This window comes from Onychomys torridus, chromosome 8, assembly GCF_903995425.1.
Source record: "Onychomys torridus chromosome 8, mOncTor1.1, whole genome shotgun sequence".
In the NCBI taxonomy this organism is placed as follows: domain Eukaryota; kingdom Metazoa; phylum Chordata; class Mammalia; order Rodentia; family Cricetidae; genus Onychomys; species Onychomys torridus.
Genome location: NC_050450.1, coordinates 59,036,594 through 59,108,038, shown reverse-complemented (window position 1 = coordinate 59,108,038; position 71,445 = coordinate 59,036,594). Strand labels below are relative to the sequence as shown.

Genomic DNA, 71,445 nt, shown 5'->3' with positions numbered 1-71,445 from the left:
AGTTTGTTGGGAAAGAGAACAGAGTCAGAGGCGGAAGAGGACACAGGCTCAGAGCAGGCTTTTGTTTTGCTTATGGCTTTGTCATGAGGGACGTTAAGAGATATGTTAATGCCAGTAGAATGATCCAGAACAGTATGAAAGGAGAGATTACAGGCACAAGCTGAGTAGGGGAGAGGGGATGAGTTACAGAAAATGAATGGAAGGATTGTACTGGTGGAAAGAGAAAATTTCAACAGACCCCACTGGTTTCCTCTGCTTCCTCTGGGCACTAAAACACCATCTGGATGAGGGAGAGATGTGGGAGCTGTGAAGAAAGAGAAAAATGAAATGCTAGCTCAGGCAATCACAGAGAACTTCCGAGGAAAGTGGATAGACTAGTCTGGCAATGCTGCTCTTTCATTTCAGCCTTGTGTCTGTACACTGAGAGTGAGGCCCGTGAGAATAGTGAGGCCATGCTCTCTTCCAACCTTCACTTTTGGAGGGCAAAGGTACGGACTAAGAAGACAGTTGGAGTTAACAAGGAAGAAGAGACTTTTATGTCTCCACCCCGAATACTGAACTACATTCTGAGACTGACAGCATTTTTATTGGCTACTCTTATATACTGAAACCACTTTTCAGTATTCTCTATATCTGAAACCCCATCCTAACAGTCTTAGTGAATAGTACAATCATTTTCGTAACATGAAAGCTAAAACTGGGTGGGGGTGGAGGGGTGGCTTGGCAGTTAAGGGCACAGCTCTTATAGAGCACCAGAGTTCAGTTTCCAGCATTCCCACTGGGTGACTCACAGCAACTCCAGGAGACTCAATGTCCTCCTCTGACCTCTGCGTGTGTATAAGAGTGTGCATACACACACACACACACACACACACACACACACTCCCCTCTCTCTCAAGATTAAATAAAAAGCTAAAATTGGCAGATACTTACTTCTCCAGACTCCTTTGCAGCTAAGACAAGCTCACCACCCATCTTAGTCACTGTTCTGTTGCTTTGAAGATACACAATGACCAAGGCAACTCTTTTGTTGTTGTTGTTGTTGTTGTTGCTTTTCCGAGACAGGGTTTCTCTGTGTAGCTTTGGTGCCTGTCCTGGATCTCACTCTGTAGACCAGGCTGACCTCAAACTCTCAGAGATCCACCTGACTCTGACTCCTGAGTGCTGGGATTAAAGGCGTGCATCACTGCTGCCCAGCTCCAAGACAACTCTTAAGAAAGAAAGCATTTAAGAGGTTTAGTCCAGTTTCATCATGGTGGGGAGCGTGGTGGCAGGCAGGCAGGTGCTGGAGCAGTAGCTGAGAGCTACATCCTGCTCCATAGGCAAAGAAAGGGAGACTAGGCCTGGCTCGGGCTTTTGAAACCTCAAAGCCCACCCCCAGTGACACACGTCCTCTGACAAGGCCACACCTCCTAATCCTTATAATCCTTTCAAATAGTGCCCCTCCCTGGTGACTGAGTATTCCAATATGTGAGCCTATGCAAGCTGTCCTTACTCAAACCAACACACCATCTATGTACATTCTAGTTAGTGGCGCTGCCCCTAATGTGGGATTAGAGCTAGGAAGTAAGCAGAGGTAGTGAAGCATCAGGTGGTGGAGGCGGTGGCAGACATCTCAGCAGGGCCCATGGAGGCCTCCAGTCTCCAGTTGCAGCCACAGCAGTGGGGGCACTGCGTCAGCTACCCCCACAGTGCAGCAGCTGAGAGGGGATCAGCAGGACAGCCGTAGGCCACAGGGTTAGCTGTGGTTCTTACTTCCAAACCTCAGGACTGGCTCCCCAGGTCTCCCAGCAATTCTTAGTTTGTCTTTGCTTGGGAAATTACTGCATTACACAATGACGTCACAATTATCACCAAACCACTGAGTTCTTTTCAGACCACATGGGGCGAATCCTGCTGCCTCCAACAAGCATATTTTGTAGTCTCACTAGACAAATACAATTTGTCAGAATAAATACGTTTTACAAATTTCCTGGGTATCCCAAACTTGTGGTTAAAGGTTACATTCCTCCGAGGTTACACAACAAGAAGCCTCTTGTGTTCTCATAGATGAGTATCTCAGGGAACCTCTTCGCTTCCTTCTCCCTGGATGGTAAATACAGTGAGAGAAACTATTATTATCAGGAAGACAGAGATGCAAGCAAGTGTGGTTGAATTATAAATTTGATCTTTGGTAACACCTGGCTGTTCTCCCACAGTGTAACCTTTCCTTCCTTCTTGGAACATAGTACTAAACAGAACAATAGCATTTACAAACCATCATTTACAAACCATCGTGACAATAGTTTAATGTTCTTTTAACCAAAGTCTCTCTCTCGGCTGTCGCTCTGTGTAGTGTGTGTGTGTGTGTGTGTGTGTGTGTGTGTGTGTGTATGTGTGTTCATATGTGTGCACTTGCATGTGAAGGTCAGAGATCAACCCTTGGGTGACGTTCATCAGGACCTGTCTACCTTGGCTTTTTTTGTTTTATTTTTAAAATTTTTTTTGTTTGCTTCCTCTTCCATTATCTCTCCTCTCATCTTGTTTTTGTTTGATTTCTTTCTTCCTTTTTTTTTTTTTTTGGAGATAGGGTTTCTCTATGTAGTTCTTGCTGTCCTGGAACTCACTATGTAAACCAAGCTGATCTAAAACTCACAGAGCTCATCTGTCTCCTGAGAGCTGGCATCATAGGCAGCTGCTAATACGCCTGGTTCTCATCCTGATTTGTTTTTTTGTTTGTTTGTTTTGAGACAGGATCTCTCCCTGGGACCTGGGGCTTGCTGGTTGGGCTAAGGGTTTCTCTGTCCTGGCTGTCCTTGAACTTGCTCTGTAGACCAGGCTGGCCTCAAACTCACAGAGATCCACCTGCCTCTACCTCCTGAGTGCTGGGATAAAAACCTGACCCAGACTTTTTTCTTTTCTTTTTTCTTCTTTTGAGCTGAGGATCGAACCCAGGGCCTTGTGCTTGCTAGGCAAGCGCTGTACCACTGAGCTAAATCTCCAACCCCAGACTTTTCTTTTTAAACATAGGATCAAGGAATGGAACATAGGTTCTAGTGCTCACAAGCACGTCACCAGCAGGGCCATCTCCCCAGGCCTGGCCTGGACTTGTAGCAGCCACACCAATACCTCTTCTCCAGTCTCACTGCATTGACTGGGACCTCCTGATCTTGGCCCTGAGATGGATGACTATGGTTATCCTTTTATTACGCAGCTGGGCTGTTCCCTCAGTGACATTGCAAGTCCCTCCTCCACCCCAGCCAATAACACTGGCCAGTTGGAGAGGGTGAGGGTGGAACTTGACATTGCAATCGGACCTCTCAGTATGTCCCACTGTCCCACTGGCTGTCCTACTGTCCCACTGCTCATCCCTTTGCCCACGGTATTCCCACCTTTGCTTCTTAAATCTCCTATATTAGTTTGGTTTTTGGTTTTTTGGTGGTGTTTTCTGTTTTTTGTTTTGTTGTTGTTTGGTTTTGGGTTTGGGTTTTTGGGGTTTTTTGTTTTGTTTTGTTTTTGTTTTTGTTTTTGTTTTCTCTGTGTAACAGCCCTAGCTGTCCTGGAGCTCACAGAGACCCACCTGCCTCTGTCTGCCTAGTGCTTGGGATTAAAGGCATGCGCCACCACGCCTGGACGCCTGGCTCGCATTTTCTTTTTGCTCTGAAAGGCCCCTCGATGTTGCTCACACTGATCTTGAACTCCTGGCCTCAAGCAATCCTCCCTCCCGTCTTAGCCTTCTGAGTAGCTGAAGTTTAGTGTGTGTTAGTTGTTCATCTCTACTTTGCGCATGGGAAATGTAAGTCTCCGAGGTTGGAATCTGAAGGAGTCACACAGCTAATGACTGCCAAGTCTCTCTTCAGACTCTTGTGGTGGCAGATCCAAACCCTCTTCAACCTACTCCACTGCCTTTGGGGGATGAAGTGCAAAACACTTAGCCAAAGAGAATGGACCTTCAGTTAGAGTCAATGTTAAATTAATAGCTTTTTAGTGTTTTTCTTCTTTAATGCTGGAGCTTTAAAAGTAACTTTTGCAAAAATGTTTGTTTTGAGATTTTATTTATTTTTATTTTGTGGGTATAGGTGTTTTACCTGCATGTCTTGTTAACCACCTGCATGTAGTGCCCTCAGAGGCCATAAGAGGGCAACAGATCTGTTTGGGTGGGAGCTCCACCTCAACCCCTGGCACCCTGGCATCCCTATACCCAAAGAGTCTGGAATGTTCTGGGGGAAGATCCACCTCAACTCCCCTCCCCTATCTCTTTTCCTAAACCTGCCCCTTCAAAGCCCGCCAAACACAGCTCCTCCCCCAGAGAGGCTCAAGACCACTCCCACATCGTATACAAGCTGCATCTGGTCTCTCAGCCCCTTCTCCTCTCTGAGGGGCCAGGAATCACCCAGGAACGCTTTACCCATTAAACCTGGGTTTTTCCAATTCGGTCTGATTTGGTTTAACTTGGACTGCTGTGTTGGCGGAGAGGCCTTCAGAGTGTAAAGACTTAGCAAGAACCCCATTAGCTGGAGTTACAGGAGGTTGTGAGCTGCCCAGACATGGATGCTGGGAACTGAACTCAGGTTCCCTAGAAGGGCAGGAGTAGCTCCTGACGGCTAAGCCATTTCTCTAGCCTTTACATACGCTGCTGTAATTGAGAGATATAGTATTTTAAAGTAGTTTTAAAGGTATGCTTTATTTTTACAATAGTTTTAGATTCACAGAAAAAAAGTCAAGGTAGTTCATAGTCTCATACACCTCACGCCCAGTTTTCCTATCAGTAGCATCCATTCTTTATAAGATGCACTTGGGTTTTGTTTTGTTTTGGGTTTTCGAGACAGGGTTTCTCTGTGTAACCCTGGCAGTCCTGGAACTCATCTATAGACCAGGCTAGCCTCAAATTCACAGAGATATACCTGCCTCTGCCTCCTGAGTGCTGGGATTAAAGGTGTATGCCTAGCATAAGATGCATGTTTTACAGCTAATGGACCACTATTAGGGCATTATTTTCTTTTAAAGTTTTATTACATTTATTTACATGTGTGTGCATGGATGTGAGTGTGCATGCCACAACATCGGTCATAGAACAACTTGAATGTGTTGGTTCTCTCCTCCCCGTGGGTCCCAGGGATCAAACTCAGGTTGTCAGCCTTGGTGGCAGACATCTTTACCTGCTGAACCATCTTACTGTTCCCTGGTGCATTCCTATAACTAAGGTCCATTTGTAATCTGTATTTCCTTAGTTTATAACCTGATGTTGATTTTATAGAGTGTGGCTATGCTGCCTAGACTGGCCTTGAACTCCCAGACTCAAGGAGTCTTCCTGCTTCAGCCTCTTAGCTTCACTAGGTCTACAAGGTGTACTGCAGCACACTGCACCCACCCTCCTCCCCCATCAGTGCCTAGATGAATGCTCTACCACTCACCTGTATCCCCATCCCCTAATGATGACTCCTTTTTGTTGTCCCGGGTCTCATTCTAGATGCCACGTTAGCTGTCACGTCTCTTCGGGCTCTTGACTCTAGCAGCTGCTTAGACTCTGGTTACTTCTGGTGATTTTGAGGCGTTCTGGCTAACTGATTGGCAGGATGCTTCATTATTGAAATGTGGTGTTTCTCCAATATTAAGGCTGGGATTCTGGGGCCAGAGATGCTCAATGGCACCACAGAAGAAAAAAGAGGTGAGTCTTTAAATGTTCAATATAGATACAATTTTTGTTGTGTTTGGTTTTATTTTGAATATTTTCTTTTTTAAACTAATGGTTTTTTTTAGATTTTATTTTATTTTTTATGTGTGTTTGCTTGAATGTATATCTGTGCACCACATGCATGCAGGATCTGTTGAGGTCAGAAGGGGGCATCAGACCCCTTGGAACTGGAGTTATAGATGGTTGAGAACAGCATGTCTAGAGCTCTGTGAAAAGAGGGAAGCCATGGCATGTGAGGTGGGGGAGGCTGGGGTCATGTTCTAAAGTAGCTTTCCATCCTGATCTGCCTTGAGTGGTCCTGTTCACATCTATAATCGGACTTCCAGCTGTCCGTTCGTTCTTTCTTTCTTTCTTTCTTTCTTCCTTCCTTCCTTCCTTCCTTCCTTCCTTCCTTCCTTCCTTCCTTTTCTTTTCTTCTTCTTCTTCTTCTTCTTCTTCTTCTTCTTCTTCTTCTTCTTCTTCTTCTTCTTCTTCTTCTTCTTCTTCCAAGGTCTCTATGTAGCTCTGCCTGACCTGGAACTTGATGTTCAAATCAGACTGGCCTTGAATTCACAGAGATCCACTTGCTTCTGCCCCCCAAGTGCTGGAATCGAAGGTGTCTATCTCCCGGCTCCCTTCCTCTTTTAACAGTGTTTGGAGTAGGACAATAAATTACACAGTGGTCCTACTTGTGGGCCACAGTGATGGAATGGGATGTTTCTTGATTCAGTGAGGGGCCACTGGAGGATGTTAGTCAGGGGAAGCAATTCCATATGGATACTTCGTAGAGGCAACAGGAAAGCTTGCTCCATTTCTGAGATAGAGAGAGCAGCTGTCTGCGTGGGCTTGTTTCCAGAGAGCCACAGAATGACCCACTAAGACATGGTTTTATACAAAACTCTAAAGGTTGAAATAAATAAAACTACACAAGCACTTATCATGCAGATTGATACCGGCATCCTGATGTGTGGACCAGATCACTTCAGGAAAGACAGATGCACAAGGTGTCCTGATGGAAGAGGGAGGGGCTCACCTGTAAGTGGTGGACAGAGTGACAACCGTGATTTCTTTTTGAGGTGGAATCTTTATGTTGTCCACCTTCTGGCCTCAAGTGATCTTCCTGCCTCAGCTTCTCAAGTAGCTTAGATTACGGGCATATGCCATCTCACCTGGTTCACCACCATAGTGATTGGCTATCTTGTGACATATTGTAGTTTAAAAGAGTCCAAACAGATTTTCTGATTATGTTATCCAGTACTGCAACCCTCAAAAAATTGGACGCATGGCCCACAACAATGCATGAATGAATAAAACCAGCTTGAGCCGCTAAACAAGGAAATGGCAGACCTAATGCTTTTGTTACTTCCTGGTGGGAGCCATTTGTTAGCCATGTTATGAGGCCAAGATGGATGGAGAGAGACTGTGGAAAGGAAGTTTGAGGTGGGTGTTTACAGGCACTGTCACAGTGGATGTGTCTTAAGGTGTTTACGCCCACTGTCCTGATGCTCTTCACCCTCCATGTACAGTCTGTTTGAGAAAAATTATGATGGTAACATGATCCATACAAGCAGTTATGAACAAACATTGGCCTAAGTGGTAGTGGGTGCACAAGAATGTGTTGCTGGTGCCCAGGGATACAGCTTCTAGCTTGGGCTCAATCCCCAGCACCAAAAAGGGAGGCAGGCTGTTAGTAGAATCACCGAAGTCTAGAAATCATTCTAGCATTCTAGTGAGTGCAAATTTCTTTTCTTTCTTTTTTTTTTTTTTTTTTGGTTTTTCGAGACAGGGTTTCTCTGTGTAGTTTTGGTGCCTGGCCTGGATCTTGCTCTGTAGACCAGGTTGGCCTCGAACTCACAGAGATCCACCTGGCTCTGCCTCCCGAGTACTGGAACTAAAGGCGTGCGCCACCACCCTGCAGAGTGCAAATTTCTTAAGGAATCTACAGCCATTCTTAATTTCCCTAGTACAATGTCTGACCCACAATAGGCGCTCAGTAAATACTCAGCACGTTTGTTGAGAGAATTGATGAATGAAGGTCTTCATGATCAGGAAGTGCCAGTCCCAGGTAGGTCTCATCCTAAGTGACCAATATCCATTCCTTGAGGGTATCTCCAGCCCTCTGCCTACCCTCACACACCCTTCTCTGCTTGTTCCCACTAGCCTTCAGGACCTATGTCCAAGCAGGTTCTCTTCCCAAGAACCTTCCCTCACCCACCCTCTCCCAGATCAGGGGTAAGATCCCCTTATGGCCTTTGTGCTTGTGAGCTTTTTAGTCTCCACAGGCAGGTGTAAAGTCGGCAACCAGGGCTTCCTTGAATATTTGCTTGTGTGAATGAATAAAAGGATGACGAAATAAATCACTGGGTGGCTTCACAGCATATTTGGATGCCAGTTAATTATTGTGATGTCATTCAAAGGCTCATTGCAGGCTCCATATTGAACAGAACATAGGAGGATCCATGGCTTGGGGACTTTTCTGTTTTGTTTTTCAAGACAGGGTTTCTCTGTGTAACCCTGGCTGTCCTAGAACTCACTCTGTAGTCCAGGCTGGCCTCAAACTCAGAGATCCACCTGCCTCTGCCTCCCGGGTGTTGGGATTAAAGGCGTGCGCCACCACTGCCCAGCTGGTTTAGGGGTGTTAGGTCACTCCCCAAGACACTTAATTTTGCTTCTGGTTTTGTTTTCAGCCCCTCAGCGTACCCTTTCTCCTCTCTCCCCTCTCTTTGATCCCCTCCCCGCCTCTCATACACTCTCACTCTGACATTAGATTGTGAACTTGTACGCTAAGGGCCACTCCAGTCAGTGAGGATCAGGATTGGCAAGGCAAGCAAGAGGACAAGCCCTGGTCTCCTGCCCTAACATACAGGAAACCAGCCAGCCAGCCAGAGTTATATTTAGATTTCTGTCATCTGATGGGGTTATAGATTAATCAGGGCATAGTGGCAGCTGAAACCCTTAGGGAGTAAACTGAGGTGGAACAAGATGTAAGGAATCAGGCAAGACATTGATCCCAGGCTCATTAATCAAGTTGTGAGGGAGGGTGACAGTGTGTGGCTTACATTACACCCAGAGTGGAGGGCAGACAAAATCACTCTAGACACTGGACTCTGGCTCCTAGATTGCACAAGGTAATGGAGGCACCGCTGGCATCAGCAGGAAGAGCTCTAATCCCTTGGGGCCCTTGTGTCTTGAAGGCCAGGTAGGGGCAGCCTCCCAGGCCCCTCCTTGCTAGGTGAGCTGGAGCTGAGCAGCCCCTGGTGCAGTCAGCAGAAAGAGCTTCCATCACAGGACACCGCTCACAAAGAGAAACCAGAGAGAAGCAGAAATGCAGAGGGTTTTTTCAAGCCCCAAAGGGCTTTCCGTGGCCCAGATTTATCAAATGGCGAAGCTGAGGACTGGTGGGAGGAGCCTAGATCATTATGGCTCCCACTGCTTCCTTTTAGCTCTAGCATCCATCTTCACTCTCTGGTGGGACCACGGCAAGGATCTCCTGTCACAGTGCTTTGCTCTGGATCCTTCCAATAACCAAATCCTAACTGAAATTCCTGGGCATTTGCCTCTCATCTTGAGGTCATCCATACTGCTCCTTCTGGCCTTGAAGTCTTCTATGATCTCACCATGCACACACACACACAAACCAGCCTCACTATTTTCTCATGATGTGAAACAAACTGCAGATATCTATAATTGGAAAACCACCTATAATATGATAATGTATATGTGTACATTTACGGGGCCATCATAGTGGTCATCATCCTTCATCCCACAGCCTCCTCCTGCCCTTCTTGTAAGCCACAGCCCCACGCAACCTCTAGCCTGTGGTCTGTTGCTACAGATTAATTTACAACTACTGTTGCTTTATTATGGACATTCCCATTGGGCTGGTGTAACAGGCTTTCTCAACCTAAGTATAAGAGTGTTCTGAGAGTCATTCATGCTGCTAAGTGTATCAGTAGCTCCGCTCTCTTTACGGCTGAATAGTATTCCTTTGTAGAATAGTTATAATGTATCTATTTGCACATTGACAAACATTTCAAATGTTTCCAGTTTTCTGCTCTTTAAAATAAAGCTGCTATGAACATTTGTCTTAGTATTTTTTCACTCCTTGGGCAAACACATAGAACAATAGCTAGTATTGTAACAAGTGCATGTTTAATTTTTTTTTTTGACCCTATGAAACTTTTCCCAGTAGTTTCTTTCACTTTCTACCTATTGTGCATGACAGCCCCAGGATCTCCAGATCCTTGCCAATTTTTCCTTTTAGCCATTATAGATGTTGTGATAGCTAATTTGACTGTCAATTCTGATTGGATTAAAAACTCCTGGAGGGCTGGGAAAATGACTCAGCAGTTAAGAGTATTTAATGCTCTTGCAGTGGACCCGAGTTCTGCTCCCAGCAGCCACATGACAGCTTATAACCTTCTATAATTTCAGTTCCAGGGGATCCAACACCTTCTGTTCTCTGTGGGCTCTTGTACACACATGGTTCACTTCCATACACTCAGGCACATACACATACACAGGAAATAAATAAATACCTAGTGGGGAAGGAGAGATGGCTCAGTGGGCTAGAATTCATACTGCTCTTGCAGAGGACCTGAGTTCAGCTCCCAGCACCTGTCTTGGGTGGCTCACAACTGCCTGTAAGTACAGTTCTAGGAGATCTGATGCCCTCTTCAGGCCTCTAAGGGCACTCATATATATATGTTTTTTGAGACAGGGTTTCTCTGTGAAGCATTGACCAACCTGGAACTCACTATGTAGACCGGGCTGGTCTCAAGCTCACAGAGATCCACCTCCCTCTGCTTCCTAAGTGCTGGGATTAAAGGTGTGTGTCAACACTACCCGACTATAATTTTTTAAATTAATAAAAAAGCAGGGGATTTATAAAGTATGTGGTCACCCCCAGCTGTAATCATTTTCCCAGAGATAATTAAGTCATGAAGGTTTTGATCTGATAAGTAGTTTAGCCCACTCTTGATACACTCAAAATCTGAATGGTGTTTGGGAGGTTGTGGAACTCCCTGCCTGGTTGGAGGAGGGAAAATCCTGGGGTGTAAACCTGGGGCTACATTTTGTCCCAACATGTTCCTAGGAGCTGCTCCTTTTCCCACTTCCTGTCTACCATGAGGTGAAGACCTTTGGCCTCACCTCCCACCATTTTGCCTCATAGTGGGCCCTGAAACCCAGAACCAAGTTACCGTGGACCAAACCCTCTGAAACTGTGGACTGAAAGAAATCTTTTTTCCCCTTGAGTTATTTATGTCAAGCATTTTGTTACAGGATCACCAGAGTAAAGCACACAGTAGGATCTTGCTGAAGTTTTAATTCTCATTTCCTTAGTAACTAACAATCTTGAACACTTTTCTCTTAAGTTTGCATGCCATTTGTATGTCTTCTTTGGGGAAGTATATGTTCAAATATCACATATACACCCTTTTGAACTATTGAGACAGGGGCTTGTGTAACCCAAGCTGGACTAGAACTCCTGATCCTCCTGCCTCTGCCCCCCAAAGGTTGGGATCACAGATGTGCAGCCACCATGCCTAGCTAGGAGTTTTATAATTTCAAGTTGTATATTTAGCATTTAATTCTATGATTCATTTTGAATCTGTTTTGTTGTTGTTGTTGTTGTTGTTTTGTATTATATGTATTCCCTGTGGTTTTGGCACTGTTTGCTTTTTTTAAGAAAAAGACATTTTTTCCTACCAAATTCTTTGTATCTTTGTGGAACAAATTGACAGTGTATGTGAAGGTCTAGCTCTGGTATCTCTATTCTGTTCTATTAAGCCCTTTAAGGAAACAGAGAAAGTATTGAACTCCGGTAAATCACCTTTAATCCTTTGTTGGAGGTCAACCAGATGTGTGCGGTATCTGATGGCCTCTTTGCTCTTTCCCACAAATATGTTTGTCTCTATTCACACCAGTCAACACACCATTTTTATGACCGTGACTTTATCGGCGTCCTGAATCAAGGTGTGTTAAGACCTCTGACACTGCTTTCTCCAGTGGTGTATTGGCCATGCTGACTCCTGTGCATTCCGTGTGAGTTTCAGATCCACTGCCACTCTATCATTCTCTCCCTTACGACGTCAGTCGGAACCATGTTGATTTTGTAGATCAGTTTGGGCAGGATTGCCATCTTACTGCTATTGAATTTTTTTTTAAACATGTTAATAAAAACAAAGAGTCTTTCTCCTTCTACTATATTACACCACGAACAACACAGAAGACTTCTAACACCAGGCGTGGATTCTAACCACTGGCAAGCAATGCTTAGCTGTCATCCTAATGAAACCCAATTCAGACACCATGCACCTTAGACAGCGTTGGGTCCCACAGGTTGGGCACTCAGTTCCTGGACTGCCCTCTTTGCCATGTAGATGTCTTTCTAATCAACCAGACACAAACCCCTTCCTCGAGTTCAATCAATTTGCTTGAAGCATTGACAAGTTGAAATGTGATTGGATGAGAGTGATATGATGCAATACTAATAGATTGGTGTGGGGATGCAGTAAGGCTGGTCTGCAGTGTTCTTGACCTCTCTGGGTAATAGTCCTCCTTCCAGGGTATGAGCAAGATTCCTCAGGAACAGGCAGGCTTTAGGACCTATTGTCAAGCAAGGGCAGGTCAGAGAATTTCTTTATGGCCCGCTCTAAGTCAGAAAGGTGAGTGATAATCAGAGTTCTTGTGACCTGCCTGGGGGAAGAAAATTCCAAGATTTTATAGCCAGCCTTGGAGAGGAAGTTACAAAATAGAAACTGTAGATGAAAACCAATATCATGACTCCGTACAACCTGTGAATATACCATAGTGTGCCACTGTGTAAGGTTTTGTTTTTATTTTTTCTTAGCAAGATTTTGTAATTTTCAATGTAAAAGTCTTGCACAATAAAGGCACACACACACACACACACACACACACACACACACACACACATACCACATGTGGGAGATTGCCCACTGGGGCCAAAAGAGGGTGTTAGGTCCCCTACAGCTGCATCTGTGAACCATTTGATGTGGGTTCTGGGAACCAAACTTGGGTCTTCTGGAGAGCATTAATTGATCTTGACCTCTGAGCCCTCTCTCCAGTCACTGTAATAGTATTTTTAAATCTCAGTATCTGATAGATCATGACTTATGTGCATACTGTGGAATAATTCTTTTGTACACTGTAAAGATGTATTGCTCTCATTGTTAATAAAAAGCTGATTGGCTGATGGCTAGGCCAGATTTTCAGGCCAGAGAGAATGCTGGGGAGAAGGGTGGAGTCATGAGATGCAGAGAGCAGGCTGGGAAGTACATACATGAGGCAAATGAGCCTTGGAGCCCCACATGGATTAATAGAAATGGGTTAATTTAAGTTAATTAAGTTGTAAGAGCTGGCTGGAGACAAGCCTAAGCTATTGGCCAAGCATTTATAATTAATGACAAATCTCTGAAAGATTTCTGTACCCCAATAATAGGTTTTTCTGCTGATGCAACAAGCCAGATCAAGCCAAATTGAAAAGTAAAAGACCAGGTATATTTGAGCAAAGCACTCTCAGATGAGTCCTCCAGCCCCCAGAGAGCAAGACAGGGGAAGAAGGTAGTAGAGAAATCACATGGCCACGCTGAAGGAGGGGGATTAAATACCAAGTAGTTGTGGGGTGGGGTGATGACACCTCTTCCACAAGCTGGGTTTGTGCCCCATCATGGTAGGCGGGGTCTTGAGCAACGGGCAGCATCGGGGGAGGAGCTGCACTGGGCTTCTTTGGTGGTTCTCTGAGAGAGTGGAGTTTGAAGAGAGAGAACTGGGGCTGAGCTGGAGATTCCAGCTGACCAGTCTCTGTGTGGTTATTTGGGAACTTGTTGGCAGGACAGAAAAATTCTGCCTACATATGCCAAAAAATAATTTCATTTTATAACCCACAGCATCATTAAACTCACCCATTGGTTCTTACATCTTTTCAATATATTCAGACATTTGCATTTAGCAATTGTATCTGCTGGGAATAATATGGGTTTTTTTGACAGTTTTTTTCAAGTGTAGATTTCCTTTACTCCCTTCTCGTTTATTGTTCTGTTTAGATTTTAAACAGAATGAAAGCCTTGATTTGATCCTGATTCAGAGGGCTGAAACATTCAATACTTCAGCATGAAGTCTGATATTAGCTGTAAACTCTCCCTAGTTCCTCTTGTTCAAGTTGAGAAAGAGATTTCCATCATAATTCTCAAAGTCCTTTATATTTATCTGCATCTTTATCTCTTGGTTAAGATTCGGCTTTCATCTGGTGCAGTCTTAGACTGGCGTACTTCCCCTGGAGTTTACTTTAGTTCAGACCAGCTAATAGTGCAATTTATTTCTTTTGGTTTTCCTTTTTTCTTTCTTTCTTTCTTTCTTTCTTTCTTTCTTTCTTTCTTTCTTTCTTTCTTTCTTCTTCTTCTTCTTCTTCTTCTTCTCCTCCTCCTCCTCCTCCTCCTCCTCCTCCTTCTTCTTCTTCTTCTTTCCAAGTCAGGGTTTCTCTGTGTAGCTTTGCACCTCTCTTGGAACTCGCTTTGGAGACCAGACTGGCCTTGAAATCACAGAGATCCACCTACCTCTGCTTCCCGAGTGCTGGGATTAAAGGCGTGTGCCACCACCGCCTGGCTCTTTGAGTTTTTCATGACAAGCTTTCTCCTGTATAGCCCTGGCTGCCCTGGAACTAGTTCTGTAGGCCAGGCTGGCCTTGAACTCACAGAGATCCACCTGCGTCTGCCTCCTGAATGCTGGGATTAAAGGTGTGCGCCACCACCGCCACCTGGCTTTACTTTTGTTTTTTGAAGCAGTGTCTTGGTATGCAGCTAAGGATGGCCTGAAAATCACCATGTATCCCTGGTGGCTTCAGATCCTCCTGTATTGGCCTCCTAAGTGCTAGGATTACGAGTAGTCACCATCACACACAAACTCTATTAATATACCTTATTACTAAAACCATCTTCATTGTCCTGTTTCATTTGTGAGATAATATCATTTGAGTATAGAATTCTAGACAGGTAGTGTCTCTTTTCCCGTTGTGTTTGTGATTGTAGAATGGCATTCTATTACTTTCTGGCTCACATCTCTTCTAACAAGAAACTACTGTCTTTTCTTTCTCTCTCTCTCTCTCTCTCTCTCTCTCTCTCTCTCTCTCTCTCTTTTATGGCACTCACTCTGCTGTCCAGGCCTGTCTCAAACTCCTGGGCTCAGGTAATCCTTTTGCAGTAGCCTCCTGAGTAGCTGGCACTCCAAGCATGCTCCACTGTAGCTGGCTTACTAATAGATTTTTTTGTGTTTGGAATCTCAAATCGTTATACAAAGTAAAGGGAGACAAATGAATAAGGGCAGTGTGGGTGTGAAAGGATTCTGGTAAGGCTCTCCTGCCCTGTCTGGACTCAGCTCTCCAGGCAGTAGCTGCCTTCCTCTCAACCCACAGGCCAGCTCCTGTGGTCTCTGTGTATGTAGGCTAGGAGAACCGGACGGGATGGGCTCTGACGGGCTCCTCCTTTATAGGTGGAAGGGGTCACAGTATGGTTTCACAGTTAACCACCAAGAGGACAATGGGCATCATTTGGTGGGACTATTTCCAAAATTTTAGCAATTTTTAATTTCCGTGGGAAATCCCAGGAGAGACTGGATAGAGGTAGGGGCAGGGTTTAGTGGTACCAGCCAAACTGTAAGGTCTATTTGGTTGGTTTTGGTTTGGTTTTTCGAGGCAGGGTTTCTTTGTGTAGCCTTGGCTGTTCTAGAACTATCTGTGTAGCCCAGGCTGGCCTCAAACTCACAGAGATCCACATGCCTCTGCCTCTCCAGTGCTGGGATTAAAGGTGTGCGCCGCCACAGCCCGCCTTGTTTGTTTATTTTTTGAGACAGGGTCTCTCTGTGTAGTCCTGGCTGGCCTGGAACTCTCTCTGTAGACCAGGCTAGACTAGAACTCACAGAGAGCCTTCTGCCTCCGCCTGCCAAGCAGACTGTGAGTTTTGAGAATCTTTTCATTTCAGCAGGTACTTCAATGCGCTCTTTCCACTCAGCTTTGGCAGCGCCTGAGCAGTAATGGCGGGCGGTATGCTTCAGGCCAGTGTTCCAAGGGAGTCCAGAGTGGCTCCCCAGCAGGAATTACAGGTGTGGTAGCACACATCTTTAATTGGGAGGCAGAGGCAGGCAGATCTCCTGTGAGTTCCAGGACAGCCAGGATAGTTACACAGAGAAACCCTATCTCAAAATATGCCCCCTCAAAATAAATAAATAAAAATAAATTTCACCCCAATCAACTGGTTGTGTTTCTTTTTTTATTGGTGTCATGTAATCATTTCATATCATTGCCAATAGTTTGTGTTTCTCCTGTGAATTTCCTATTCATAACTTTTACCCAGTTTTCTTGAAAAATGTTTATTACTTTTTGGTTTGTAAAAGGTGTTTTCAAGTTAGGAATTTGAATGCATTAGGAGCTAAATAGCTACTATCCCATTCAGTTATCTAGCCTTTCCACCCATGGAGATGGTTTCTCTTTCTTCAAATACGTTCGAAAATGATGTCCTAGTTGGCTTTCTGCTCCTGTGATAAACACCACTGTGAATGTGGTGCTTTAATGAGAATGCCCTGGACTCATGTGCAAATGCTTGGTTGGTGGAACTTTTGGGACAGATTAGGAAGTATGGCCTTGTTGGAGGAAGTGTGTCACTGAGGGTGGGCTTTGAGGTTTCAAAACCCCATGCCCTTCTCAGTTCTCTCTCTCTCTCTCTCTCTCTCTCTCTCTCTCTCTCTCTCTCCCCCTCCTCCTCCCTCCCCCACCTCTCTCTCTGTCTTCTGGTTCTCAGCATGTTAGCTCTCAATTACTGCTCCATCACCATGTCTGCCTGCCTGCTACCCAGCCCCCCCCCCATGCTAGTCATGGACTAATCCTTCAAAATTGTAAGCCAGCCCCCAGTTCAATGTTTTCTTTTATAATTTGCCTTGGTCATGTTGCTTTGTCACAGCAGTAGAAAATTAACCAGAACAATAATTAAAAGCAACTTTGGGAAGAAGAAGTTCCGTTATCAAGGGAAGCCAGGGCAGGATCTCCAGGCAGAGACTATGGAGGAACAATGTCTGCGGGCTTGCTCCCTCTGGCTTGCTCAGCCAGCTTTCTGATACAGCCCACACCCACTTACCTAGAGAGAGCACTGCCCACAGTGGGCTGGGCCCTCCTGCATCAATTAGCAATTAGGAAACCATGGCCACATACCAATCTCACTTGGGAAATTCTTCAGTTGGGAATCCCTTTTCCCAGGTGACTCTAGGTGTGTGTCAAGGTGATAGCTGAAGCCACCTATTAAAATAGCCTAACATCTATTAATGTTTTCTTTTCTGTTTTTTTTTTATTTTGTAGCAAACTTTGAAGTCTTTCCCTTCTCTTAATTGTTCTTAAAAGAAAATTACACCTATTTTCTTCTATTCCTTTAATTCCATTTGCATCTGTGTTTGTGCATACATGTGGGTGCAAGTGTGCATGCACTTGGGGGAGCATGCACATGGAAGCTCATGGGTGTAGAAGTCAGACTCGAGTGCTGTTCCCCAGTAGCCACCACCTCTTTTGGGAACAGGATCTTTCACTGGCACCTGAGCTTCTCCAATTGGGCTAGGATGGCTGGGCAGCAAGTCCCAGGAATGCTCCTGACTCCACCTTCTCAGTGCTGAGGTTACAATGGGTCACACCCTACTTTTTGCATGGGTTCTAGAGACGGAGTTTGAGTCCCCATGCTTGTACGGCAAGTACTTAGCTCCCCAGTCCCCCATTATTTCTTATTTTAAAGTTTTTGTATGGAATGAGTTTTTCTGTGAGGTTACCCTACTATGTACTACGGTTCAAGGTAGCGAAGTACATTATATGATCCTTCCAGGCCTCCACCCTCCAGTGAGCACTCCCTCCAAGGGTGCCAGCTACCACCAAGAGAACTTCCCTCCATACTGTGCTCCACAAGCAAAGTCTTCAGGACCAGAAATTTCATGGTCAGAAGGCATAAGATCATGAGATGAGGAAAGGACTAGACTCTTTCTGGGTGTCATCTAATCAGACAGACTCCCACTCTGTAATTTCACTCGTTTCAGATACTCCCTTGAGAGATGACAGAGACCTCCCCCCCACCTCCGGCTTCTTAGACTAGAAGTACCACATATTACCACTAGAGGGCGCATGGCACCGCTCCATTCTCAGCTTAATCTAGAGCTCTTTAGCCGCAGAGACCTGCAGGTGGCATTTCAGAAGTGCGAAAAGAAAGCTAAGTATGTCTACTCAAATCTCCTGCCCTCTTTGTGTGGTATGAAGACAAAATGTGAAGTCAGGGGAAGCGGGCAGGAAGCAAGAAAGTGGGGAGGTCCAGAAGCCTGGCTGTGAACTGTAAGCTGCTCATAGATAACCATCTGCCTCGTATACTCCATCCCATACTTTCCACTTCTTGAGTTACTGTGCACGCTTGAGGGCCTAGACCAACCGGTACCGCTTGGATCCGTTCTGCTGGGTCACATGCACTTCCACAGCACAAGCGCTCATCACTTTGGTTAGCCATTGCTTGTGATCCCTAATGAAAGCATGAGCTCCATCCACGGCCTGCTGGGCTCTGAGTCTTCCCTGTAGTGTGGAGTCTGGCACAGAGTGAAGACAGACTTCATCAGTATAATACCATGCCTTCACCTTCCTAAGAACCTTAAAGGGCTTTCTCTTCAGTTGTCCTTGTTTCTTTTTTGCAGAGCTGGGGGTTGAATCCAGCGTCTCAATATGCGACACTATTGCCATACCTCTGGGCTATGTCCCCAGCCTCCAGGGACCCTCGATGGCAGGCACTTCCTCTGATTCTTTCATCCTTGCACTGTGCAGCCCCAGGCCTGGTAAAGTAAACCTTCAGACTTCACATATTAAAATGGTGGCCTTTCTGGTATGCTCCAGGCTGAGGCATATGGGTGGGATCCTCAAAGCCTGCCTGGGTTCACCAGGAGCTCAAAGTTTAGTTACAAGTTTAGGGACACTGTGTCTCAAAACAAAAAGGAAAAAGGAAGCTTGAGAGACAGCTCAGTGGTGGAATATTTGCCTAGCGTGAGCAATGCCCTGGGTTCAAACTCCAGAACTAAAAAATAAAAATAGAAAGTCTTCGTGCAACGTGAAACTCGGCGAGTCTGCCTTAAGTTTCCTCACACAGAAAACAAGGAGGGGCCTGCAGGGCCTGCTAGGCAGTTAGGAGCCCCTGCCGCTCTTGCAAAGGACCCAGATTCTGTTCCCAGCACCCACATCAGGTTGCTCACAACTAATTGTGACTCCTGCTCTGGGGAAGCTGACCCCCTCTTCTGGCCTCCGGGGCACCTGCACACATGGGACATACACGAATAGATATACACACTACAAAATGTTTAAAAATAAATCCTAATTTAATTTTTAAAAACTGTGATAAAGTGATGGATATGTTAACCAGCTTGAGTGTGATCGTCATCATTTCACAAAGTATATGCTTATCAGGCCATACATTCCCTTGCCTATCTTAAATATACGCAATTCTTAGTTATCAAAAAGCCAAGGTAGAGGGTGGGGAGAAATAGCTCATAGCAGACTCTCTACAGCAACCTAATGTTTATCTGTTGAAAACTTTGACTTGACAAACAATGTCACTGAGGTGAAAGGGGAGGGGCTTACATGGAAGCTGCTGGCAAGGTGGGCCCAGAATTTTGATCTTCTGTCTCCTAGAGCTTGAACTTGCTCCAAATTGTTGGACACGGTATGTCTGTAGAGTTTGCAGTGCCACAGCTGGATTGGGGACCTCAAAGGATGCAAAACCACTGGATGAATAGAGCGTAAACCAAGGCCATAGCTCCGCTAGCCTGGGCTCAGCGACACCCACAGGAGTACAGACTCACTTCTCAGAAGGGAATTTTACATCTGCTTTTTAAAAGGTAGGGGTTTTGTTTGTTTGTTTTGAGACAGGGTCCCACTGCAGAGCCCTTGAACTGGCAGCAATCCTCCTGCCTCTGCTCCCCAGTACAAGGATAACCAGCATGCACCACCATGCCTACCTTAGGACAATTTTTGGGCAACTGAATTTCAGCTGAGTGTAAGAGGGAAGAGCACAAGCTTTGCATGTGGACAGTTCTGAGCTGAAGGTCACCTCCCCAACTTGTAAGGCTGAGTCCATGATGTAACCTCCAGGAGAAATGAAGGAAATAATCCAATGAAGTGAAGATCTGTTGAGATAAGGAGTGTGAAACACTGCCTGAAGTCCTAGCCTATGGCTTCTAGCAATGCGGTGATGTTGGCACAGAAGGCTTGGAAGAGCCGCCTATGTGTACTTCCTTCCCAATTCCAAGTCCCTTGATGTCGTGCTGGTATTTGGAAATTGCCCATGATAGGGGTATTTTTTTTAAACCATAAACACTAGCAAATGCTGCACACCAGGACTCTCCTGAGCAGGAGGGGGAACATGTGCCAGTCACTTTGGTGGTCGTCATTGTTTGAGGGTGCCATAGCACCCCCTCCCCTGGAGGGTGACCTCATGCACATCTGTACCATGCTGATGTGACTGGTCATTGTCAGTAGCTACTTTTGCAAAGTCGTTTCTTGGTTTCCCCGGCCCAAGCTTCCATTTTCAGAGACTGTGAGCATCACTGGGAATTCTCTCACAGCATGGATGGGAATGACTCAGTTCAATTCACCCAGTACACTGGCTGGGTGTGGTGGCATGTACCTGTACTCTTAGTACTTGGGAGACGGAGGAAGGAAGATCACAAGTTCAAGGCCAGCCTTGGCTGCACTCTCGGTACCCTATCATGCTCTCTTAGAGACCGGCAAGCTTTACCTGGCCTTCTCTGAGCAGAAGCTGGGCCAGCAATTCCAGGGTTTCAAGAGTCACCCTGGTGGGATGGTGTATCTGTCACCCATCTCCCACCATTCATCTCTGGGTGGACTCAGGGCCCTGTCTCTCTCCTTGAGCCCCACACAACCATGCCTAGAAGAAAGACTGACCCTTTGGGAACACTTCACTCACTCACACTGGAGCCTGATCACTCCCAGAACCCCCATTCCATCCCATGACGAGACTTTATGGGCCTCTGCTGGAACCACGAAAAGCTTCAGGAAGATTCTAGCTCCGAGAAAACCTGGGGTAGGCAGCTTCCCTGGAAAGGGGCTGGCTGCCATAGGCTGACCAGAAAGAGGAAGTGTGGTCAGGCTGGTGCCTGTTGCATTTAAGGGTGAGCGAGGGTACGTGGGCGAGCAAGGCCTCACCCCAGCTGTGCTGGAGTACAGCCTTCAGTCCACTGCTGACGCCCCAGCTGCTTGCAGAAAACACCTCAGCAGTCCAGGTGAGTGCTTCAACTTCCCCAAGGACAACATTGTGTTCTGTCCTCTCTAGTCATCTGTCCCTGTTGGTCTTAGACGTGTGGCCAAATGAGCAACCTCTCAGGCAAGGGCTGAGGGACTGTCGCCTGAGGCTGTGGTACACGGTCAGGTACAATCAGAGGCAGAACGGCCTTGAAGAGTCCACTCTGCCACTGCTGCCCAGGTGCCCTCAGCCATCACTTTACTTCTCCGGCGTGTGTGCCAGGATGACAGTGTTTGCCTCTCAGGCTGATTAGCAGTTGAGAGTGAGATGTGTAAAGTGTGAGGTGTCATCACTGTCTGGGTAACCATGGTGAAAACTGGTATTCAGTTGTTAGAGGACCCTCATGGCATTGTGCCAGGGGCAGCCAAAATGCTGACTTCGCAAACTCAGGCCACATCTTGGTGCTCTTGAATGAAAGGATTCGAACACCATGGCTCCTGGTATGTTTGTCACTCAGTTTCTGGTTTGGGATTTACAAGGCACCTGCCTACCTTCAGAGGCCTCGGGACCCAGGTGTGTGTTAGGCTACTGAGATCTTGATTGAGACATCTGCTTTTGGCCTCTGGAAAATTAATTTTTTTTTTGTTTGTGTTTTTTGGTTTTTCAAGACAGGGTTTCTCTGTGTAGCCTTGGCTGTCCTGGATCTCACTCTGTAGACCAGGCTGGCCTCGAACTCACAGAGATCCTGCTACCTCTGCCTTCCGAGTGCTGGGATTAAAAGCATGCGCCACCACACCTGGTCTGGGAAATTAATTTTGATGGAAACCTAGGGCTCAACTTTCTTTCCCATGTCATATTCCACTGCCTAGGCACGTGTGTTCTCTGTTTCTCTTTAATCTGACTGAGACTTTTAAAAAAGGATTTGTTTGTTTGTTTGTTTAGTTTTTTGAGACAGGGTTTCTCTGGGTAGTATTGGCTGTCCTAGAACTAGCCTCTGTAGCCCTGGCTATCCTGAAACTCACATAGATCTACTTGCCTCTGCCTCCTGAATGCTGGGATTAAAGGTGTGCGCTTTCAACATCCAGCAAAAGGATTTATTTTTAATGATAGGTTCATGTGCATGTGCGTGTGCGTGTGCGTGTGCGTGCGTGCGTGCGTGTGTGTGTGTGTGTGTGTGTGTGTGTGTGTGTGTGTGTGTGTGTGTGTGTGTGTAACAAAGGAATCAGATCCTATGCAGCTAGTGTTCCAGGTGCCTAATGTAGGTACTGGGATCCAAGCTCAGGTCCTCCAGAAGAGTAATACATACAAGAGTGAATGTATTATCACTGAGCCATCTCTGCATCTCCACCCCTATGCACTTGCTCTTAAGCCTCTTCCTTCCTTGACTTATTACTCTGCTAAGTTTGTCCATGATAAACCGGAGACTGTGTACATGTACATGTCTGAAGGAGCATTGAGAGTGGGCCTCGCTGCCAGATGCAGTGGCCACAGCCCTGCACCAGAAGGCTGGGAAGGAAGAACACTGACCCCAGAAACTCCAGAATAGCCTGAGAAGCTAGTGAGTCCCCCGCTTACAAAAAGAAAATGGAGGTTGGAGAGACAGCTCAGATATCAGAGCACCAAAGTCCAATAGTTCCTGATTCTTTTTTTAAAAAAATAGAAACTATTTTATTTTCTGTGTACAGGTGTTTTTCATGCACATCTGTCTGTGTACCACCTACACACCTGGTGCCCTTGGAGGCCAGCTGAGGACATCAGATCCCCGAAACTGGAGTTGCAGATGGTTGTGAGGCACCATGTGGTGCTGGGAATTAAACTCGGGGATCTTCTGAAAGAGCAGTCAGTGCTCTTAACCACTGCACCATCTCTCCAGCCCCTCAAAAATCATTTTGTAATCCATGTATTATGCGGCTGACCATGTGGGATGATCATTTTCCCCAGAAGTTTGTTAGGACCGAGTTCTGGCTCATCCTTCCTCTTTCCCTTTCCCCTCCCCTTCCCTCTCCCCCTCCCCCCTTCTCCCTACATCTCCTCTTTTCCTCCCTCTCTTTCTTCCCCTTCCTTTTTTCCCTAGCAAATAGATATAGTTCCTAAGTGTAGGCAGACAAATTTGCTAGGCAAACAATACGCTATGAGGGCTGAGGATGTATGAACAGTGTTGAGTCCTATGAGAAAATAAGTCAGACTCCAGATTCATGTGAGGCTGTCCTGGTTTGATAAGTTATCACTCTGACAGACATGCTTGCAGAAGCATGACAGTGTGGCCAGCTGCCAGTCCAGTACTGGCCCCAAATACCGTGTTAACACGCACAGGCTTCATAGCTAGCCCACAACAAGTTTAATTAATAAAGAAGATAATCATTCACAATGCATAAGTACCCTCCCTTGTTAGTTCTACGGGACTTGCATCCTGGCCTGACATAATTTTTAATGGACCACTAACCAAGATGTCATCATTATATAGTGGGATAGCATATGCAGGATACAGAATAAGCGTATGATCCTAGTGTGTCCCCCTACTTCAGTGTAGCAGAGTAGAAACTTCTTCACAGGGTTCTCTATTAAAGCATTTTTTGTTGTTGTTTTTGTTTTTTGAGACACGGTTTCCCTGTGTAGCTTTGCACCTCTCCTGGAACTCACTTGGTAGCCCAGGCTGGCCTTGAACTCACAGAGATCCACCTATCTCTGCCTCCCGAGTGCTGGGATTAAAGGCGTGTGCCACCACCGCCTGGCCCTATTAAAGCATTTTATAGCCAGGCTTTTTGTTTGTTTGTTTGTTTTTGTTTTGTTTTTTGTTTGTTTGGTTTTTTGTTTTTTTGAGACAGGGTTTCTCTGTAGCTTTGGAGCCTGTCCTGGACTAGCTCTGTAGACCAGGCTGGCCTCTAACTCACAGAGATCCACCTGTCTCTGCCTTCCGAGTGCTGGGATTACAGGCATGCTCCACCACCACCTGGCTATAGCCAGGCTTTTAATCCCAGTGCTTGAGAGGCAGAGGCAGGTGGACCTCTGTGAGTTCAAGGCCAGCTTCTTCTACATAGTGAGTTCCGGGACATCCACAACTCTGTAGAGAGCCCCTGTCTCAACCCCCCCCCAAAGAGTCATTTTATAATTCTGTATATAAAACAATGTCAGTACATTCATTACAAGGAACTTGATAAACCATTTACTTTAGTAAAATCTGCAGGTTATTTTAAAGAGGCATGGGCTAGGGATGTAGTTCATGCCTCTTTAAGCCTAGGTTTAATTCTCAGCAATAAATCAACAAACAAACAAACAGAAAAGCTCACAGAAATTCACAAAGGAAACATCACCCACCAAGAAGCACAAAACAAATACATTAATATATAAATATGTTTTACATAAGTATATATCTCCTTTCATAACAGGTTTAATGGACATAACGTATATTTAAACAACAATATATAAATATCAACTTACTGTAAAATCATTGGCCCTGCATACAGTGTTGACATGTGTGTGCATCATAGATACACCATAATAAATTTAATTGATGAAGAAGCTAAATCAGTCATGATACATAATTACAAATACTGAAAATCTTTTGCTTGCTGTCCATATACTACCCCTGAGACTCCCTACAGCCTGCACACCCTCCTTTACCTCAGAAAGCCTTTTCTTTATTAGGCTCGATGTTGGGTTCACCTTAACCTTTGCATCTCATACCCTATGCATATTAGACTCAAAATAATTCTTTTTTGCTCTTTAAAAAAATCAAGCTGGGTGGTGGTGGCACACACCTGTAATCCCAGCACTCGGGAGGCAGAGTCAGGTGGATCTCTGTGAGTTTGAGGCCAGCCTGGTCTACAGAGCTAGTACAGGACAGGCTCCAAAGCTACACACAGAAACCCTGTCTCGGAAAAAAAAAAAATCAAGCCAGTTGTGGTGGCACTGGAGAGATGGAGGCAGATGGATCTCTGTAAGTTTGAGGCCAGCCTGATCTATATAGAGACTTCCAGAACAGCCAGGGCTACATAGAGAGACCCTGTCTCAAACAAACAAACAAAACTCAAGTGTCGTAACAGCTAACCAGTCATGACTGCTCTTTCCGGACTTACAGCCTTTCCTCTAGTTGGAAGAAGCCACACTTCTAAGAGCAGGATGTTGGGGACATTTCCAGGAGTTGCAGTGTCTAGACTTTCTAGAGGAATATTATTTGGAGTCCTCAGCAAACTCTAGGATCCTGATATTTTAGTTCAAGAACATCACCTTTTAGTAGCTTTGAATGATGTAAGACGTTATTGGTGAACGAATCTTCAAAAAAAAAGTGGAAGTTATACATTGCATTCCATCTGACAGAACTGGAGATTGACTCCAAAAAATGGTGTGCTCACCGGGCGGTGGTGGCGCACGCCTGTAATCCCAGCACTCGGGAGGCAGAGCCAGACGTATCTCTGTGAGTTCGAGGCCAGCCTGGGCTACCAAGTGAGTTCCAGGAAAGGTGCAAAGCTACACAGGGAAACCCTGTCTCGAACCAAAAAAACAAACAAACAAAAAAAAAAATGGTGTGCTCAAGACCCATCTGTTGTACCCTGAGGCCCTCTCAGAATCAGGCAGTGGGATGGAGGGAAGGATTGAAGGACAAAAGGTATCTGTGCCAGTATCCCCAGCATTCTGTCTCTATGTCCCTCCTTCAAGCCATCAGAATAAAAGGGTTTCCAAGTTTGGGTATGGAGAGTTGACATTTTCTCCATTTTATTTCAGTTTTACTCTAAACTGTAAATTATGCATCTACAGGAAGTGCTTCCGTTTTTATTGATTTTTGCATAATATCTAAATAAAAAACACAATGCTTGGTATGCAAATACAGACTCAAGAGAGCCAACAGGCTCTTGTCCCTAGAGAGTTTCTGTATATGAGCCATGGGGCTGTCACCACCTGGAGGCCCACTGGTCAGTCAGTTCAGGACTCTTGAGCATCATTGCTTTAAGCTGGCAGAGTAAGTCCCAAGCCAGAAGGCCAGGGAGGATGTAAGGACTCTGGAACTGTGGGTCCCTTGCTGAGCAAAGGCTCAATAGAACACCTGAAGTGTGGGGAAATGCCAAGGCTGTCATGGTAGGCAGGGGCCCATTGGGATGGATCTTGGCCATGCTCACTGATCATGTTCATATTTCACTCTGCTTAACTGGGAAGGAACTACAGAAAGACAATAAGGGGTCATATTTATATGTGGCGGCCAACAGCGGCCCACAGAGAGGAGGGGGACAGCAAAACGGCCATTTGCAGAGACGACTGGAACCTGGGCTGATGCACTGGAGTGAAGGGACAAGACGGCAGATGTGGAGCCAGGGAAGGAGACGAGATCTGGATGCTGAGGGGAGAAGAAAGATGGGGGGTCTGTGCTTGCCTTTCTCCCACAGAAAGGGAAGGCTATGGAATGAGTAGAGACACTGGACTCTTTTTGTAGCCCTGCCCTGTCCACACTCAGTTTTAAGTTGCCATTAAGTATCCACACAGCCATTTTCAGAACACATGTCAGCAAGGCGGTCAGGTGGGAATACGGACTCCCTGGCCATCATCAGTGACAGCCTGACAACTAGACAGGAACCAAGCAAGAACTGTTCATGCTGAGAGGCTTTGTTAGTACTTAGCTTCCTGTGCCTTTGAAATCAGCCCCAACTGTCATCCCATGCCCTGCTCCAGAGCCTTCCAAAGCCCTTGCTAGCAAGTCTGGGGAGCCACGTTGGAGGAACCTCTTTCTTGCTAGTTAGCATGGGCTACAACTTCTGTGGGTGACACTGTACTACACAGACCACGCATGTATGAACTGAGGCGCCGTCCTGGTTCCCATACACCAAAACACATCTACTCGGGAAAGCATTGGTAGATGCAGAGACCTTATCAAGGATTGGGTAGGAGACCACCAGAGGGGTGAGCCACCAGAGGGGTACACATGCATCCATGAACAACTACAGACGGAATGCCATGCAGCCCAGTCTTTGCCACTGCCTCTCTGGGCACTTTTTTTTTTTTTTTGAGACAGGGTTTCTCTGTAGCTTTGGAGCCTGTCCTGGACTAGCTCTGTAGACCAGGCTGGCCTCAAAATCACAGAGATCCACCTGCCTCTGCCTCCCGAGTGCTGGGATTACAGGCGTGTACCGCCACCACCACCCAGCTTCTCTGAGCACTTCTATCAGTGGCTTCTCCAGACTCTGTACCAGCAGCTGGCTTGTGCTTGGTTTCCTCCTATCCTATTTCTCATTTTTGTCCTTCTAGGCCCCAGCTCTTCATTCTCCCTCTTTAGCCCAGAGGAACCCAACACTCCCCAGTTCCTACCGGCAGCCCAGCTAATGCCAGTGAGGATTCTGTAGCCTCCCAGGGAACATGGTTGCCCTTCCCTGAAGGTAATTGCAATTATAAGTAGAACTTTTTTGGTTTGCTCTTGATAACGCCTGGGTCTGGTGATCCCCAGAGCTCTTTCCGCATGCATCATCTCTTGGCAAAGTTTCAGAATCTGTATGGACACATTAAGGGTCTGGTTCCTGATACAGATGTGGGTGCCCAGCAAGCCGGTGCTCGGCAAGTTGGGAGAAAAAAGCCTGGGTGTCCAACACAAGACCTTTGGGGCTTTACATTTCTGTGAATGTGGGCAGCTTTTTACATTGCAAACTGTCTGCCTTCCTCTCTTCTTTCCTTCCTTCCTGCCTCTCCTTCTTTCTTCCTGTCAGTCTTTCTTCCTTTTTTCCTGTCTTTTTCCTTCCTTCCCTCCATCCCCGCCTCTGCCTCTCTGCCTTCCTCTGTCCTGCCTCCTTCCTTCCTTCCCTTTTCCTTTCTTTCCTTCCCCTTCCTTCCTTTCTTTCCTTTCCCTTCCTTCCTTTCTTTCCTTTCCTTTCCCTCCCTCCCTCCCTCCCTCCCTCTCTCTCTCTCTCTCTCTCTCTCTCTCTCTCTCTCTCTCTTTCTTTCTTTCTTTCTTTCTTTCTTTCTTTCTTTCTTTCTTTCTTTCTTTCTTTCTTTCACAGAGGGTCTCACTATGCAGTGCTGGCTGGCCCAGAACTTGCTGTGTTGACTAAGCTGGCCTGTCACTCACAGAGATTCACATGCCTCTGCCTCCCAAGTACTGAGACTAAAGTCGTGAGTCACTAGTCTCAGGAATTCCTGATAACGGATGACGTATTGTCGCTGGCTCCCCAGAAATGCTTTCTGGAGATGAGCAAGCAATTGCCCTTCCTTGCTTTCCTGCCTTGCTCATCCAACATGACCCTGTGGAAAGTCTTGCTCAATCCTTTCCCCTAAAACCACACAGAATTGCATCAGGCTCCTTGGGGTTCCTTAAAAATGTCTTAGGCAACTTGAGGAATGCAGAGCATCCAGGGTGCAGCTAGAATGCCCCTTCCTCGATGCTCACAATGACCGATTCTTCCCAACCTACCTCCTACCCCAGTGGTGTGTAGCAGATGGAAGACAGGGGGGCTCACCTAAGGTCATGTGTCCTAAAGAGGTGGCTCGGGAATAATACTACACAGGACAGGAACTTGAGACCCTCAATCAAAATTTTATAGTATTCCCAAGCATGGATCTGACAGTTCACTGACAAAGGCCAACCCTCGGCACGGGACTGCTGGTGGGAAAGAGATCAGTTTCATTCAAGGAGTGGTGTCCTTAGTAAGTGAATACTGTGGTCCTCAAATGCTTCATCCCTGGGAAGTTGGATACATGAGAAGAATTTCACATAGAGAGGAGAGGAAGTATAGAGGGCAGTGGGCAGGGAGGTGACTTCATCGTTCAGGGCATGTGGTTCCTTTTGTATTTTTCCCTGGTTATAACATTGCAACCTTTTATGGCTGGTTCCTAGCATTCTCTAGACAACTCCGTTTTCTACAGGTTAAACCTTGGAGTTGACTCACTTTGTGTTAGCTAATGGAGAGAAGGGGAAAAAATGAGAAGGATTACTCATTCTGGTATGACCCAAGGTCACCATACATTCTGGTTCTGTAGATCTAAATAAAGATTATTCATGAGCATCATCTTTCTTATTTATGGTGCTGAGAATCGATCTCTGAGCTTTTGCGTACGAGGCAGGCAATCTAGCGTGGAGCCACATCCTCAGCCCCAGCGGTTGTTGTCTGAATCATTTAGGTGTAGTTTATGTTTAGAATTTAGAGTGTCGGGCTAAGGGAAGAGAACCAATCTTGCAAAGGAAGAGAGGGGCAGTAACTGCACAGGACATCTCACGGCGGCATGGCCACTCTTTCACTCCCAGGCTGCATGGCCCCCAGGGACGTCCACCCACAGAGGAGACAAAGGCTGTCATATCTTTTAGTCACTCATGCATCCACAGACGGGCATGAGGCATCTGCTGTGCCCTGGTGATCTAGACACCAGGAACTCACTGGTAAAGAGAGGAGCAAGGGCCCCACCGGCCTGGTGCTTACACACCAGCCTGGGAGATAATGGCCAAACAGACACACAGTAGACAGGGGAAAGGTGCCATCACCGTGTGGCGGGGGAAAGTGTGTTTCATCCATCCGTCACAGAATAGTGCAGGTCAGGGGTGTCTCTTCCTGCAGCTGAGGAGCATTCAGGGGGTTCAGGGAGGAGGGAAGGAAGGCCGCAGAAGCAGAAGGGAGATGTAGGGTGGGAAAGCTGGCCTGGGAAGTGGTGAAGGACTTTGCTGCTCAGTTGGGAGCACTGTCCTCAAAGCCTTGGTCTGCCCCAGTACCCAGGTTATTGGAAGTTTTTGGTGTGAGCTCCCAACGTCCTGTCCACATGCCCCATCTTTCCTCTGGTTCTGTTCAGCATCCCCTCCTCCCCAACCCTTGTTCCAGTTTGAAAGCTCAACCTACTACTGACTGGTGACGGCTCTTCCCGCCTCCATTCCGAATCCTCTCCTCTCTCTTCCATCCCTGCATTTCATTTTTCTCCCCACTTCTGGAACCTTCACAGTCAGTAGCAGGCTGAATTCATGTTATAAACAAGCAGTACTCCCTGGGCCTCAGACGCTTCCCTTCTTGAAATTCAGGGTTTCCTATTCTGTGAGGACACCTTCCCGCCTCCTTGTTCCTGTAGCAACCCCTCCTCCTAAGTTCTTCCTCTTTCTTTCTGTCTTGATGTGTGGATTCCATCCCCCACCCCCAGGTCCCCAGAGCTACAGATATACAGAGTCTGCAGATCTCTGGGACTTTCTAGGGCTGCATGACTGGGGAGGTTGGGAAGAGTGTGCATGAGTTCTGAACAATGCTGCAGCAGGATGTGTTTATGCATTAGGGAGGGGACACAAAGCAAGGAGAACACAGAGGGCTTCCTGGGTCCGCTTTATCCCCTGGGATCCATATTTCCACATCCTCATCACATCAGCTATAACTATCCTCCAAGGACCTTGGAGAGCCACGTCCTGGAAAGGAAAACGGAGGCACCAGGGAGTTAGTTTTTCTTCCTTGATGTGGAGGCCAGTGAGTTTAAGTGAAGAGGAAGTAGAGAAAAAGTCAGCACGGAGCCTTGCTGGTGAGAGGAAACTTGTTCATTGGCAGTCACCTTCCAGGGACCATGACAAGGACACGGCGGTATCCAGGTTCGAGTCTTTCCAGTGCCTTTCATCGCATCCAGCTCCTGCTGCCATCACCTATGGCAGCTCCAGGGAGGAGTAGGCAGCTGGTTCCTCCCTCACACTAACTAGGAACGCTACAGAACAGCTCAGTGTGGGGCTCCTCACTGAGGTCAAAGAACCTTCTAGTCGCTTGTTGAATATGCTGATCCAGATTCTCATACCAGATCCACAAGTCAGAATTGGAGGTGGAGAAGGAGGTGCACAAGACCTTGTAGTTAAATGCATCTTGTCCCAGGCAATCCAAAGTTTCTGAGATGCCTAGACTTAGTGGTCAAAAATTAAGATGACAGCTGGGTGGTGGTAGCGCACGCCTTTAATCCCAGCACCGGAAGGCAGAGCCAGGCGGGTCTTTGTGAATTTGAGGCCAGCCTGGTCTACAGAGCGAGATCCAGGAAAGGTGCAAAGCTACACAGAGAAACCCTGTCTCGAAAAAACAAAATAAAACAAATTAAGATGACAAACTTGGATTTGGTTTCTTTTTTTCCCCCACTCATTTGCTCTTCAATCTTGTTAAGCTCTCCTAGACCTTTATTTTCTAACCTGTAGAATGGGATAATAATGACGACTACTTAATGTATGGAGCTATTATGAGGATTAAATGAGTTGGGGCATGTGGAGTAATTAAACTCATGGAAAGTTAGTACTCAGTACATATGGCTGTTTTATTGTTCTCACTGTTTGTTTGTTTTTTTTGTTTGTTTGTTTTTAAGACAGAGTCTCACTATGTCCTGGAACTTGCTATGTAGCCCAGGCTGGTCTTGAACTCACAGAGCCCCGCCGGCCTCTGCCTCCCGAGTGTAAGGATCAAAGTCATGGGCCACCACACCTGGCTCCAGATGGGTGTTCTCAGTGTCTTCATACTGAGGTTCCCTCTGTGAGTGAGAAGTGCAGTGAGACCCGAAGTCTTGCGAATATTGGAAAATTTTAGCGATGGTTCTGCTTTCGGTTCTGCTATGAAGAGAAGGAGTTTGTGGGTTTCATGTCAAGGTGGCAGAGGAAACAGAGTGGCAAGTCTGGTGTCTGAGCTGGAATCTCAGGTTGCCAATTAGCAAGTGTCTGAACCTGAGTTCTGCTTTCTCATCTGTGAAACGGAAATGTGGTCATCCCTCCAGTCATGGGTTCTACACCTATGGATTCAACCAACAGAGGACTGAAATTTTTCCAAAACACCAGGTGCCTCTGTGTTGAACATGTATGCTCTTTTTTCTTTGCCACTGTTCCCTCAACAACAGTCCTTTCTACCCGCTTGGCCCCAGGCTGTGGTCAGAGTAAGGTCCAGTTTCTCTACCTTTCCAGGGCCTGCACCCCACCCCCTGCATCTACTCCCCACATATTTCCACAGAATACTCCTGTCTGGAAGCACCTTAACCATTGAGCTAGCCTGGTGGCCTCAGGTGACATCAGACTGGAAATGGAACGTGATTCTCTTGGGCTCCCTCTCTCAGCTCGACTCTCTCAGCAAGACAAATTACACTGTTCCTTGGGAAAGTGTCTCTCCACAGTTCATAGAGAAGGGGGTGAGTGCAGAGCACTCTCCACGGTGGGCACCGAACATTCGCTCTGGGGATTGCCACACCACCATGTCACAGCCACAATGATTCTCCTAAATCAGGATGTGTGGACTCCAACTGGCCTTTCTATGGTGACGTGAGACATTATTATCACTAGATAAAGGCGGTGTGACACAGAGAGAAAGCATTCTGACCTCTCTGGTTGACCTTGGGAAGGTCACTTCACCTTGGTCTCTGCTCCCCATCTAGGGAACAGGGTGAAGGTTGAGGATGAAGTGGGAGATGTGAATCTATTTCACAGACTCTCAGGGCCCTGGGCACACTAGAAACATGGATGGCAAATCTGATCGGCTTTATTTCTAAGAAAGACTGGGAAGAAGGCTAAAGCCTTAACCCTCTGAGCAGCTCTGAAATGGTCCACGGTTTCACTTCATGGTGACATCATTCTTCCTCTGTCTTTCCCAAGCGTCTAGTGGAAATGCAATTCATTGAATTTTGAAACTGAAACAATGGCTTTTCATGGAAGCATCCTCCATGGTCGCCTCCCTCTATCTCCACACCCCCCCACACACACCACACACCCCCCGTGCCCCGATTTTATCAGAGTGGATGCGAATAGTTCAAAAGTCAGGTAGCTCAGAGGGTTGACAGGGACAGTGATGACCCCTGACCTCCTTTTCTCCTTTCACCCAGTCTTCCAGCACAACAGTTTGTTTGTCTGTTTGTTTGTTTGTCTGTCTGTCTGTCTGTCTGTTTGTTTCAAGACAGGGTTTCTCTGTGTAGCTTTGCGCCTTTCCTGGATCTCACTCTGTAGACCAGGCTGGCCTTGAACTCACAAAGATCCGCCTGCCTCTGCCTCCCCGAGTGCTGGGATTACAGGCATGCGCCACCACCGCCCAGCCAACAGTTTTTAACCCTTGTCTCTCCATATCATTCTCTGTCGCTTTAAAGTGCAGGTGTGTGTGGCTTTTTGGAGAAACTTAATGAGAGAAAGAAACAAAGAGAAAGAAAAATGTAGTGTACAGACGTGGAGGGCCAGTGTTCCTCTTGGTTGTTGTTTCTAACCTCCGTGGGCCCTCTAAACACGAACTTCACAGGCGTGTGCCGAGATGCACTTCCAGTTTTCCTTTAGTTCTTCCTTCTCTGCTGTCCTCTCGTGTACACCATGGAAAAGTGATCTGCAGTAAAACTCCCACACTGCGAGCCTGGGCGTGAATCAGGAAGTAGACACTCCGAGGCTTAGAAGTAAATCCTCAGTGCCTCGATGTGGACAAATCACAAAAGCCACATGGAATAAAAAAGTACAGGATAAATTGTCCCAAAGAGTGCTATAGCTGTCCACAGTTGATTTCCCCGCCACACACAATGTTTTTCGGTGGAGGGAGACAGGCAAGCTTGCTTTCCAGCAGCCTAATTCTGCCTTGTTTCTCTGTGACTTGCCTCAACACCTTTAAACTAACTACTATTGCTCAAAAGCATCGATCTGAAATGGTGCCATGTGAATATACATGAGTGAGTCTCCACTGCCTGCACAATGACACAGGAAGTTGACTGTCGTGTAACCAAGATGCCAGGACATGTCCAAGGACCCCTACCTTAGTCTCCAACTTTCAAAGTGCCCAGTCCATGGATGAAGACCCTGATCTCTCTCCAAAAGCTCCCTGAATTATTCAAGGCTAATTCCTTCCACAGCTCCTTCCCTACTCTCGCCTGAAGTCTGGCACCTGCTGTTTACCTGCCTGCTCACATGCCCTGCCTGCTCACATGCCCTGCCTGGCTTGGGAAGCCACTGTGCATACATCATCCTCAGGCTCTGCTCATGCAAAGTTGTTTTGTTTTATTGGTTTTTCAAGACAGGGTTTCTCTGTGTAGCTTTGCACCTTTCCTGGAACTCGCTCTGTAGACCAGGCTGGCCTCGAACTCACAGAGATCCACCTGCCTCTGCCTCCCGAGTGCTGGGGTTAAAGGCATGCACCACCACCGCCCGGCTTCTCATGCAAGGTTTTGGGGGTCGTGCATTTTACTGAAGGTTAGATGACAATAGAAAGTTACAATACAAAAACAGCTCTCACCTCAGGAGAGTTGAGAGAGTTTGTTTATTCTAGAGCCAAATATGAATGACCATGGTCTGAGAAGAATGATTAAGGATACCTCCAATTCCATGTTCCAATGTGCACAGTCTTATGAAACTTTCACAGTAACAGGACAAAGAAAGTCACAAATCAAGACTTGCTAAAATATTTATTTTTATCCTTTTTAAAAGATTTACTTTATTTTTACATATATGTGTGTCTGTGTACTAAGCATGTGCAGTATTCTCAGAGGCCAGAAGAGGGTGTCAGGTGCTCTGGAACTGAAGTCACACATCTACAAGGTTTCTGGGAATGAACTCAGGACCTCTGGAAGAGCAGCCGGTGTTCTTAACCACTGAGCCATCTCTCCAGCCTCTTTTTTGTTTGTTTGTTTGTTTGTTTTCAAGACAGGGTTTCTCTGTGTGGCCCTGGCTGTCCTGGAACTTGCTCTGTAGACCAGGCTGGCCTCGAACTCTGAGATCCACCTGCCTCTGCCTCCTGAGTGCTGGGATTAAAGTTGTGTGCCACCAACGCCTGGCTTCCAACACCTATTTTTATCATTTTAAGTTGTGTGTGTGTGTGTGTGTGTGTGTGTGTGTGTGTGTGTGTGTGTGTGTCTGTGTGTGTAAGACACCCCTGAAGATGATTGTGGGCTACTTGATGGGGGTGCTGGGAATTAAACTCAGGTCCTCTGGAAGAGCAGCAAATGCTCTTAACCCTAGGATCATCTCTCTAGTCTCAAATCAAGTCATTTAAAAAACACACTGGTGAATTAAAAACCTCGTATAGATGGCCAGGCATTGTGGCATATGCCTTTAATGCCAGAACACAGGAGGCAAAGGCAGGTAGATCTCTGTGAGTTTGAGGCCAGTCTGGTCTACAGAGCGAGATCCAGGACAGCCAGGGCTACACAGAGAAGCCCTGTCTCAAAAAACAAACAAACAAACAAAAAAATCAGAGAGATGGGTTGCAACACCAGAAAAATCTCAGGTACAGGCCTCAGATACTAGCTGATAGCATTCTTAGCCTTTTGATTGGTGGAAAACAGGGTTTTTTTTTTGTTGTTAAGTTAATACAGTCTATTGGTCAGAATGTTAGTTCAACGTTATCTTTAGTCATGGGATGTTAGATGTTAGTTCCCATGGGGAGGTGGGCAAGGAATGGCTCTTTAGGGGATAGCCATAGGCAAGATAAACTGTCACTAGGCTCTGGAACTACACGCAAACTTCCAAGCTCTCCCTCTACACCACTGATGTTTTAACCAGCCCATCAGCCTGTGCAAACACTGCTTCTTTCCAGGACTTCTTACTCACAGCAGCTCCAGGGTGGCTTTTAGAACTAACACATAACTCCTGTATAAATGTATGGTCTTTTCTACTGTGGGACTTTCTGACTAGGGTGTGACTGGCTTTATTCTTGGCCTCGCCTCTGCAGCTAACCTGTTCTAAGGCTCTTCCCTAGTGAGTCTTTTTGGTTGTTGTCATATTTTTTTAATTGAAAATAGATTCTTTTCTCATACCACATATCTTGATTATAGTTACCCCTCCCTCCCTCTGTTTCTCCAGGTTCCTCCTATCTCCACTCCGGATCCACTCCCTTCCTCCCATACAAACACTAAGATAGTAGATAATATGCTGTAATATATGCATAGAGGACCTGGTGAAGACCCATGTCGGCCCTGTGATTGCTGCTGCTGTGTCTGTGAGCTCCTATGTGCCTTACTTAGTTGATCCAGAGGGCTGTGTTACGCTGGTGCCCTCCATCCCCTCTGATTCTTACACACTTTCCTCCTCCTCCTCCTCCACAGGATTCCCTGAGCTCTGAGGGGAGGGGTTTGATGGAGACCTCCCATCTAGACTCTCTTTCTCATAATGTCTGGCTGGGGGTCTCTGCACCCACTCCCATCTGCTGCCAGAGGAAGCCTCTCTGACGATGACTGCATAAGGCACTGACTGATCTCTGAGTATAGCAGAACATCATTAGGAGTTATTTTATTTTTTGTTTGTTTGTTTGACCAGTCGGGTTTGGTTTTACCCTAGGTCTTTGGACTCTTCTCTAGCCAGTCTTCGGACCCCCAAATTCCTGATATTTTTCCATGTGCATTAACTCAACTGACTGTGTCTACAGCTTGCACCATGCCATGCTCAAAGAGACTCGGGGTCTTGGTTTGTTTTGTGACACTACAACAGACTGGATAATTGAGACAGAGAGAGGGGGCGGGGTTTATTTTGGCTCACGGTTAGTTGGAAGATTAGAGGTAAACTGGGAATTCCAAGATTACATGGAAAGGGTCTCTCACCATTTCAACTCTTGACTAGAAGAGAACAGGTCTACAGAGTCCTGCAAGCTTCCTCACATAAAATAATGTTAATCCTCTCATGAGAATGGACCTTTCATGATCCAAATGTCTTTTATTAGGAGAGAGCTATTTGTTTGTAGCCAAGGCTGGCCCTCCATTTGAGGCCACAGGCTCTGGAGCTCTGGGATTACAGATGTGAACCACCACACCCAGCTCCAAATGCCAGGTCTAGTCTACAAAGAGAGTTCCAGGACAACCAGGACTGTTACATAGAGAAACCCCATCTCCTAGAACAAAACAAAAATCCCACCATCCTTGGGGCTGGAGAAATGGTTTAGCCACCCTTCCAGAGGTTCAGGGTTAGATTCCCAGCACTCACATGACAGCTCACGACTGTCCAAAACTCCAATTCCAAGGTATCCAACACTCTCTTCTGGTTCCGTGGATACCCGGAACACATGTGGTGCATAGAGACACATGAGCCAAAGCACTCATACATATCAAATAATTTTTTTATATATAAAAAAAACTCGCCTGGCGGTGGTGGCACACGCCTGTAATCCCAGCACTCGGGAGGCAGAGGCAGGCGGATCTCTGTGAGTTCGAGGTCAGCCTGGTCTCCAAAGCGAGTTCCAGGAAAGGCGCAGAGCTACACAGAGAAACCCTGTCTCGAAAAACAAAACAAAACAAATCTCACCACTTCTCAGCACTGTGTCCTGGTGACCAAGCCTCAGCATGGGACCCAGTGGAGCAAACCATATTCAAATCATAGCACCTATCAAGTTATTTTCCCCAAGCCCATCCTCAAAACAAACAACAGTGATAAAAGTGTCTCTTGTCTTTGCGATATGAAGAACTGCAGCTGGGGATTGCTCTCAGTGGTACAGTCTCCCCTCTGCTGCGTCTTCTGTCCTCTATTTCTGGGGTGCCTAGTAGGTACGTGACCTATAGCCAAACCTCACAAACCCCCATGAAGTAATTGGCAGCATCCATCCCGTGTCATGGCAGGGGCACAGTCTCAGAAGCTGTTAAGTGACTTGCCTGTGGCCTCCTAAGGCATTGTCTAAAAGGTTTAACTGCCTGGTTCCTCAGCACATGTGTCAGGAAGCATGGTAGATGACAGACCCACTCTGTAGGCTATAGGCAGACTTTTCTTTCCCGACCGCCAGTTTCCAAATAACATGGAGACTTAATATTAATTATAAATGCTCAGACAATGGCTCAGGCTTATTACTAACTAGCTCTTACAACTTAAATTAACCCTTGCTGGGTGGTGGTAGCACACACCTTTAATCCCAGCACTCAGGAGGCAGAGCCAGGCAGATCTCTGTGAGTTCGAGGCCAGCCTGGTCTACAGAGTGAGTTCCAGAAGAGGCATCAAAACAACACAGAGAAACCCCATCTCGAAACCAGCCCCCCTCCAAAAAAAAATTTAAACTGTTTATATTAATTTACATTCTGCCACATGGCAGTTACCTCTCTTTCATCTTGTACCTCCTGTTTCCTCTCCATGTCTCGCTGGCGGCTCCTCTGACTCCACTCTTCTTTCCAGCATGCTCTCTGCCCCCCAAAATCCTGCCTAACTATCAGCCAATCAGCTGTTTATTAGCAATGAGACCACAGGGTGGTGGTAGCACATGCCTATAATCCCAGTTTTGGGGAGGCAGAGGCGGGGGAAACGTGTGAATTTGAAACCACCCTGGTCTACAGAGCTAGTTCCAGGACAGCCAGGGCTACATAGAGAAACCCTGTCTCTGAGAGAGGAGAGAGAGGGAGAGAGAGAGAGAGAGAGAGAGAGAGAGAGACAGACAGACAGACAGACAGACAGATTTGCCCAGTTACAGGATTATTCCACAGCAGCAGGCTTTCGGCTCCTGCCTCATGCCTCGGTCTCTATTCTTTTTAGGCTTCCACAGCAATGAGTTGGTGGAGGGACCATTTCTGGATCATCTTAGCTGTGGCCATCATCGTTGTCTCCTTGGTCCTGGGTCTCATCCTGTACTGTGTCTGCAGGAGGCAGTGTAGACAAGGTAATGATTGCCACCTTACCAGGGCAGGTGGAGGTGGGGCAGGTGACATCACTGCAGTGGAGCTCCGGATCTGCTGGGGTGGGGGTGGGGAGGTGAGAGAAGGGAGGAGGGGAGGGGGGAGAAGAGGGAGTGGGCTGAGTTTAGATGGAGCATCATGCACTTTAGATGTGGTTTCTAGCGATGCCACTAACTCTGTCCCTGGGCCTCAGTTTCTCATATGTGTGGTGAAGGGGAGGAGATTTATCTCCAAAAACCTTATCAGGGGATTTGGATAATAGCAGAGGCAGAGTCTGTTTCCAGGTACTGGGGCTGGGGCCCTGTTTCTGCCTGGCACTGATGTCATCTTTTCTGTGTGGCTCGGAAGGGAACAAACAGAAGTCTGTAGAAAGTCAACTCTCTTGAGCATTAAAACACAGATTCAGTCTGTGATGAATGTGTTTTAAATGTGTTTTACCACCAAGGCTGCCTTCTTTCTCTAAGACCTATTTTCTGCTATTATCTCCATCTTGACCAGAGGTTTTTGTTTTTTAAAAAAGATTTATTTATTTATTATGTACACAGAAGAGGGCACCAGATCTCATTACAGATGGTTGTGAGCCACCATGTGGGTGCTGGGAATTGAACTCAGGGCCTCTGGAAGAGCAGTCGGTGCTCTTAACCTCTGAGCCATCTCTCCAGCCCTTGACCAGAAGTTTTTGGCCTCCTCAGACAAAGTGAATACTTGGAGACTAACACCAACTTTAGATTATCTATAAGTGGGTTTTCCAGTTTGCTGTTTATCTCCAGAAACATGAACCCCCAATCAGTGGTATGGTCCCTTGAGATCCTAGCCCTTTAAAAGAAAAATAAAATGTGGCCTGAGCCAGGAGCGTTCCGGGAATGGTGTACAGTGTCCAGGGCGCCCCGCGCCTCCCTAAGTGATCAGGGTGCTGTCCTTCAGGGTGCTGCCCTTCAGGGTGCTGTCCTTCAGGGTGCTGTCCTTCAGGGCACTGCTTAACTGAGTGCTGAAAACACAAGGCTGCACCAGAAGGGAAATCTTCCTGCCTTGGTTCCCACCCTCCTTTTTAGAGCAGAGAAAAAGCCCAGGGGGAGGCAGAGCCTTCACGGAAGTGTTCCAGGTGTTGGTGGCAGAAATGGGACCAGATCTTCTGTGTCCTGGGTTCCCAGTTTGACCTTCTTTCCCTACTACCCCTTAAGTAATTAATTTTTAATAAAAGGGGGTACGTTTATTCTGAACTCTATTACTTTATACCATTAATAGAATTTTAAAGAGTGTGTTTGGAGCTCTTACACACCTCCATCCATTGGCTGTCTTTTATTTATTTATTTATTTTTTGCTTCATTGTTTTTTGAGACAGGGTCTCATATGGTTCAAATTGTGCTTGAACCCTGACCCCCGTGCCTCTGCCTCCCAAGTGCTGAGATCATAGGTGTGCTGTGATGCCCAGTGTATCTATTTTATTCTTGCAGGTCAGGGAGATGGTTCAGCAGGTAAAGGCACTTGCCACTAACCCTAAAATCTGAGTTTGAGCCCCAGGATTCATGGCAAAAGGAAAGGAGGCCCTCTGACCCCCACACACATGTGCATGAACATGTGTGTGTACATACATAAATAATGAGCTAAAAAAATTTAAACTTTTCATTCTCAGGAATGAACAAAAACATGACCCCTTGACAAAAACTTTATTTTCTCACTTTTATCTGGACTGACCTCTCTTTTAAAAAAAAATTTTAATTTAATTGTTTTTGTTTTTGTTTTGTTTTTTGAGACAGGGTTTCTCTGTGTAGCTTTGCGCCTTTCCTGGATCTCACTCTGTAGACCAGGCTGTCCTTGAACTTACAAAGATCTGCCTGCCTCCCGAGTGCTGGGATTAAAGTCTTGGGCCACCACCGCCTGGCTTAATTTAATTTTTTTATTAAGAAAATTTTTTCATTTATTTTACACACCGAAGATCCCCCTCTTCTCTCCTCCCGCCCTCCAGCCTCCCTCTCCCAAACCACCTCACACACACACACTTTTCCCCACGAGAAGGCAAGGTCTCCCACGGGGACGCACATCCAGTAGAGGCAAGTCCAAGCCCTTCCCCCTGCCTCAAGGCTGCAGGAGGTGTCCCAGTTTAGGTAGTGGATTCCAAAAAGCCCACTCATGCACCAGGGATGGATTCTGATCCTACCGCCAGGGGGCTCCCCAAGCAGATCAAGCTACACAACTGTCTCACCATGCAGAGGGCCTAGTCCTGGACTGACCCTTCTTAACAGTAGGTTATGGCAAAATATAATATACACACTGCATTAGCCAGGGTTCTCTAGAGGAACAGAATTTAGAAAATGGATCTCTCTATGTATATAGAGAAAGGGAATTTATTAAATGACTCACAGGCTGTGGTTCAGCCAGTACAGCAATGGCTGACTATGAACAGAAAGTCCAAGAATCCAGTAGTTGTTCAGGCCACAAAGCTGGGTGTCTCCGCTGGCCTTGCCAGTGAGGGCAAGAGCAAGCAGGAAAGAGAAAGAGGCTTCCTTCTTCCGGGTCCTTTGAAGAGGCTGCCAGCAGACGGTGCAGCCCAGATTAGAGGTGGGTCTTCCCACCTCAAAGATCTAAATTAGAAGTGGATCTTCATACTTCAAATGATTTAATTAAGCAAAATACCTCACAGGTGTGCCCAGTCATTCGGGTGTTTTAGTTAATTCCAGCTGTAATCAAGTTGGCTACCAAGAATAGCATCACACACACCCAACATATCACAGCACAAACTGTTCTCTTCTTGTTTCATTTCATCCCAGCCATGCCTGTGTATTCACACAACCTACCAAGTGCCAATCATGGCATGAAGCAATGCAGAAACAGCCCACATGGCCGTTGCCACCCCTGGGTTGCTACTCAGGCTCTGTGGCTTCATGGCCGGGGTCCAAAGGCCACCTCTGCCACTTGCAAGCTGGGTGTTTCTAAGTCTGTTACCTCTTGACACTTCCCCTCCAAATGTCCTCGATCTGCTTGTTTTCCAAGAGCTTCTAAATTCTGAAGTCACAACTTTCACTAATGTGCCCTAAATGAATATGGTTTTCCCCCCTTAGGCAAGAAATGGGCAATTGCCGAGTCCTGGAAACAGAATGGAAGAGATGAAGAAAAGATGTATGAGTAAGTGGGGCAGACTCCTGCCCTTCCGCTTTGAGGACCATCTGTTCACTGCCGCCAGGGCCCCTCCACTCTTGTGTGTCTGCAATGCCTCTTTCCTGTGGAGCTGGTGAGATGGACTCTCCATCTATGGGAGGAGGGAGGTCTGTGGCTTTGTGGGTGCGGTGCACCTCTGGCATTCTGTTATCAGAGGCTTCCTGAACATATATATTCTGACTGAGGTGAGGCTGCTGCCTAGGCTTTGTGTTCCAGACTTGGCAATGCTGCTTTTCTTTAAACAGATTACAAGTGTGATCCTCTGAAAAAGTTGTATAAAGGCATAGCATTTACTCCCCCCTTTGAGGATTTATTTTTATTTTATGTGTATGAGTGTTTTGCCTACATGTATGTCTATGCATTATGTGTATGCCTGATGCCTAAGAAGTCTGGCATCTGGATCCCTAGAAATTGGAGTTATGGACAGCTGTAAGCCACCATGTGGGTGCTGGGAACAGAACCTGGATCCTCCAGCCTTGAGCATCAGCTTGAATTCTGCTTTTTTTTTTTTTTTAATGTGGAGCTGAGGATCAAACCCAGGGCTTTGCGCTTGCTAGGCAAGCACTCTACCACTGAGCTAAATCCCCAAGCCCGAATTCTGCTTTTTTGTGATGTGTTTGGGATTCTTTTACTGTTGTTTGTGTTGAGGTATCCCCAAGGCTACTCTTAGGAGCAAGGATTCACAAGAGGGACTCATGGGACCTAGAAGTTATCTCACTCACACAGTCTTTTGTTTGTTTGAGACAGGATTCTACTATCTATCTCTGGCTAGCTTGGAACTCCCTCTGTAGACCAGGCTGGCCTCAAACTCACAGAGACCCATCTTCCTCAGTCTCCTGAGTGCTGGGATCAAAGGTGTGTGTCACCATGCCCAGCACAGCTACAGTTTAATATAGCCAAAAATAGATAAAAATCAGCAGAAGAAAAAAAAGCACACAGGAAGGAATCCAGGAGGGACCAAACACAAGCCTCCAGCTGTCCTTCTCTACTAGTTCTGAAGACAGATCCCAGAGACCGTGAGTGTAAATATGTGTGTCAATACATGCGAAACATCACAGAGCCGGGCAGCTCATCACAGAGCCGAGCAGCTCAGCTGAACCTTGGTACATAGGTAGCATGATAGACAGCCCATGACTGACTTAAGCTGTACAGTCTCCAGCCCCTCCAGGAGTCAGGGGCCCAGATGAACAGAAGCAGGCATCCTCCATAAATGATATCACCAGCACAACTATCAGAAGTGACCAAAGTCCCAAGTGTATAAACACAGTGAATATCAACGTGATATTCTCAAAGCTGAGAGATGGTCACCCAGGATCCAGTCAAGGGCCAGTCTTTGCCTATGCAAAAAGGAAAAAGAAGAAAATCTACACTTTTTGAAATAGATTTTATTGGGGTTCAAAGAGACCTACAAATACCACCTCTCCTTGCCCAGTCTGATTCCGTTGATGAGTAGGTCTATCATGTATCACACAGCCAGATGGCCAATACTTTGCTGGTACTACAGTGAAAATTTCCCACAGAAGTGTGGTATTACTACAGAAAAATGTTTCCAGGAAGTGCACAGCTCAACTTCCCATGAACTGAGCAGACACAGGCAACAGTGTCCAGCTCAAGTGTGGATCACACCAACACCGTAGACACTTACTTTCTAAGGCCTTCAGCTATGGTACCCCCAAATTCCTCCTAGCTAGAAAGAATCAGCAAGGTGTTGTTGTTTGTTTGTTTTGTACTTTACATGAACTGGATAGCATATAATATTCTGCATCTTTTGCTCAGTTTTTTTTTTCCCAGTACAAAGGGGTCAATTCAATCCCAGGGTCTCGCATATAACATGCCAGGCTCCACGATTGGGCTACAACCCCCGATCAATACTATTTTTGTGAGATTCATTGAGTGTGGTTATAGATTGCTCATTCTGCTTGCTGTGGAACATTCCACTGTAGGAGTAGGCTATGGTCAATCTGTCCCATCTACTGTGAGTGGGCATTCGGGTAGTGTGGTGGTGAATTGTATGTAAGCTTCTGTTACTGTAATGAATGCCTGAGATGTTCAACTTATAGCTTATAAAGAGATGAGGTTTCTTTAGGCTCACAGCTCTCCAGTTTCTGGTCCATGATTGGTTGGCCCTGTTGCTTTGGGCCTGTGGTGAGACAGTACATCATGGTGAGGATGCACCAAAGAATAAACCTACTCATCTCATAGCCAGGGACAAGAGGAGAGGTGGAGAGAGGTGGAAGGGATGTGGGGCTCACAGTCACCTTTGAACACAAGCTTCCAGTCACTTGAAAACATCCCACTAAGCCCCAACCCTTAAATTTTTCACCACTTTCCAACAGTGCCAAGCTGGGCCTTTGGAGGCCATTTAGCATCTGTAACAGCAGGGCTGTTGTGTAACAGCCCCACTTCAAACATTCCAGACACTGGACACATCTGCTCACAGTGTTGACACTTACCATCGGGAGGAAGTACATCTCTCTGCCTTGCAAACTGAAATATACCTGATGTGCCTCGTTTACACCGGAGAGTGTGCCGGGGCCCTAAGGACAATCCCTGCCCATTCCCTGGGCTACAGCAAATTATTTCTTTGGGGTAACAGAAATGGAATGCAGAATCTAGAAAGGGAAGGGAATGCTCCCAATTTGTAGGAATCTAGATTTGAATCTTCAACCCGTTCACTCCCTTGATTTGATATCTTACAAAGCAGCTAACAATAGGCTTGATTCAGACTAACTACTGACTCTCTCTCTCTCTCTCTCTTTCTCTGTGTGTGTGTGTGTCTGTCTGTCTGTCTCTCTCTCTCTCTCTCACATACACACTGTGTGTCTGTCTGTTTGTCTGTCTCTGTGTCTGTCTGTCTCTCTCTCTCTCTCTCTCTTTCTCTAGGAATGTTGTTGATCCATCACCAGGGCAGTTACCTGCTCTGCCGCCCAGGAATTTGTCTTTTCCAGGAGACCCTGGTAAGTATGTTTTACTAATAACAGTTTCTTCATTCTGGGTTGGATAATGAGTGTATGGAGGTATCTTGTTTAGCTGACAACAAAATACTACAGGCTGGGTGGCTTCCACAGTGGGAAAAGTATTTCTCACAGTTGTAGAGACTGATAGTCTGAGATAAAGGTGTTAGCTACTTTGGTATCTGGGGAGGATTCTTCCTGGCTTGCAGAGTGTAGCTTTTTCTTTAATTTTAGTGTGTGTGTTCATGTGTGTGCAAGTGCTCAGAAGGAATGTCATATATGCACGTGAAAGCCAGAGGGCACCCTCCACCTTTTTAGAAAACAGTTTTTATTTGGGGGTGGGGGTGGGGGGTTTCCGAGACAGGGTTTCTCTGTGTAGCTTTGTGCCTTTCCTGAAACAAGTAAGCAATGGAAAATGGTCCTGGGATTAAAGGCGTGGCCACCACTGCCCAGTTAGAAAACAGTCTTTCAGCTGAGCAGTAGAAATCCTTTAATCCCAGCACTCCGGAGGCAGAGGCAGGGGGATTTCTGAGTTCAAGGCCAGCCTGCTCTACAGAGAGAGTTCTGGGCCAGCCAGAGCTACGCAAAGAAACCCTGTCTCAAAAAAACAAACCAAAACAAAACAAAAACAAACCAAAACAAAAAACAAAAAAAAACAAAACAAAAACAAAACAAAAAAACAATCTTTCATTGGCTGGAACTCACTGAATAGGACCAGTGAGACCTAGGGATCTGCCCTGTGCTGGAATTACAGATGTGCACCACCATGACAACCACACATGAAATAGATAGATGGATGAATAGATAGATAGATAGATAGATAGATAGATAGATAGATAGATAGATAGATGATAGATAGATAGATAGATAGATAGATAGGTGATAGATGATAGATGGATGGAAAGATGATAGGTGGATAGGTAGATGATAGATAAATAGAGATAAATGGATGATGGATAGGCGATAGATGATAGAGAGAGATAGACAGATATGGGTTCTGAGGATCAAACTTGGGTCCTCAAGCTTATAAGGCAAGTGCTTTGCAGACTGAACTGTCTCCCCAGCCCTTTTGTATGTGTGTGTGTATGTTGGGGGGGGGTTATGCAGGATCTCATATGTAGCCCAGGTTGGCCTTAAACTCCCTTAGCAGCCAAGGATTAACTTGAACTCCTTAAACCTTCATTTCCCAAGTGCTATGGTTACAGGTGAGACCCCTCCATTCCTGAATGTCCCCTGGTTCCCTTGGCTGGCTCCCTGTTAGACATAATCTCATTTAAACCCTCATAGCTCTGTGAAGCTGATAGCTGTCATTACCCCTTGAGCAGTTGACAATGCCCAGGGAAGTTAAATGTTTTACCCATGGTCACTAAACTGACTACTGGAGTCTAAACGTGAACTCGTCTTACAGGAAATGGAATGGCAATGGCTTTTCAATTTCCTTGGAGAATGATAAAATTATTTGGGGTTTTCATTATAGGTGTAGCTAATCTGTTCATCAGTGTATTCGTCTATTTTCTGTTACTACGACAAAATACTTGAGGCTGGGTAGCTTTTTTTAAAAGAGGCTTACTTAGTTTGCAGTTTTGGTGGCTGGGTGTTCAAACAGCATGGCACTGGAAAGCTATATCACATGACAAACGTGGCATCATGGCAGGAGCCCATGTGACAGCAGGAAATCTGTCACAAGGGTAGGACAGGGCAGAGAGCAAAGGGAGGGACCCATACCGCTCCTAACTAGGCTCCATCTCTTGAAGGTCCTACCACCTTTTTCTGTTTTTTAGTTTTGTGTTCATATGTGTTTGAGTATCTACCCACATGTGTACCATGCATACACATGTGTCCAGAGTCCAGAAGAGGGCACTGGATCCCCTGGGGATAGAGTTAGAGGTGGATATGAGCCACCCGATATGGTTGCTGGGAACTGAACTCAGGCCCTCTGCAAAACAATAGGAGCTATTAACTGCTGAGCTCCTCCACTCACACACACACACACACACACACACACACCTTTTAATGTCACCACATTGGTGACCAAGTCTCCAACACAGGAACCTCAGGAGAATCATTCTCAAGTCACAGATGAGCAGCAGCAACCACTCTTGTTCCTGCTCTAGACCCATTCTGCAGTGATTCTATCTTTGAAAACAACTCCACCCCCCCACACACATACACACCCCATTTCCTTCCTTCTTAGCAGGCAGATTTGCATGTAAGCAATGGCAAACGGTCCTGGGGAGCAGCCTAGGGTACGGGAAGGGATGCACCAACAATTCCATCAGATCCTTGTGGTCTGGCATCTGTGGACACAACTGTGGTCACCTAGTAACTGGCTGTGGCCTGCTTCCTATGTGTTTGCATCCTAGTTCCTTTGAAGTGAGGCTCTTAAAGCAGGGATGTAGGAGTCAAGAGATCTGCCCAGCATTTGTCATCCATGCACTTGGGCGATTCTGAGATGTGAGTCATGTCTGTGACTGGTTTTTGTCTGTGAAATGGGGAACCGGCCTCCCAGGAAGTGGGAAGATCTGTAACAGGCTCAAAGCTTGTGTTGAGCCAGTCAGTCAAGACTCCCTTAGCACAGAGTAGCCTTGCACGTAATGACCTTTTTCTGTGCTTTAGCCCCACAGGAAGCGCCAAGCCAACCACTGGCTTGGTACTCATCAGTGAGGAAAGTTAGAAACAAGAAGGTCTTTTCCATCTCGGGCTCCGAAAACGACTACGACGATGTTGAGATCCCATCAAGCGCTGAAGACCACTGCTCTAAAACAACCACGCCTTCCTGGCAAGCTGAAAGGGGCTTACACAGCTCATTCTAAAGTGATCTAATGGTTGGACTGTATCACAGGCACTTCTCAAACCCTAGAGGGAGCCACATACGTGAGCGCTTACAAGAAAGGACAGGACAGCTTGACATTCCCAGTGCTCCAGGTGTTCCTGCTGCTCCAGATGTTCCTGGTGTTTCTGACACACTAGAAGCTCTGGCCCAAGACTCAGAGGGTCAAGCCCTTGCACTTCTGTGGAGGAAGGTTCCTTAGTGTGAACTACTGGGCCTGTGAGAATTGACTCATCCCTCCACATTCTCCTTTTGTTCCCCTGGTGAATGTGATTCTGAGGAATCTTAAGTCTTGGTATTTGTGTGGAGCCTCCCAGCTACCATCTATCTAGGCCATGGCTTAAGGATGCCTGTCTCCCTCCTTGCAGGCCCCACCCACTCCTGCACCTCTTAGAGGCTGTGGCTTGTCATTACAGCGGAGGGTTCTTGAGTTGCACAGGTCACCACACTCTGAGAGTCTAGAAGGAAAGGAAGTGCTTTCTGTTTTGTGAAGCCACCCCGCCCACTCACACTTCAACCCCCAGCACCTGCACAGAATGTGGACCAAACCCGTCACAGAGAATCGGGTTCTTACACAAGCTCATTTCCTGTGCTTTTAGACAGTACGTTTTAACAATCAACAAAGGACACAGGTGGCCTTCTGACTTGCGCCTCCAGCTGTCTTTGGCAGGGGGGTGTGCTAGCGGTGCCAGGAAAAGAAGGTTTCCCCAGGAAGAACCTCAGACAGCACCATCCAGCGGCAGCTTATTCAAGATGAGAGAGAGTTCAGGGCTTAGTATCCCTTTTGAACTTTCATTATTACATCTCCTAATCCATTTTGCTTTCTCTCCCATCCCTACCTTTCATGGGGTGCTGCTATATTATCTCTTATCTTCCTCTAAGCATTCCCCAGCGATGTCACCAGTATCTCCAGGGCTCAGAGCCTCCTCTGCCCTAACTCTTCCCAACTGCAGGCTCCTGTTGAGCACTCTCTTTACAGTTCCAGGCTGCAGAGCCTGCAGGACACATCTGATTATCTCACAGGACCCTCAGGTTCAGCACATTCCATCGAGACCAGCTCCCAGCCCCAAGCTTCTTGTGCCAGATTACTTTCTCCGTTGCTGGGAGCAGAAATGAGCCTCCTTTCCTCGCCCTTCATTGCCAACGTTCCCACCTCCTGTTGACTGTGCCTCAAGCTGCTCAGTCTCCATCACCACTCTGAGGTCAGCCATGGCCAGCACTTCCCAAAGAGAACTTTAAGAGCCTCTGATCGGTGTCCTGCCTCTGGCATCTCACGCTCCAAAACACTGATTGGCGGCTGGTGATCTTCTAAAGTGAGCAAGCGAACATTTCCTCCCATTGCTTAAACTTTACCCATAAGCCTCAGAAAGAGGCCACAAACTCTTAAACAGCTTAATGAGACTTGTCAGGATTTTCTTAATGGCCTACTGTTCACTCACCACCTCCTGGCAACCTCCACCCTGCCCGGTGTTTTTCCTCTACTTGAAAATACCTTGGCTATGGTCTCTCTTGCCCCGGCTATGTGCAACGTTCCTCCCCACCTTGGCATTGTAGGCACCATTCCATCCTCACCACACAACACGTGGGCACAGTGCCATCCTCACTGTCCCAGATGGAGTGGCTGCCTTCGCAGGGGTCATCTGTAACCACCTGCTCACAGGTCTTTCGGTTCCATCTGACCAAAGGTGACGTCAGAGAAGGGGTGGGCTTTCCTGTTTCCCTGTTCCTAGCACGCGGTGGATGGTCAATGAGTATGTTGATCACCTGAATGAAGGAATGTACTCCAGGCGCTCATGGTTTTCCTTAGCCCTGTGGAAAGGTTCCTCTCTTTTACATAATTGGCCAGTTACTTTCTCTTCTCCCTATTCTGGGGGCTTGTCGAGGTTTAAACATAAAGTGCCCCCCCTACCAGCTCATGGGTTGAATATATGTTTCCCAGATGGGGGTGCTATTTTAGGAGGGTCTGGAAACATTAGGAGGTGAGATGTAGCTGAAGGAAGTGGATTGCCGGGGTGTGTTGTTAAGGGCTGCCCTTGGGCCCCTCTCTCGAGTGTCTCTCTCGCTCCTTCTACTTCCCAGCTACTCTGTAGTGAAGAAGCCTCTCTCATGTCATGATGTTCTGCCTCACAACAGGCCCAGAAACACAAGCCAGGTGACTCTGGGCTCAACTCTCTAAAATCATGAGCTGAAACTTTCACCTTTAAGTTGGCCTCTCAAGCATCGGAGTCACAGCAATGTGAAAGTAACCAACCCAAGGCTCCGTAGGGTAGAACTCGCTAGGCTAATTTCTGTTTTCTCGGTGTCTAGAACAAATCCTGACACACAGAAGGCACTTAATAAATATATTTTTTGAATGTTGAACACACAGGGGAATGTAACAAACAGCTTAATTGCCAATAAAATAAAATAAAAATTTTGGACATTTATAAATTATAAATTTATAAAGCTGGGTACATGTCATAAGACTGTGTTTTCTACCTCCAATCTGGATGTCAGAATTAAATACATCAAGCCCTCAGAGGACTTAGTGTATATTCCAGCCCCACATGACAGCCCAAGCCAAGTGGCCAGCTACATACTCACTGATTTAGAAGAGTCTAGAAGTAAGAAGACTGAGTTCACAACCCAAGGGTAACTATGATGCTGCTGACGGATCATTTAGAAGCAACTCCTCATCGGCCACCTTAGCAGTTTTAAAAACTTACGCTATAAATCACAGCACCAAAGTTCTCTCCTTTTCGTAAATTATAATTACTTTATGTGTATAGGTATTTTGCCTGCACCATGTGTGTGCAGTGCCCTCAGAAGACAGCATTGGATTCCCTGGGACTGGAGTTACAGACGGTTGTGAGCCTCCATGTCGTTGTTGGGAATTGAACTCGGGTCCTCTGGAAGAGCAGCCAGTGCTCTTAACCGCTGAGCCATCTCTCCAGCACACCCATAGTTCTCTTGATAATAGATACAGTCTTATCTTCTTTAAGAAATGAAAAAACAAAACTGAGCAATAGTAGCTCAGGCTTTTAATCCCAGCACTGAGGAGGCAGAGGCAGGCGGATTTCTGTGAGTTCGAGGCCAGCCTGGTCTACAAGGTGAGTTCCAGGGCAGCCTTGTCTTGAAAAACTAAAAAAAAAAAGAAAGAAAGAAAGAAAGAAAGAAAGAAAAAAGAAAAAGAAAAAGAAAAAGAAAAAGAAAAGCAAACAAAACTATGGGGCTGGAATGGCTCAGTGGTTAGGGCACTTCCTGTTCTAGAGACCCGCCTTCCCACCCCTCTGGCTTTGTAGGGTACATTCACAAGTTGGAGTCTGCAGGTGCTCACCAGTGTCTCTACAATCCTGGAGTCTTGGGAAGGCCCTTCTCCCCAGGGCTCACTGGCTGTGCCTTAGCAAGGACTCTGTTGTCCTTTACCCTGATGTGGCTCTCTGCCTGGCTATCTGCGGCATCTTTTGAAACTGAGGTGGAAGTATACACACACACAGAGAATATTCATGGGGATAGCACTTTGCAGGCATCCATGCTGTACCATTGGTGGCCTGAGCTGTGCCTGGTTCTGCTTGAACCACAGCCGGGTGGCCAAAAAGTGCTGGATCACAATGCAAGGAACAGAACCCAGAAACCAACCCACCCTTGGGGGCCCTGGCATCCAGGCCAGGGAGGGCCCCTGAGATCTGAGATGCTGTCTTTGCTGCTTGCCATCTTCCTGAGGTGTGCCATCTAGCAAAGCTAATTTCCATCAACAGCCCCTGGCTGTCTCTTTGGTGTTTTCATTCTTTACAATATGGCCAGGCTGAGAATGTTCCAGGTCTTCTTTTCACATTTCACTGCAAACAGTCAGGATAGAATGATGAGCTCTATTCCCAGCACACACATGGCTGCTCACAACTGTCTGTAACTCCAGTCCCAGAGAATCCACAGGACTTTCCTCGCCTCCTGACAAGTGGCCTCACCATTGTCCAGAACCTTGGAAAACGCCAAGACACAGACGGGCTAAGTCTCTTGCTGCTGTACAACGGCCCCCTCTCCTCCAGTTCCCCATCCCCTTATCCCCGTTTCCACTGATAACCCACTGGAGCAGCCTTTGATGTCCCTGTCTCCACTGGTGTTCACGGCCTCTCATTCGATCTCTGAGAAGACTGGAGGCTTCCCTGAAACTCTCTTGGCTTCTGAGCCCTTCGTGGGTTTCAACATATGTTTCTAAACACTTCCAGCCTCGTCCTAGTACCCCGCTCCTAAACCACTTCCACCTTCTTTGGTATTTCTTAACAGCAGAGCACGCCATTCCTCAGTTCCACTTTCTAAGTCGATGGGCAGCCATGAGAGGGTAACTTAGGTGGAGTGTGTTGCTCAGGTTTCCATCCTGTAACAAATACCTGAGCTAATCACTCATCAAGATGAAAAGTTGATTTTGGTTCTTGGACATTGGAGCATTGGAGGAGCCAGTTCATGACTGGTTTAACCCTGTTGCTTTAGACCTGTGGGAAGGTAGGCTTACCTCATAGCAGGAAGGGTGGTGAAGCAGAATCATGCACTTCATGGCCAAGAGGCAAAGAAAGAACCAAGGACCAGGGTCCTGCTAACCCATTTGAGGACACCCTCCCCCAAATAACCAAAGGACTTCTTACTTGGTCCCACCACTTAAAGGCTACATCCCCTCCCCAAAACACCAGTCTGGGGACCAAGTCTTTAATATACAGGCTTTGGGGGGGGGTCATTCAAGATCCAAAATAAAGCCCCAGTTAATTTAGAAGCAGAAATCTATTGCTCAACATTGTGGGAGGTGAGGATTCCCAGAACAACAGTTAGACCCAGTGTCCAGCAAGGGCACTCACTCTGCTTCAGAGATGGTGCCTGCCTTGCCCTCACATGCTGGGCGTGGAAGGCAGATTCCAGGGGTTGCTATTATAAGGGCATTAATCCCATTTGTGAGAGCATAGGCCCTATGCCTTAACACTACCATGGGAGTGGGGTGGGGGAGGCAGGGTATTCCATATATGAGATCTGGGGGATACAAGCTGTACACAAGGGTGCAGAGAAACCACTGAACTAGACCACTCCATGAGTTGAAAGAAAAGCTCACTTTGGGAATCAAACTGCTGGGGTCAGAGAATAGCCGGCAGTCGGGAAAGCCTTGTCAGTTTCAAGGGGACAGGTAGTTTGGGAGGGGAGGCGGCAGAACAGCCTGGGATTTCACAGGAGGCTTTGATCTGTAGCAGGCTGTCCCAGAACTAGATGGCCTCGCCCAAGGCAGTTGACCTTGAGCTGGATAAGGGAAGCAGTGGCTTCCCTATTAAGTTTAGGTTATTAAGTTTTTGTTTTTCCAGTAACAACCCTTGTGTTTACTCATTCAGAGTCCTTCTGTTAAGGACCTTGTCACCATTAGTGGCATTTGGGGGCCCTTCTTTGGAACTAACACAAACACTCAGACACTGTCACACACTATAGGAAAAATGGAGTAAAAATGGCATGTCCTGCCTTTCTGGCTGGAGGTGGGCTTTGCCATCAATGAAACCAGACATTGGGGCTGCAGATAAGCCAGCTGCCATCTCACTGGGGCATCACACCCCCAAACATACTATCATTATTTGCTCCACCACAGCTACAGCTTTGGAGGTACCGACACTTCCTGCACGCTGCCGCTCACCCTTCTCTGACAGGGTTCCCACCAACAATGAAGGACTGCCAGTCGGATGAGGGACATACTGATGGCACCAGTGACAGAGCCAACCCTGACTGAGCCTTCCGTGGTCACCGTGCCGTGTAACCATGGCATCGAACTGGCCGTGCCAATGGGCTATGAACAAAGAAGAACTTTGTCTTCTTCCCCTCCACCCGCTCTCCCTGATGTTCCTTGAAACACACTCTGAGCGACTAGATCTGTCCTGCTTTCCTGGATAAGGACAGATGTCATTGGCATCAAGGTTATTCTTAGATAATAAGAAGTCTCCCAAGTGTGGGATCTAGAAGTGCCTGCATTTGTCAAAACTCAGATTTCTGCATTTCAACCTATGTAAATTTTAACTGAAAGGAAAAAAAAATGTGTACAAAATATTGAGCTTTGCTTAGTGATAAAAAACAAAGTATTTGATGTTGACATATTTAGAGGGAAGCACTGACATCTGTAGTTTTCCTGAGATACTGTTGGGAGAACTCCCACAGAGCTATACCTGGTAACCACATAGTCTAATAACCTAACAACCTAACAGTTTTATAGAATTTAACCAGTAATTTCTATAAAGCAACTTAAAGAGTAGAGCCAAATTCTCAGTAATAATAAACAGACAAGAGCATACCCAATATATAGTTTAAAATCATGAATTTTGTCCTTTTAGTTCATTTACTATGAAAATTAAGCATTCATTTAAACATTAACTAGACAATCAAGAGAAGGGAACATCCTGCATACAGTGAATGACTAATATCTCTGGAAATTTAAACAGACTGACTCTGACCACAATTGTTTTTTACTAGAAGAAACCTTGCGATGTGCCCTAAGATAAGAAAGAGATGGTTCTAGCACCTTCATTTTTAGGTCTGAGATTTTTTTTTAAGGAGCCTTCCTGTTATCAAACTGCTTACCCACTTCCTGGGTGGAAAAACTGTAGTTTCAGCTGCACACGAGCCAATGGGAAAGCTTGGCGCCCACTCTCCCTGTCAAAGCAAAATGACCCTGTCCATTTTCTCAGTGATTTGCAACAACTCAGGTCAACAAAGTCACTCTCCTCTCCTCCTATGAGGATGGAAAGGGACTCCTCCTCCTCTTCCTCTTCCTCTTCCTCCCCCCCTCCTCCTCTTCCTCCCCCCTCCTCCTCCTCCTCTTCCTCCCCCCTCCTCCTCCTCTTCCTCCCCGTCCTCCTCCTCTTCCTCTTCTTCCTCCTCCTCTGGAAATGAAGGGGGAAAAATGAGACTCCCTCCTGCCCATGGGTAGCCTTTCTTTTTTTTTTTTGTTTTTGTTTTTGTTTTTCGAGACAGGGTTTTTTTGTAGCTTTGGAGCCTGTCCTGGACTAGCTCTATAGACCAGGTTGGCCTCGAACTCACAGAGATCCATCCACCTGCCTCTGCCTCCCGAGTGCTGGGATTACAGGCGTGGGCCACCACCGCCCGGCCAGTAATTCTTTTAGAGTGTAATGGAGGCACTGGACAGATGGCTTAGTGGTTAGGTGTGGTGATATTTTGTGTATGCTCTAACAAATAAAGCTTGCCTGAAGATCAAAGGGCAAAGCCAGCCACAAGTTAGCCATAGAAGCAGATGGATCTCTGTGAGTTCAAGGCCATCCTGGGCTACACAAGATTGATCCAATTTAAAAGAGAAACAGAGCCAGGCAGTGGTGGCATACACCTTTAATCCCAGCACTTGGAATCTCATACCTTTGCTCCCAGTACTTGGGAGGCACATATACCTTTAATCCCAGCACTAGGGAGGTTGAGACAGGAAGTGATATGGCTGGGCACAGAAAGGAATATAAGGCAGGTGGAGAAAGGAGCTCAGTCCTTTTGGCTGAGGAGTTGGTGAGCTGAGGTGTAGCTGTGGCTTGTTCCTTTATCTTTCTGATCTTTCAGCATCTACCCTGATATCTGACTCCAGATTTGTATTAAGACCAATTAGGATTCATGATACAGTTAGGGGCAATGGTTGCTCTTCCAGAGGACCTGGGTTTGGTAGCCAGTACCCACATGGTGGATCACAACCATCCATAGCTCCTGTCTCAGAGGATCTGATGTCCTTTTCTGGCCTCTATGGGTACTGCAAGCATGTGGTACACACACCCACACACATAAAAGAAAACTGAAGGTTAAAAAGAAGATCTAAAGTGCAGATGATCTAAACCTTTAATGGCATTTAATTTTATCAATGAGATAAGTGGATAAATCTATACAAATGACTGAGTTTTACAGTAGATTGGCCAAGGGGCAGCAATATTAATTTGTTTGTTTGTTTGTTTGTGGGTTTTTTGGTTTTTTTTTTTTTTTTACAATGGTTTTGCACATAGGGACTTTCTCCATTCTGCTTTAGTACAATGACATGTGGCCGTAGTCAACAGTCACCTGCCTGGCTATTTCTAGTGAAAAACCTTAAGCAAACAAATGTGAATTAAGTGAAATTTCACTCGGCCACTTAACCAAGGCAGAGCACACACACACACGTGTATTAAGGGAGAGCAGACAGAACAAGTTATGATTAGAAGCACACCCCAATGCCTGAAGCAGCAGGAATATTATTAAAGTAGCATGTACCACAGGAACAAGTGAAGTTGCTTTTCATCTGCCCTTCGCAGATTATCCACACTATCAGTGGAACTGCCTGAAGGAATGGGATTCTCAAGTAGAAGAGGTGATCTTCTGTATTTATGTCTGTTTGTACATGTGTATGTACATATGCATGTGTGTATCTGTGTGGATTTGTTGTTTTAAGACAGGGTCTTAAAGGGTTTTAAGATGGCCTTGAACCTGCTGTGTAACTAAGGATGACCTTGAGCCCTTGATCCTCTTCCCTCTACCTTCCAAGCGCAGGTGCCAGTGTGTACCAGCCCTATTTATCCTGATAGCTGGGCTCCTGGTGTTGGGTTCTACAGCTGTTGATCCAGATGTGAACAAGTTGTTTCTGTCTCAGACTTGTGGATTACTGACATTTTTTAATTGTGTTAAGGATACCTTAATCTGAAAATTGTCTAATCAATTACATGTTGAGTATCTTTTATCTGGATTGTTTAGCATTAAAAGTAATTCAAATATCAGGCTTTCCCCCACCCTCACCCCCGATTTTGAAATATTTTTGTATACTTAATGTCTAACACAGGATTGCTATTGCTATAGCAATATGTTTTATTATATAAATGTTTTATTATATAAATGTTTTATTATATAAAACACCATGACCAAAATCAAGTTGGGGGAAAAAGGCTTATTTGGCTTACTCTTCTACATTGTAGTTTATCACTGAAGGAAGTTAGGAAAGGAACTCAAACAGGGCAGGAACCTGGAAGCAAGAAGCTGATGCAGAGGCTATGAAGGAGTGCTGCTTACTGACTTGCTCCTCATGGCTTGTTCATCCTGCTTTCTTACAGAACCCAGGACTACCAGCCCAGAGATAGCACCCCCCCACAATGGGCTGGACCCTCCCCCATCAATTTCTAATTAAGAAAATACTCTACAGGCTTGCCTACAGCCACATCTTATGGAGGCATTTTCTCAACTGAGGGTTCCTCCTCTCTGATGACTCTAGCTTATTTCTGCTTGCTGGCTGTAAGAAGGTCTCTTTTGAAAGGATTCTGCCCCAGCCAGCTATTGTGACAGCTAACAGCTCTAGCTCTAGAGAAAAATTGCCTGAGGGGAGTATACGGACTGCAAAGCACAGCTGAGAGCTGAGAAAGAAAGTTTCAGAGACTGTTTGAATTGAATTGTTTCATTCAGGGGAACTGCAAAAACATTTTGGTAATGGGGCTTCTCATATTTGGAGCTGTTTGCTTCAGTCATTATGACTTGGACTGCTATATAGGGACTTCAGGGCAGCTGAGAAGCCAGGCCCTGATTTTGAGCACTCAGAGGAACTTTAAGACTGATTTCAGAACTGTCTTTTTGAACTTTTCAGATTTAAGAACTGGAATAGACAAGAGTGGTTCAATTGTAATGGAATTGTTTTGTGTATGCATAGTATGCATAGATGCTTTATTAACTGTAGTGACTCACAAACTGTTTTGTGTGAAAAAAAAAAATGGAACTGCTTTGGGTAAGAATGGAGAAATTTGTTTTTTTCTACCCAGGCTCAAGATGAAGCTTAAAAAATTATAAAGAAAAGGGGAAATTAATATTCTTCAGTCTCTTTAATTTTTTAAAAAATATTTTCTTGTCCTTTGAATGGATTAATGTTAACTTGTGTTAATGTACCTTATGTTTTGTTAGCAAGAAATGCAAAATGTTCTATTAGAGATTGCCTTTGGCTGGGCGGTGGTGGTGCACACCTTTAATCCCAGCACTCAGGAGCAGAGACAGGCGGAGCTCCATGAGTTCGAGGCCAGCCTGGGCCATAGAGCGAGTTCCAGGAAAAGCAACAAAACTGCACAGAGAAACCCTGTCTCAAAAAAAAAGAAAAAAGAAAAAGAAAAAAAAGAGAGAGAGAGAGAGATTGCCTTTGGATGTTTGCTAAAGTTTGTAAAGTGTAAATAGTTCCATTGAGAGTTTGCTTTCAGATGTAAGTTTGTAAGAACTGTAATTGTGTATGTTAGAATTATGTTAATCTGTTAATCAGTGAACCACAGTATGGTGATGCTAAGGAGTATTTAGGCTGATGCAGTTGCATCAGGATTCTACTGATTTATTTGATGTGGGTGCATCAGGAGTTTATTGATTTAAAAAGGGCTTGGTGCAGCTAAGACTGCTGTGGTCATCTTCTACCCATTCAAAAAGGTCATTCTATCTTTATCGTCCTCTACCCCTTTACTGGGAGGTGTGGCAGCCATAGGGAGCAGGAGTATTGCTGTGGTTGTTCCAGCTACTTGCAAGGTCTTAGTGGAAAGCTGATTCAGAGCTGAATAGAGTTAAGCTCTATGTACCCCCACTTGAGATTTATATTATTAAGAAGGGGAATTTGTGGGGGCCCAAATCACTCAGGGCCAGAGAATCCGAGCTTGTTTTATCCAGCAGGGCTGTATAAGGAGATGGCAGGCGTGGTTACCAGGTGTTTGGAAGGGTGTACACTTGATCTTGCAAGCGGGAGGTCTTTTGCCCTGCCCCTTGGCATGTTATAAAAAGCCCTTTTCAATAAACAATGAGGTTGTTGGGGATTGATCCAGGCCCTCCCGAAGCTATCCTGCATTTCTGTCTTTCTTCTCATTAACTAGGTCTCTTTTTTTATCTAATATTTTCTTATCCCTCTCTCATAAGAACTCTTCAAAAGGTGGGAGCTGGCCTCCCACACCAGCAGAAGGAAGAGAGAGCAAGAACCCTAGAATTGATTTGACATGTTGGGGAAGTGCAGGTAGTTTCCAGTGATCAGGCTGTGGTGGGAGGCCAGAGGTGTTAAAAGGAGGCCTGTGGGAACCAGTTCAGCCAGATTTGCATGGTGTACTACTGAGTCTAGATTTTGTCTTTGTCATTTTCATGAGCCACTGTAGGATTTAAGGAGGGCTGAGACCCAGTCATGTGTGTTTGAGAAAGTTCCCTCTAACGGCAAGTGGGAGAAAAGTTGGAGAGGAGGTCAATAGGGAGGCTTTCACATTAGGTCACATGAAAGAGGACAAGTCCAGTGCTTAGGGGCTGGGTCAGTGGGTAGAGTGTTTGCCATGCCAGTATGAGGGCCAGGGTTTGAATCCCCACACCCATGTAGCTTCCGGGCAGCCTGCCTATAATCTCAGCACAGGATTGGTAAACTCTGGCTTTGGGTGAGAGACCCTGCTTCAATGTATAAGGTGGAGAGTGATCAAGAAAGACTTTTCCTGATGCCATTCTTGGGCCTTCACACATATGCATATACACATGTGCCACATACATGTAAACACACAGAGAGCTGAGAAGACTGAGACTGGGCAGTGGTGGAGGGAAGGACTTAGGGGAACACTGAAAGCTGTGAAGAATACTGGCTCATGTGAGAAGAGCCCAGACGTCATGTCCACATCAAGCATGGCTACATACAGGAGCCCGACCGCTGCCTTTAAGGCTGTGGAGTCTCTACTTAGCTTGGTATCTCCTTGATAACTTATATACTTTCAGCTTCCAATCCTGTGGGAAAGCCTCAACCAACCCATCATCAAAGGGAAGGAGACTCTTCAAATGGCTAATCTGAGTCATATGTCCTACACATGACTGAAAGTAGAATCAAAAGAGAAACCTGGAAGCATTTTTCTAAAAAGTGGAATCAACACAACAGGGAAGTGGAGGAAAAGCACCCCATGTGGAGGCAGCGCTGAGCTGACCCCAGGACATAGCTCAGACCGCTATGCTTTGGAAGTTCTGGAGGTCCACACAGCCAGATCAAGAAAGGCCACCCGCCGGGCATTGGTGGCGCAAGCCTTTAATCCCAGCACTCAAGAGGCAGAGCCAAGCGGATCTCTGTGAGTTTGAGGCCAGCCTGGGCTACAGAGATAGTCCAGGACAGACTCCAAAGCTACAAAGAAACCCTGTCTCGAAAAACAAAACAAAACAAAACAAAACAAAACAAAAAAATAATTACTGTTTCTTTTGCTAGAGAACATGACGGCTGGATTTCCACATCATGCTCTGAGATGTGGTTTCCTCAGACTTTGTTGCCAGCTCATTACCAGTCTGACACGAAGGGAAAAATTCTACTGGTATTTCTCTCATTAGAAATGAAAACAGAGCTGGGTAGTGGTGGTGCACACCTTTAATCCCAGCACTCAGGAAGCAGAGGTAGAGGGAATCTCTGCAAATTCAAGGCCAGCCTGGTCTACACAGGGAGTTCCAGGACGGCCAGCACTACACAGAGAAACTATCTCAGAAAAAAAAGAAAAAAGAAAGAAAGAAAAAAGAAAAAAGAAAGAAAAAATAAAATTGAGAAAGTTTTAAAATATTTACTTTGTTTATATAACAATAAACTTATAGATGTTAATATATTTATTTTAAAAAATAGATAATCTAGTCTGGCAAGATGGTTCAGCCAGGAAAGGGCATTTACTGCCAAGCCTGACAACCTGAGTTTGATATCTAGAAACCACATGGTGGAAGGAGAGAACCATCTCCCTGAAAACTGTCCTCTATCATCTATACACACATGTGCACACATGCATGCACACACAGAAATAAAATGTAATAAAAATAAATAAATCTATTTCCTAAAATGAAAAAAAAAAAAAAAAGAAGAGTGTCACTGTATCTGTTGTATCTTTTTCAAATCTCTCTCATTAGAGCTAAACAGCCCATCCAGACTGCTGTCTGTTTCTATAGCCAACCTGCTCGGTCCCTGCCACAGGCTCTCTGGAAGTTCCTCTGAGCATTCGTTCAAGACCATGTAAACAGTGGAAATAACCCATTACCGTTATGAAAATGGTTTCTGTCTTGTGACCCAGACCACACTTTGAGAACCAGTGTCCTCAAGAAGCCCAACTGCCTGTATGAGATGTCCCTTGTAGTGTCATTTGCCATAATGAGAAAGTGGAACCAACGCATCTGTCCATCTACAGGGGACTTTCAGCCCCGTGGGAGCCACACAGATGTTGCGTTTCTTGTCACTTAGCACAGGTTAGCACACGATGCTCAGTAAGTTTTTGTGAGAGGGAGGAAGAAAGGGAGAACTTGAAACTTGCCATTTTGATTGAACTCTTCTATGGGCGCCTTTCCACAAACAGAGGTCTTTAGTTCACAAGGAAGAGAATAAAAAAGGCCTGAGAGCTGTGTGAGCCTGTGTGGTCCCCTGTGCATGTGCATGTGGCTGTTGGAGGGCGATGTCAGCTATCTTCCTCTGTAGTGTTCTACCTTAATTTTTGAGACAGTCTTTCGCTGGCCTGGGGCTTGCTGACTTGGCCGGCCAGCAAGCTCTGAGCATCACCTGTGTCTGTCCTCCAGGGCTAAGGTTACAGAGGAGCACCACTGTACCCAGATTTTTGCATGGGTTCCGAGGTTACAAACTCAATTCCTCATGCTTACGCTTCATCTACTGAACCCTTCTTTGACTCAGAACCTTGCTAGAGTAACCTCAAATTCACTCAGTAGCCCTAGGCTGCTCTCAAACTTTCAACTTTCCTGCCTTGGTCTCCCAAGTGCTGGGATTACAAGTGTAAACCACCACAACTGGCTGGGGAATTATTTTTTATTTTCTAAAATAAAGGTGTATGTATTTAAGATGTCTTGGCCTGACAGTTTAAAACCACAGGTTGCAAACACTGCCATCTAGAGGTGAATCACAATTTCAACACACTGTGGACAAAGGGACCTTTACCATTTAAAAAAATTATATGGTAAGACCTTCTCTCAAAACAAAACCAAAAACAAACCTTTTGTAAATGAAACATAAATTAATTTCATGTTTATACTTTGTTCCCATCATAAGATATCTCATTAAGTGTGCTGTCTAGTTTTATATCAACTTGATACAAGCTAGAGTCATCAGAGAGGAGGAGGGGGCCCCAGTTGAGACCCACACGGTAGAACCGATTCCCACCATTGTTCTCTGGCTCCCACAGCACATGTTCCATGTTTCAAGAATCCCTTCCCTGGGGAGATGTAAACATTTTCCCTTTCCTCATAAAATCCCAACGACAAACTAAAGTGCAGGTCCACCAAAGTTCACCTTGGGGAACCGATGAGATATGGGATTTCTTTGTTTGTTTGTTTGGTCTTTTGTTTTTTAGATTTATTTGTTTTGTTTTGACAGCATGCATTTACGTACACCACATTAATGTCTGATGCCCAAGGAAGCCAGAAAGGTTATTGCATCCCCTGGAACTGTAGTTATGGATGGTTGTGAGCTACCATGTGGGTGCTGGGAATCGAACCCAGTCCTCTGCAAGGGCAGCCAGTGCTTTAGTAACCCCTGGAACCAACAAGTTTGTTGAACTTGCTTACAGAGCGTGAGTAGGGGCTACTGGCGGCAGCAGTGGAAAGTGTTCACCCAGCATGGGTGACGGCGTCTCCATAGCTGACACACGTGCAGGTCCTCTTCCTGTGACCTCCCTCCACTGCAGCCTCCATGCTCCACCCAAGGTGCCAAGGCCGTGTGAAATCGGAGCAGAACTGCATTAGGAGCAGCTGAGCTCTCAGGTGGGGCTACAGTGGCATTCTCCAGCCCCTCCTACAAGGGATGTCAACAACCAACAAGTTAAAGTAAGATGGAAAGGGATTGGGGAAGACACCTAATGTCAAGTTCTAGCCTTCACATGCACACACATACATGAACACATACACACACACACACACACACACACACACACACACACGATGTCACAGAAGGAAAACTATCTCAAATCTGTGTGAACTAAAAGACAAATAGTTGTCAGTAGATACATCTGCTAACTTGAAACAAAACTTCATAATTCGTGCCGTAGAAACTTCGGGAAAGAGAGACCAATGCCATGCTGGTGTTTGTCGAGGGAAAGACTTAGAGCTGGGCACCTTACATTTGACACATATCATATGGAACTCCCACAATGATCCTGTGAAATATGTGCCAACACCATTGCTGTCTTTGTTAGGGTTCTGATTGCTGTGAAGAGACACCATGACCACGGCAACTCTTACAAAGGCAAGACACTTAATTGAAGTGGCTTCCATTTTCCAAGGTTTAGTCCATTATCATCAGGTGAGATACGGTGGCGTGCAGGCAGACATGGTGCTGGAGAAGCAGCTCAGAGTCCTTCATCTTGACTTGCAGGCAACAGGAAGTGGTCTGAGACACTGAGTGTGGCATGAGCATGTATGAGACCTCAAAGCCCGCCTCCACAGTGACACACTTCCTCCAACAAGGCCACACCCACTCCAACAAAGCCACGCCTCCCATTAGTGCCACTCCTTTGGAGGGCCATTTTCTTTCAAACCACTACAATCGACTTAATAATACAAGCACCAGATTTCTCCACATATGGATTTCATACCCTGTGTCCCTGAGGAAAGGAACTATCACTACCCTCATTTTATAGAGGGCACAATCAGGCTTGAAGAGATAAAGTTATTTTTCCAAGGATACATACATAGCCCATAGATGGGAGGGGCAAGGACATTGACTTTCTGAGTGCATGATTTTTGCACTTCTACTTTTTTTACATTTATTTATTTATTTGGTGTAGGAGGTAGGCACATGTGCTGAAGTCAGAGGACAGCTTGAGGGAGTTGGTTCTCTCCACCATGTGGATTCTGGGAATCGACTCAGGTCATTAGCCTTGGCAACAAGCAGCTTTACCTACTGAGCTGTGCTCTACACACACACACACACACACACACACACACACACACACACTGACCTTGCACTTTCTAAACATCATGTTCTCCTTGTTTACCTCTATATCATAAGCCTTTGACAGGGCATGACAAACAGAAGGTAATCAATTGATAAGGAAAGAAAAACACTTAAAAAGAGAGAAGAAAAATACATGAAATTACTTACGGGGTGGATTGCCTACTGTGGACCCTCCAGGGCCCTGGGTCAGGCTAGACCTCCTGGAGCACCCACACTCTGACAACATGCAGGCCTCAGCTTTGAAGCCAGTGCCTATGGCAAGTTTCTCTCCTAGGAAACTCCTGCTACCTACACATCTGACAGAAGATTAGTACCTAGAGTGTACCAAAAAAAAGTCAGAAAACTAAATAGTAATGACCAAAATCCTCAATCAGTAAATGAACTAATGAAATGAACAGCCAGTTCTCAAAAGATGACGTACAAATGACCAACAAACATGGAAAAAGTTCAGCCTTATCAGCCATCAGAAACAGGCAAGTTCAAACTATGCTGAGATTCCATCCAACCCCAGCTGAAATGACAGTCGTTGAGAAAACCACACGGGGGTGGGGGTGGGGGGTGGGATGGCTCTGTGGTTAAGAGCACCTGCTCTTCCAGAGGTTCCAAGTCCTGCTCCCACTGCCCAAGTCAGGAATGCCTGTGGTCTAAGGGCACCTGCACTCCAGCTCACACATCCACATGCACACACATACATATGTTGAGAAGAAAATAGGAGCAGATGCAGACAAGGTGCTGAGGTAAAAGAACCCCATACACTACTGGTCCAACCCCTGAGGTCAGTGTGGACAATCTGCAGAACGCCGTAAACAGAGGTACCACGGGCTTAGCCACAGGGCCCCTGGCTACTTTCCCAAAGCACACTTAAGCCAACATATTACAGAGACAATTCCTCCGTGTCTTTTGCAACACAATTAACAATAGCCTAGTTATGGAATCAATTTAGGGGACGGGATAGAAAAGAAGCGGGATATACATGCAGTGTGTGTGTGTGTGTGTGTGTGTGTGTGTGTGTGTGTGTGTGTGTGTGTGTGTGCTCAGCCATAAAAAAATAACACAATTATATTTTTGCAGGAGAATGGGTTCAGCTAGAGAATATCATCTTAAACAAATTTAATCAGTCTCAGAAAGGCAAATATCGCATATTTTTATGAACCCTAGATTTCATAAAGATATTATATGACATGATGTAGAAAAAAAAGCTGTATAAAGACAGGTCTAATGGGAAGCGGGAAAGGGGAAGAAGTGTGGAAAGAATACACTATATGAATATGCTATATACTTGTATGATGTCCTGACACTGATTTTTTAAAGGGGATATCCCGCTGCGTTGACTGGTGTCCCCATGGACGCTAGAGGGCAGCCGCCACCCACCCAGCAGCCGAGCCCATGGGACCCAGCGGGCACAGCGCAGGGGAGGGGCACACTCCAGCTTGCGGGAGGCGGCTGAGGATACGAGCACCATTGGTGGGAGACAACCACCACCCTGGACTTGGGGAGCGCCGGGAAAGTGGAGGTCGATGGGGTATTTGAGTCTGAGGTTGTGACATTTCAAATGATGTGCAGTGTTAGTCCCAAGTGGAGCTGGTAGTTGGGGTGGCCTGAAAGTTGCTGCGTTTGCAGACTTGGGGACCCTAGGCCTGACCCCCTCTGAACGCAAGGAGGGGCCCCGACTTGGTATTCTATTAGGAGAGGCCAGAGGCCACGGGGATGGAGGACAGAGGTTCAAGGTGCGCAGGGCTGGGCTCTCGGTGCCCTACCCAGGACCTTCCTCCTGCCACTCGCCTTTCCAGTTCTGTTCCAGTTTCTCCGTGGGTGTTGTACACCGTATCTCATGGGGCCCAAGGTCAACCTACAGGTTAACTCGACTCTGTGCCGGGTACCTATGAACCAAGATCTGCTCCCTTCGGTCCGTGAACGGCTGAGGCCTGCTGAGACTAGGTTAAATCACAGAGATGAGCTACACGGGATTCAGACAAACTACATTACACACCGGACCCAAAGGCAAGAGGAATTTAGGCAGGGCAGTCTTCTTCCGTGTTCTGATCATACTTCCAGGAGACAGTGTGTCTCTTTCAGAGGGAAACCAGAGCCATGCACAGCCTTGCCGGAGCCGGTTTTGCACGCTGCTTCCGACCTGCACTGAAATTAGTTGTAGCGAGGCTATTCGCCGTGCAGAAATGCAACAAGTAGGAGGCATTTGGTGGGGTTGTTATCACTGCTGCTGTCTGAGTTTGCTTTGATTGGTTGACTCTTTTGGTTTTGTTTTTTTGTTGTTGTTTTTGTTTTTTGTTTGTTTTGTTTTTTTGTTTGTTTGGGTTTTTTGTTTTGTTTTTTTGGTTTTTGGAGACAGGGTTTCTCTGTAGCTTTGGAGCCTGTCGTGGACTAGCTCTGTAGACCAGGCTGGCCTCAAACTCACAGAGATCCACCTGCCTCTGCCTCCCGAGTGCTGGGATTACAGGCGTGCGCCACCCCCACCTGGCTCGACTCTTTTGGTTTTGAGCTAAATATTTACCAATACAGCAGTATGTCCATTCTGGTGCAGATTGGTGATGTTCACTGAGAAGCTGCAGGCCAGAGAGACTGACAAGCAGAAAGCCACTAGTTGATTGCTGTCCAAATGCATTAAGAGGTGGGAGTATTGGGTCTACTGCTCAGCAGAGCCTGCACACACACACACACACACACACACACACACACACACCACAACTAGAAGCAGCCCCTACCTCTTTACCTTGTCCCTCCATTACTGACTGGCAAGACCTGACAGTACATCACTCAGAAAGAGGCATATTTATAAGCCCAGCTCTGGTATCATAAAGCACCACAAAGGATGGGTTTGGAGCAAGGAGGCAATAAATTGATCACTGGCCCACTTTCCAAGATCATCTGTACCTTAAACATCCCTCCTTGTTCCCCACTGCCTTCATGCTTTCTACAGGTTACTAAACCGCCTCCTTTCCTGTTTAAATGTTGCTTCCTTGGAAACACCTTTCCTGGCTCTAATGGACAAGTTTCTTTGTCACATAAAAGCCCAGAGATAAGCATGTGGCCTAAGGATCAGATCCTAAAGCAGCTCACACCATTTCTATATAAGCCCTGAGCTAAAGATACTTTTTATTGTGAGGGTTTTGGTTAATTTTTTTATTATTTTACTTTATGAGTATGGGTGTTTTGCAGGCATGTATATGTACCATGTGCATGACTGGTGTCCCCAGAGGCCAGAAGAGAGTGTTAGTTCCCCTGGAGCCATTGTTATAGATGGTTGTGAGTCACACTGTGGGTGCTGAGAATCGAACCCGGTCCTCTGGAAGAGCAGTCACTGCTCTTAACTGCTGAGCATCTCTTCAGGCCCTTGGTCCTGGGTTTTGACCGCTTGTTTGTAATTATCATCTCTGGCTGAGATTTTAGGGCTGTTAATGGCAACTGTCTACAACTCAGGTTTTGTAAGTGTTTTAGTGACCCCAGGTCTCAGGCATGTCTCTAACACTCTAAATCAAGAACCGTTTGGGAACTGGAGAGATGGCTCAACAGTTAAGAGAATTAGCTGCTCTTCCAGAGGACTGGGGTTCAGTTCCAGCACCTACATGGTGACTGACAACCTTATATAACTCCAGTTCCAAGAGATCAGACTCCTTCTTCTGGCCTCTGTGGGCACTGCATGTATCTACACACACACAGAGCAGATAAAGGACAGAGTGAACAGCATAGTCAGCCATGTGCTAACAGCAAGGCACAATGGCGTACTTGAGAAAGCCAAAACAAGGTGGGAATGAAACTGGTACAGAGTCATATTGAGACCATGACAAAATCCAATGAAGTTTAGAATAATACACAAAGGAAAGGCATGTCAAGAAAATTGCAAAGACATACTTTATTTGCTTAAAATGTTAGGAAAGGGAAAAAACAGACATTGACATACCTTCAAAAGTTCTGCAGGGTTTCTCTGGGTACTCAAGTGGGGCTTTCAGACTGTGGTCTGAAGTTAATTTATGACTTGTCTTTGGCAGGGTTCTCCTTGCATAGATTTATGATTGCTAGCCAGTTAGGGTGGGGTGTTGACACCAAGGTAGGTTGAAGAGGAAGGAAAGCGAACAGGAAAGTGAGACATCTTCCTGAGACAACCAAGGGATAGGTAGAGAATCAACGAGTGAGGTCAGAGGGTGCACTATGATATACCTAAGATGACTCTTTCATCTGCCAGAATTCCTCTCTTTTGAGACCGAGTCCTTCCTCCTCTTCTGAGCATGCTCAGGCACAACAAGACTTGCCACTAATGTTCAAGTGAACGTATTAAGTAAAGGGCCTTTTCTTTTGCTAAGCAGTGATGGGGTTGAGGCAACTGAGGAGTTGAGAATGGAGCCCAAGTGGTGCTTGTCTATCATGCACAAAGCCCTGAGTTCAAGCTCCAGCACCGAGTAAACTGGGTGTGGCGGTGCACCACAGTTGTGGAGGAAAGCAGGAGGCTCAGATGTTCAAGGTTATCCTCAGCTACAAAAGGAGTTCATGGTCAGTCTGGGCTATTTGAGACATAGAAAGAACAAAAGAAAGGTGGGGCGGAGGGAAAAGAAAGTATGTGTTGAAGTTGGGTGGAAGGACTGGTTATCTGGGAAAACCAAAACCCAAAACAAGAGTAAAGAAAACCCAAACTAAGCCCTGGTGATGATCAGGCATGGTGGTGCACACCTTTAATGCCAGCACTTGGGAGGCAAAGGCCAGTAGATCTGAGTTTGAGATCAGCCAGGTCTAACAGCAAATTCCAGGACAGCCACGGCAACATAGAGAGACTCCGTCTCAAACAGAAGAAAACAAAAACCCCACACTGTTGGTCTCACCAAGAAGGGTCTTCTGAGAATAAAGTCTAAAAGGAGGTACAGTGTGAGCCTTCACCTTTCCATGGCATGTTCATCTTCAGGGAAGTCCGTATTACTCATGAATGTTTTGTGGAAGATTCCTTTGAGGAGTTTGAAGAGTGCTGATGTCTTTTTTAGACAAGGTTTTCACTTGGGTTTTTAATTTTTATTGTAATATTCAATCATATTATAAATGAGTTTTATTAGGTGCCGGCTCTATATGAGGACTGGCAAGGGATGAATTTGGAAGTAAAATAAGGGAACACAAAATCCTAAGTTACAGAGGAGGGTAATGTCCTGATGATGGTGTGGGCACAGCTCACTCTGAGCCTGAGCAAACCAACCAAAAGAATGAGACCGTACTGGGCTGGTCACCACCATAGAAAAGTACCCAGAGCGCTTCTGCCAGAGTCCGACATCAGAGGATCTACCTGCAAAGCTCTTTATTTAACTGCTTTTTTCTCAAGCCAAGTGTATAAACCTGAGAACTGCTCTCAGGGTACAGAGCAAGCCTGTTCTACAGAGCTGGGCTATGATGAGTTAGACTTGCAAAGATATGGCTTAAAATCTTTATATTCAAATCCATGTAGTGATTGGTAATTTTAAAAAAGTGTGCAAAGGGCTTAGATTAGGCAGTAATAAATGAGCCTGTCCACAGCTCAGCACAGCAGCTGACAGACCACTGGAGTCTTAGCTCTAGACTTAATATGATCATGGATAAGTCACCTAACATCCCCTGCCCCATCCAGACTCATTCATCTTTTAAGTTGGCTCAAGGATACTTGCACTGAGGAAAATTGTGCAACTCTAATTTACTAAAAATCTCTCAACTGAACACTTAACACCATGAACTTTATGATATGTGAAAATAGTAAAGCTATTTTTAAAAGGTATTACCCACATTAGAGGTATCGTGGGAAATAAATGTAAGCGGGCAGCACACTGCCTGGCGCAGAGTTGATAATAAATACTGACGGGCAACGCCTCAGGATTCTGACTCTGAAAGGTCAGTGGGGCTAGGGCTGTAGCTGAGGGGTGGAGTGCTTGCCTAACATACACAAAGCTTCGGGGTTATTAAACTCAAGTATTAACAAAAATTAGTGATTGATATATTTTCTTAGAGGCTGGCTTGAGAGATCATTTCATTCAATACCCCTCATTTTGCAGATGAGAAAACTGAAGACCAGGAACTCAAGGGCCTCACTGAAGGGGTAGTTCTGATAAGAATCTAGGCCTGCTAGGTTTTTTCTTTTCTTTTTGTTTGTTTGTTTGTTTGTTTTTTTAACTTTCTACCTCCCCCCCCCCCCCCACCTTAAGATTGTTGTTTGTACGCATGCTGTCCGTGTATTATTGGCGGTGCGGTGTAAGACAAAAAAGGTGGCTGGAGAGACAGCCGTGGGTGCTGGGAACCGGAACTCTTATATTTTTGGTTGTGAGCCTAGCCTTTAACGGCTGAGCCATCTCTCCAGCCCTTTTTTTTTTTTTTTTTGTTTTTTTCGAGACAGGGTTTCTCTGTAGCTTCGGAGCCTGTCCTGGACTCGCTCTGTAGACCAGGCTGGCCTTGAACTCACAGAGATCCACCTGCCTCTGCCTCCCGAGTGCTGGGATTACAGGTGTGCACCACCACCGCCAGGCATGCTAGGTTTTCTTTAGTGCAATTTCTGTTCCTACTACCTGCCTCAAAAATGGAAACATGAGAAATGGAAGATACAGAAGACATGTAGAGATGTTGAAAAACGGATTTTATGGCCACCAAACAAGCCAAGAAGAGGCTATCACGTCTCCATCTATTACCCAGAGCCCCCAGCTGGGTGTCCTGAGAGTTCAAATGTTGAAAAGGCCAGACCTGGTTAGTCAGGTTATCTCTAGCTCACCACGTGGCCAGGTGCCTGGCAGAGAAAGGCCACACAGTCCTGTCCTCGACTTCCTGACAGGATGGCAGCAGCAGCAGCTGTGACCAAGTGCCTAGGCAGACTCCTGGGAACCAGCTGCACAGCTCAGAGCTGGATAGCTGCTAAAGAGCCCCTCCTGTCCATGCTCAGTAGCCTGCCTTCAACTGTCTCTCTCTGGTTCTTCCTTGGGGTTTTCAGGCTTTCACTTACCATCCTGTAAGCTGTTTCCTTTCCATGGAACCCTCTTCAAATAAATAAGGAAGGCTAGCAGGAGCTGTGAAAAGACACAAGCTTCCTGCTTTTTCATTAATGTTGCCATGTTCAAGGGAACTGGATAACCTGGCTGGAAGACACCCCCCCCCCCGTCAGGGTTTCTCTGTGTAGTTTTGGTTCCTGTCCTGGATCTTGCTCTGTTGCCCAGGCTGGCCTCGAATTCACAGAGATCCGGCTGGCTCCGCCTCTCAAGTGCTGGGATTAAAGGCATGTGCCACCACCGCCCGGCAGGAAGATTTTAAGGTGTAGAAAGGGAAATCGGGAGTGGGGGCACTTATTAAAGTACTCCAGGCTGCCCAGTGGACCGGAGACTAGCTCACAATGTTCTAACATCTCAGGAGACAATGAGTCAACTCTGTGGTTCTCAGGAGTGGTGAGCCCTGTCCCCACTTCCACAAAGAGCAACAGTTTAGGCTAGACAGAGGTGCAGACCCTGTGAAGAGGGACAGAAGGACAGAGGAGAATTAAGGCCTGAAACAACTTTTATAATTTAATTTAGAACACTGAAACTTCTCAGGAAACAGTTCATGAAACTAACTGCCTCATCACTTTCAGCCAACCCCCAAAACAAAGCTCAGTGGATGGGCAGGGGAGGTCCCGTCCTCTAGGAACCTGGTCGATTATGAACAGATGAAGAAACCAACTTCAGCCTCTCCACAATGCCTCCTGGGGATGCAAGTCATTCAACACAGTGAACACTCTGATGTCGGAGGAGGTGAGAGCTCCGACTGAAGGTCTTCTGGCATTCCTGACACTCGTACGGCTTTTCTCCAGTGTGAATTCTCTGGTGGATGGTAAGCTGGGAGTGCTGGCTGAATGTTTTCTCACACTCACTACACTCATAAGGTTTCTCTCCAATATGGATCTTCTGGTGCAGCAGCAGCTCCGCGTTATCCCAAAAGGTTCTTGCACACTCATTACACTGATGGGGTTTCTCCCCGGTATGTATTCTCTGGTGGACAATCAGGTGAGAAGTCCGCCTGAAAGCCTTACCACACTCAAAGCATTCATAAGGTTTCTCTCCGGTGTGGATCCTCTCGTGTCTGAGAAGCTCTGAATTACCCCGGAAGGCCTTCCCACAGTCTCTGCATACATAGGGCTTCTCCCCAGTGTGAATTCTAGTATGTCTGATAACCTCTGAGTTCTGGCCAAAAGTCTTCCCGCATTCACTGCA

General features: G+C 46.2%; 2 protein-coding genes across 3 annotated transcripts in view; one reads left to right on the top strand and one right to left on the bottom strand.

Annotated features, from left to right (window-relative positions):
* The first annotated feature begins 27,246 nt into the window (after positions 1-27,246).
* Positions 27,247-47,367, top strand: LOC118588438 (SLP adaptor and CSK interacting membrane protein). The gene is made up of 5 exons (XM_036194756.1): positions 27,247-27,293; positions 38,282-38,405; positions 41,481-41,544; positions 44,461-44,534; positions 47,148-47,367. Exons 2-5 carry the CDS (start codon positions 38,294-38,296, stop codon positions 47,342-47,344), a joined length of 447 nt encoding a protein of 148 aa, XP_036050649.1. The 5' UTR covers positions 27,247-27,293; positions 38,282-38,293; the 3' UTR covers positions 47,345-47,367.
* A 23,091-nt stretch (positions 47,368-70,458) lies between these two features.
* Zfp3 (ZFP3 zinc finger protein) overlaps positions 70,459-71,445 on the bottom strand; it is an 11,021-nt gene continuing 10,034 nt past the window's right edge. For both annotated transcript variants that reach the window (XM_036196374.1, XM_036196375.1), the window contains exon 2: positions 70,459-71,445. This exon is cut by the window's right edge and continues 1,025 nt beyond it. In XM_036196374.1, the coding sequence (XP_036052267.1) occupies positions 70,951-71,445 (495 nt within the window). In that variant the 3' untranslated portion in view covers positions 70,459-70,950.

Coding starts and splice junctions, on each gene's coding strand:
- LOC118588438 (XM_036194756.1), top strand. CDS start 38,294: ATGAGTTGGTGGAGGGACCATTTCTGGATCATCTTAGCTGTGGCCATC. Junction 41,545..44,460: donor GATGAAGAAAAGATGTATGA/GTAAGTGGGGCA, acceptor CTCTTTCTCTAG/GAATGTTGTTGATCCATCAC. Junction 44,535..47,147: donor GTCTTTTCCAGGAGACCCTG/GTAAGTATGTTT, acceptor TCTGTGCTTTAG/CCCCACAGGAAGCGCCAAGC.